The sequence below is a fragment of the Triticum aestivum genome, chromosome 5A, assembly GCF_018294505.1.
Source record: "Triticum aestivum cultivar Chinese Spring chromosome 5A, IWGSC CS RefSeq v2.1, whole genome shotgun sequence".
In the NCBI taxonomy this organism is placed as follows: Eukaryota; Viridiplantae; Streptophyta; class Magnoliopsida; order Poales; family Poaceae; genus Triticum; species Triticum aestivum.
This window is the reverse complement of record NC_057806.1, coordinates 634,933,593-635,005,681: the sequence shown is the minus strand read 5'-3', so window position 1 is coordinate 635,005,681 and position 72,089 is coordinate 634,933,593. Positions and strand designations below refer to the sequence as shown.

General features: G+C 49.9%; 1 pseudogene; it reads right to left on the bottom strand.

The window, feature by feature from the left end:
- Positions 1 to 18,706: 18,706 nt before the first annotated feature.
- LOC123108090 (BTB/POZ and MATH domain-containing protein 1-like) lies at positions 18,707 to 45,929 on the bottom strand (annotated as a pseudogene).
- Between the last annotated feature and the right edge of the window lie 26,160 nt (positions 45,930 to 72,089).

Here is a 72,089-nt window from a genome sequence, read left to right as displayed (position 1 = left end):
TTGCTATATAAACTACTAATTGAAAATGGAGTGTGGCAGGAAATCATTCATTCGTAACAAGTACGTGGGTTCCAAAGCCATTTCTCAACTTCTATGGAGACCTGGCGATTCACATTTTTGGAACGGTGTGATGAAGGCCAAGGATTTCCTTTCTCCAATTTGGCACTTTCACGGTTAGTGGCGGCTCCCAGGAGGATACCTAGCTTGGTGCCACTCCAATGTGCAATACCCAAGCTTTTGTCACATTGTTAGACATTAATTTGTCACAAATGCACAAGTCTTGGGCCAATCGAGGTAGTCCTGGATTAGGGGGTCTCCGGACAGCCGGACTATATCCTTTGGCCGGACTGTTGGACTATGAAGATACGAGATTGAAGACTTCGTCCCATGTCCGGATGGGACTCTACTTGGTGTGGAAGGCAAGCTAGGCAATACGGATATGTATATATCCTCCTTTGTAACCGACCTTGTGTAACCCTAGCCCCCTCCGGTGTCTATATAAACTGGAGGGTTTAGTCCGTAGGACAACATACAATCATACCATAGGCTAGCTTCTAGGGTTTAGCCTCTTTGATCTCGTGGTAGATCAACTCTTGTAATACTCATAGCATCAAGAACAATCAAGCAGGACGTAGGGTATTACCTCCATCAACACGGCCCGAACCTGGGTAAACATCATGTCCCCTGCCTCCTGTTACCATCCACCTTAGACGCACAGTTCGGGACCCCCTACCCGAGATCGCCGGTTTTGACATCGACATTGGTGCTTTCATTGAGAGTTCCACTGTGTTGTCATCATAAGGAAGATGGCTCGCCTCGTTGTCAAGGACAACATCACCTCTGGGGGAGCCCTGGCTGTAGGCCAAACTCTCCACTAGGCGGCTTCGTCATGACCGCCCGCTCGGCCGCTGCGCCGATGATGACCTCTTGGGTCATCGAAAATAGCCTCCACATCGGCTCAAAATTCGCTGAGCAGATGGATCCAATGGAGCTCTCCTCTTTGAACGAGCTCTTGGATCACATTGCCGCTCTGGGAGTCACTACGGACTACGATTGGATCGGGCTTAAACCCGACCAAAGGGAGATTAACTCTCCGCCGGTCACCCATCAGATAGCGGTGGTGGAGGAGCAATGCGGTGATTCTCCCTCTATCTTGAGGACGAACTATGTCCGGATTCCCGAGCTCTCCGAACAGGATACTCGCTCACGGGAGGACACCGCCCTAACCCTGAATCTAGAATCAGGCCGCATACGAACCCACATGGCAACATCCCGGAGCCCGAACTTCCAAGATTGGAAACTCCCCTGCCCCGGGATCACAGATTGGGTCAAGGTCTAGACTTAAATCCACCCACCCACCCAGATACAAACGATCTTTCCCACATTAGGCAACATCCCAAAGAGATAGTACATCACTATTGGGCCAGATTCCTCCTTGTAGTGAACAAGGTCAAGGACTATCGCGAGGAAGATGCAATTTCGTTCTTTTGCAATAATTGCACGGACAAGGGAGTCCTCAACGCCATAAGTCACCGTGACGTAGCACACTTCGTTGACTTAGCGGCCATAGTACGGAAATACTGTGCGATGGAAAGTGCCTGGAAAACCCAAACACAATTTGGGGATAATCTGGCTCTGACAAAACCCCCAGTCCGAACTAAAAGGGTGCACTCTCATAAGTCGCCCGACTCAATTACAAAGAAGAAAAAGCCCACTACAGGGCGTGGAACCGTATTGGAGGGATGGCTCAACGGGCCCTGCAAAATCCATAGTACAGCGGATACCATATCAACACACAGCCTTAGAGCATGTTGGGTACTCTGGCAGGTGGCCAAAAGCGGTGAGGATCTTCTCACCCAAAATACCTCAGAGCACCTTCCCACGGATAACAACACAGTATTAACGGTCTTCGAGACCTTCGCTTCAAATAATAGGCATAAGAGAGCACTACGCAGCCTTGCCGAAGTCTGCCACGTGGCGGCAATAAATTCATGGAGCGACACGGCTATCACCTTCAATGCCAGTAACGAACCTAAGTTCCGAACAGCCTGAGCACCAGCGGCTTTGGTCCTCAGTCCAGTTGTGGACGGCTTTCAGTTCACTAAGGTGCTCATGGATGGCGGTAGCGGATTAAACCTCATTTATGAGGAAACTCTCCAAAAATGGAAATAGATAGCAACCGTATTGAGCAAAGCAGTACGGCCTTCCGAGGAATCATCCCTAGTCGGGAGGTACATTGCGCTGGGAAAATCACACTTGATGTGGTATTCGGCACTCCAGAGAATTACAGGTCCGAAGAAATTACATTCCAAGTGGCCCCATTCAGTAGCGGATACTACGCCCTTCTAGGGCGGGAGGCATTGACGATTTTTCAAGCCATACCCCATTACGGGTACATGAAGCTCAAAATGCCCGGAACCAAGGGAATTATCACTCTAGCTAGTGATCAGGACATAGCACTCCGCGCCGAGAACAAAACAGCCACACTAGCCCTCGAGGCATTATCTGAAGCCCTTGTGGCGGAGGAGTTAACCGCACTGCGCTCCACGGTGGACAGGGACGACATGATACTAGACAAAAGATCCAAGTCCACCTCCTTTAAACCAGCAGACGAAATAGTTAAATTCCAAGTCCATCCAACGGACCCTACAAAAATAGCATCCATTGGGGCATAGTTAGACCCCACTGTAGACGCCGCACTACGGGAGTTTCTGCACGAGAATTGGGATATATTCACCTGGCATCCTTCAGACATGCCAGGAATCCCACGCAGATTGGTCGAGCATAGCCTTAATATTCTAAAAGGATTCAAGCCAGTCAAGAAGACTCTTCGGCGTTTCTGTAAACCTAAGCGACAAGCCATGGGAGAGGAGCTGGCCAAGCTACTGGAAGCCGGATTCATTAAAGAAATAAAACATCCGGATTGGCTAGCAAACCTGATGATGGTACCAAAGAAGGACAAATCCTGGCGCCTATGTGTCGACTTCAAAGACCTTAATAAGGCTTGCCCAAAGGATCCCTTCCCACTCCCTCGCATCGATCAAATCATCGACGCTACCGCAGGACACGAATCATTGTGCTTCCTCGACGCATACTCCGATTACCACCAGATTAAGATGGCGGGGTCTGATCAAGCCGCAACGGCATTTATAATGCCATACGACCCCTTCTGCTTTAACACAATGCCCTTCGGGCTCAAAAACGCCGGCGCAACATATCAACGCATGATCCAGACATGTCTGGAAAAGCAGATCGGTAAGACTGTGGAGGCATATGTAGACGATGTGGTCATTAAAACCAGACACGTCGACTCTTTAATAGACGACTTGAGGCTCACGTTCACCAATCTCCGAACATACGACATTAAGCTCAATCCGAAAAAATGCGTTTTCGGCGTTCCCGCTGGAAAGCTCCTAGGCTTCATCGTCTCCAGTAGAGGAATTGAAGCAAATCCGGCTAAAATCCGAGCTCTGTCACAGTTGGCTATCCCATCTGACCTCAAGCAAATCCAGAAATTGACTGGATGCATGGCGGCTTTAAGCCGCTTTATCTCCCGATTAGGAGAAAAGGCACTTCCCCTTTATCGCCTTCTTCGGCGCACCGAACACTTCGAGTGGACGGACGCAGCCATGGCCGGACTGGAAGAAATAAAAGCCATCCTGGCCACCAACCCAATCCTGGCCGCGCCAACTGTTGGCGAACCAATGCTATTATATATAGAGGCAACTCAGCAAGTTGTAAGCGCAGTGCTCGTCGTCGAACGAGAGATAGACGGACATAAATTCCCACTTCAAAAGCCAGTATATTATGTATCCACCGTCCTCACTCCATGCAAATCACGGTACCCACATTACCAAAAGATAGAATACGCGGTATTTATGGCATCCCGGAAATTACGACACTACTTTCAAGAGTGTTCGATTACGGTAGCCTCCGAAGTACCACTCAATGACATAATAAACAACCGCGATGCCACGGGCCGGATTGCCAAATGGGCCATCGAGCTCCTCCCGTTCGACATAACATATAAGCCACGACGAGCCATTAAGTCGCAAGTACCGGCCGATTTCGTAGCCGAATGGACGGAAGCCAAACTCCCTAAAGAGTATACGGCGCATACTCCAATTGGATCATGCACTTCGATGGCTCTAAAATGCTGGCTGGTCTGGGGGCTGGTGTCGTCTTGACGTCCCCCATCGGAGACACGGTGCAATACATGCTCCAAATACTATATACAGAGTCCAATAACACAGCCGAATACGAGGCCTATTACATGGCCTCCGGATGGTAGTCTCCATGGGCATCCAACACCTAGAGATGCGTGGGGACTCGAACCTCGCAATATCCCAAATAAATGGAGACTTCGATGCCAAGGATCTAAAAATGGCGGCATATCACAACACCGTCCTCAAAATGTCAGCCCGGTTCGAGGGGCTTGAATTCCACCATGTGGCCCGGGAAAACAACCAGGCGGCGGACATCCTAGCCCGTATCGGCGCTAAATGCGACCCTGTCCCATCGAACATCTTCCTGGAAAGACTGTTTAAACCATTCGTGGTATGGGAAGGGGACGCCGGCAAAAATAGTCCAGACCCGGCCACAATCCTAGATGCCGAACACTCCGACACAATCGGAGGCTCTGCCACCGAAATAACACCTTCAGACCATGTGATAATGGCCGTCATCTCCCCGTGGACAGAACCATTCCTGGCCTACCTAACCAGACAGGAATTACCCGAGGACCAAAACAAGGCCTGCTGCATAGTGCGGCGATCTAAAGCCTACAAGGTCCATGAGGGAGAGCTTTATAAGAAAAGCACAATAGAGTCCTTCAAAGGTGCATCTTCGAAGAGGAAGGGCGGAAGCTTTTGGCAGAAATCCATGCCGGACTCGGCGACCACCATGCCACAGCCCGGGCCCTTGTAAGCAAGGCCTTCCGTACATGTTTTTATTAGACGACGGCCCGGGCAGATGCACATCATCTGGTACAACATTGTGTCGGTTGCTAGCCTTTTGCAAACCAAAGCCACATGCCATCTACCGCCCTCCAAACAACCCCATTACATGGCCCTTTGCGGTCTGGGGGCTCGATATGGTTGGACCCCTCAAAGGGGGAACCCATAAGAGAAAATACTTACTAGTTATGGTGGATAAATTCACCAAATGGATAGAAGCCAAACCTGTCAAAACGGCTGAATCCGGACCGGTGATAGACTTCATATCCGGGGTTGTACACCGTTATGGAGTCCCCCACAGCATCATCATTGACAACGGCACGAACTTTACAGCCGACGAGGTGAAACTTTGGTGCATCAACATGGGCATCAATCTTGATTATGCTTCTATCTATCATCCGCAAACTAACGGTCAAGTCAAATGAGCGAATGGTCTTATCATGAGCGGCATTAAACCCACATTAGTCCGATCTTTAAAGGAATCAGACACTCATTGGGTAGAGGAGCTCGACTCCGTACTATGGGGGCTCTAAGCCGCTTTATCCCCCGCTTGGGAGAAAAGACATTACCCCTTTATTGCCTCCTCCAACGCACCGAACACTTCGAGTGGACGGACGCCGCCACGGACGGACTCAACGAAATAAAAGCCATGTTGGCAACAAACCCAGTCATGGCCGCGCCAAACATTGGCGAACCAATGCTATTATACATTGCGGCAACTCATCAAGTGGTAAGCGCAGTGCTTGTCGTCGAGCGAAAAGTGGACGGACACAAATTTCCCATTCAAAAGACGGTTTACTACGTGTCCACTGTCCTTACTCCATGCAAATCGCGGTACCCGCATTATCAAAAGATAGTGTACGCGGTATTTATGGCATCCCGGAAGCTGCAACACTACTTTCAAGAGTGTTCGATAATGGTAGCCTCGGAAGTACCACTTAACGATTTTATAAACAACCGCGACGCGACGGGTCGGATTGCCAAATGGGCCATTGAGCTCCTCCCGTTCAACATAACTTACAAGCCACGGCGAGCTATTAAATCGCAAGTTTTAGCTGACTTCGTCGCTGAATGGACGGAAGCCAAACTCCCTAAAGAGTACGACACATATTCAAACTGGATCATGCACTTCGACGGCTCCAAAATGTTGGCTGGTCTGGGGGCTGGCATTGTTTTGACGTCCCCCATAGGAGACACCGTTCAATACGTACTGCATATAATGTATACGAACTCCAACAATGCAGCCGAATACGAGGCCCTTCTACATGGTCTCCGGATGGCAGTATCCATGGGTATTCAACGCCTAGAGGTGCGCGGGGATTCAAACCTTGCAATATCCCAAATAAATGGAGACTTTGACGCCAAGGATCCAAAAATGGCCGCTTATCGCAATGCCCTCCTAAAAATGCCAGCCTGGTTCGAGGGGCTCGAATTTCACCATCTGGCTCGGGAAAACAATCAGGCGGCGGATATCCTCGCCGCATTGGCGCAAAACGCGACGCGGTCCCTCCCAACATTTTTCTAGAAAGGCTTTTCAAGCCACCCGTAGCATGGGAAGGGGACACCGGTAAATAGTCTGGACCCGGCCAAATACCCGATACCGAACTCTCTGACCCAATCGGAGGCTCCGCCACCGAAATAACACAATCAGCCCACGAAATAATGGCCATTATTGCCCCGTGGACAGAACCATTCCTGGCCTACTTAACTAGACAGGAACTCCCGGAGGATCAAAATGAGGCACGCTGCATAGTGCGGCGATCAAAGGCCTACAGTGTCCATGAGGGAGAATTGTACAAAAAAAGCGCTACCGGAGTCCTTCAACGGTGCATCTCCGAAGAGGAAGGATGGAACCTTTTGGCAGAAATTCATGCCAGACTCGGCGGTCATCACGCCGCAGCCCGGGCTCTTGTGAGCAAGGCCTTCCATACATGATTCTATTGGCCAATGGCCCGGGCAGACGCACAGGACTTAGTCCAGCGTTGCGCTCTTTGCAAATCAAAGCCATATGCCACCCACCGCCCTCCGAACAATCCCCATCACATGGCCCTTTGCGGTCTGGGGGCTTGACATGGTTGGACCCCTTAAAGGTGGAACCCACAAGAAAAAATACTTATTGGTCATGGTGGATAAATTCACCAAATGGATAGAGGCCAAACCGGTTAAAATAGCCGAATCCGGACCGGTGATAGATTTCATATCCGGGGTTGTACATCGCTACGACGTCCCCCACAACATCATCACTGATAACGACACGAACTTCACGACCGATGAGGTAAAACTCTGGGGCAGCAAAATGGGCATCAAGCTCGATTATGCTTAGGTCTACCATCCACAAACCAACGGTCATGTCGAACGAGCAAATGGTCTTATAATGAGCGGCATTAAACCTAGACTAGTGCGCTCCTTAACAGAGTCTGACATGCACTGGGTACAGGAGGTCGACTCCATGCTCTGGGGGCTGCGGACCACGCCGAATCGTAGTATCGGATACACACCATTTTTATGGTGTACGGCGCAGAGGCAGTCCTTCCCTGTGACATAATTCATGACTCACCTCGAGTGCGCATGTACGAAGAAAGAGAAGCCGAGCTCGATCGGCAGGACAGTCTGGACACCTTGGAGGAAGAGCGCGACGTAGCCAAAGCCCGTTCCGCATTTTACCAGAAACAGGCTCACAGATACCAAAGCAGAGAAGTACGGGCCAAAACTTATAATGTTGGTGAACTAGTTCTCCGGCTGCCGGATAAGAAAAAGAACAAGCTAGAGCCCAAATGGGAAGGTCCCTTCATCATCGACCAAGTTCTGACCGGCGGAGCGTACCGACTGCGGGATGCATCGACTAGTCGACTCGAGCCGAACCCATGGAACGCAGCTAGGCTCCGAAGATTCTACGCCTAGCACCGGACTTTATGTTAGTCCCCTCCCTTTGTCCAATTTCTGCATATGCGTCGTCTGTCTTGTTTCCCTTTCTTTCTTTCATTCCTCTAGGCCTTCAAGGGTCACCTTGTGCCTCACTTGTACACTACAGAGGTGCTAGCCGCACTATCTACACCTGGGGGCTTCTTTCACAGAAGCTTAAATTATTCACCTGGGCATCACGCCCAACACATGCGTTATACTTCCGCATGTAACTTTTTTTACCATTATATGCATCGATATGACTTAAGTTTTGGCCAAGCTGGGTTGCCTGGCTCTTGTATTTATGCCCTATGTTCCCGTTAATTCGGCTAGGGCATAAGGGGAGCACCTCTGTGATTGTTATCGCTGGGTCAGCCGGACGTGTACCTCAGACTGGCTGAAGCCGAAAGCTAGCGTTCTTAAGAGAATATCCGGTCGGTGAACAAAAGATGACTTTTATTTATTAACCATATCTGCCCCCAGACGTTTTTACTGCGCTTCTTGTCGCAGTCCGGACATGCACTTTAGGGCATGCCTACCCAGGGAAAGGAACCCTTAACGGAACTATTCTCTTTGGAAGATGTTTCTTACTACCCATGTAATATAACATAACTAGTTGGGCACTTGTCTGATAAAGCACTAATGACCCCTACGCCTAGTCTCCACGCATGCCCCGGTTCTTATATAACCGAGAGGGTATTCGGATACACTCCGTACTGTCGGGTCCCGAGGTTGAAGCGAAAAGGTCCGCCACGACAAATGATCTACAATCCGGCTAGAAGGCATCATATATGTCGCTTTACAATTACATAGTCAATTTGACTGGTTGAATTCCTCTTCAATGCCATCCAATAGGCTGTCTAGTCTACAGTCCTGTTGGGAATACTTTGCGGCCAATTCTACTTGGCCGTACACTAAATTCACAGGGATCTCCTTGCCATCAGGCCCCACAGGTCCGACTTCGGCCATGTGGTTCGGGTCAGCCTTCGTGTACCGTGTCTTCACCATCGCCCAAGATTCCCTGGCGCCCTGACGGTAGACCGATATCTTCCATAATCGGAAGCGCCGCCGTGCTCCCTTCAGCTTTTCTGCAAGCTCTCCAAGGCGTTCGGGTATGGAGACGGACGGCCACAAGGCCTGGGCAATGCCTTGCATCACCTACCGAACTCGTTCATGCAACTGTGCGAGCTCGGGAAGAAGATCACCTGTCGAACTAGGCATCTCCTCGGCAGGACGACCTGTTAACATACCTACATACATAACTCTGTCAGCCAACTTCCTCGCCGAACTCTTTTTCAAAGTTCGTTCAAGCACTTACTAAATATGCCGTGTCGAAGCCGTCGATTCTCCTTAACAGAGTCCGACAGTTGGGCACGAACATCTTTCAGTTCCACACCCAGCTTGGTGTTGGCATCTTGGAGATCATTCTTCTCCTGCCTCACCCTTGTAAGCATGCTCTCACCAGCCTTCAGCTGGCGTATGAGCTGTTGCTTATTCGGATTCACTCCAACGTCATCTGCAATTTTATCGTCAGATCGGCATGTAAAGCTGCATTCTAATATGATACTTATCATTTGACGGATATGTTACCAAGGGGGGTCTTTTTGGGCTCCCCTGCTGTGGCCAATGCGGCCTGAAGTTGGGCTTTGCACTCCTCCAGCTCCTGGGACAGTTCAGTATTCTTTTCTGTAAGAACCTACATAACAAATGATCCTTAAATCAGTTATCCTAACTATTTCAAGTCTCAGGGGCTACTGATATATATAATCATCAAATTTTCTCACCCATATGTCTTTTACATACTGCTCCGTGGCTCTGGCTAGACCATTTTGAGCGGCACGGAGGTGTGCGTCTCCCGAGTTGAAGGCATCCAATGCCTCTGGGGAGAAACAAGCGTCACGAAGAACAGTCCGGCGACGCCTGTGGTTCATGGAACTTTCCACCTTGGAATGGGTGGCAGATAGTCTATCCGTATCCTCTGTCGGAGGAGCACCCGTCGCACGCCTTGTACTCGTTCCCACCTCTGAGTCCGGCCTTGGAGCCTGGCTTGTGGAGGCGCGATTGGTAGCCTCTCCGGGTATAGTCTGGCGAGCGCTCTTTTTCCTGAAAAGAAGGCATGGGCGTTAGTATGCCTCTATAAATAATGTCTTGTAATAAAGACGGCGCGCCATACCGTTGCGCCGGTGCCTCAATCCGGACTGAGGATCTTTTCAGCCTGCCTGGCCTTGCGGCCCCTTGTTGGCTAGTTGCCACGGGCTCGGCCTTCTGCCCTGAGGACCTCCCCTGCAAAACACGGCTGTTATATGGCAATAAAAAGAGCACAAGGACGGATCCCTTTTTAAGTGCTGGGATTTCGGTCTCAGTTACCTATGAGGCTGGAACTAGCCCAGGGTAATCGGCCGTAATGGCCACCAAGGTATTGCCATTACTCCCTTGGTAAAATACCCCGTCAATCAGCTCCACGGATATGTCCGGATCCTCCTGGGAGGCCGGGTCAAGGGACCGTCTAGGGTCCTCGGGCTGTGGGGGAGGGCTGTTTATCTCCTTTACTGCCTGGCGCAGCTCCTGCGATGAAATTGCTAGAATGAATACTTAAACTACGGGAATACGAAACGGATGGGCGAGAAAAATCTCCGCTTACCCATCTTGGAGGATTGTACATGGAGAATCCGCCCTGCGGGTTGACACAGAGGAATTCCTCCTCTTCTCCCTTGTACAAAGTGGGCAAGATCTTTATTAGATCGACAGCCATCCCGACCCTTTGCTGCCGTGGCGGGTGGCATCGTCCTCCCCGTTGAAATCCCACATGGGGTGGCCTCTATACTGGAGCGGCTGCACCCCCCGCATAATGCATATAGCCATGATCTCGATCATGGTCAATCCAGATCGAGCTAAAGAGCTTATCCGGCTCATCAGATAAAGAATATCCCGGTCGTCTTCCTCCAGGGGGCTCCGTGGACGCCTGCTCTCGCGGTTCTTCAAAGGGGCGTTGTCGAACTCAGGAAGGCCGATCCGAATAGGGTCCGGAAGGGGGACATCTTCTATATAAAACCATTCTGAAGGCCAGTCTTCGGACGTCTTCTTCGGGGTCCCGGATAGGTATCCGGTCCCAGCGATACGCCACACTTCGGCTCCGCCCACTTGATATATTGATCCCTTCATAGAACAGGGCACCAAGCAGAACAACTTCTTCCACAGAGCGAAATGAGCCTCTCAGCCCAAAAATAACTCGCAAAGGGCTACGAATCCCGCGATATGCAGCAGGGGAGGCAGGCGTGAGGTTGTGCAGCTGGAGGCCATAGAACTCCAGAAGCCCTCGGAGAAACGGATGGATTGGGAATCTGAGCCCTCTTACCAGATAAGGGACAAGGCATACCCGCTCTCCCTTGGAGGGATTGGGACGGCTCTCCGCTTGCTCTCCGCCATTATAAGTGGCAAGCCCGGCTCGAACCAGGACCAGGTACGCTGGGGGAAGAAATCCCTTGGACTGAAGCATCACCAATTTGCTGTGCGGGATGGAACATCTCTCCCAATCTCTAGGCTTGGAACTAGGGGTGCAAGAGGAGGAGCTGCGTTGACCGGCCATGGTGGAATGGATCTCTGTCGGGTACGCTCTGATGAAGACTCGGCAAGGGAGGGTGATGTGATTTGGATCTGAATCCTCGTCTTTTCAAATAAACGGCTCATTTACATAGCTAGGGGGTAAATGTGAAAACACCCTGGCTCTTCACATTCCCTCGACACGTGGAAAGTAGCCATTATTGGGCGTAGAAGCCAAGTACAAACCATCACAAGGAACCGAACATTATTTCGACAGGTACACAGAATTTGAAAAGGAACCCACCTTGCAATGCCGAAGATAATACTGCACGCCGGACTCGTCGTCATTGAAGCCTGGTTCGGGGGCTACCGTGGGAGTCCTGGATTAGGGGGTCCCCGGACAGCTAGACTATCTCCATTGACCGGACTGTTAGACTATGAAGATACAAGATTGAAGACTTCGTCTCGTGTCCGGATGGGACTCTACTTGGCGTGGAAGGCAAGCTAGGCAATACGTATATGGATATCTCCTCCTTTGTAACCGACCTTGTGTAACCCTAACCCTCTCTGGTGTCTATATAAACCGGAGGGTTTTAGTCCGTAGGACAACAATCCCAACATACAGTCATACCATAGGCTAGCTTCTAGGGTTTAGCCTCTCTGATCTCGTGGTAGATGTACTCTTGTAACACCCCTATCTTCAATATTAATCAAGCAGGACGTAGGGTTTTACCTCCATCAAGAGGGCCTGAACCTAGGTAAAACTTCGTGTCCCTTGCCTACTATTACCATCCAGCCTAGACGCACAGTTCGGGACCCCCTACCCGAGATCCGCCGGTTTTGACACCGACACCCCGCACATGTGTTATTCTTCCGCATGTACCTTTTTTGCCATTATATGCATCGATATGACTTACATTTTGGCCAAGCTGGGTTGCCTGGCTCTTGTATTTATGCCCTACGTTCCCGTTAATTGGGCTAGGGCATAAGGGGAGCACCTCTGCGATTGTTACTGCCGGGTCAGCCGGATGTGTACCTCAGACTGGGTGAAGCTGAAAGCTAGCGTTCTTAAGGCAATATTCGGTCGGTGAATAAAATATGACTTTCATTTAAATTACTACACGCCCCCAGATGTTTTTAACCTGCGTCTCGCAGTTCGGACATGCACATTAGGGCATGCGTACCCAGGGAAAGGAACCCTTAACGGAACTATTCTCCCTGGAAGATGTTTCTTACTATCCATGTAATATAACATAGCTAGTTGGGTACTTGTCTATTCCAGCACTTATGACCCCTACGCCTGGTTTCCATGCATACCCCGGTTTTTATATAACCAAGTGGGTATTCGGATACACTCCGGACTATCGGGTCCAGAGGTTGAAGCAAAAAGGTCCACCATGACAAATGATTTACAATCCGGCTAGGGACATTACATATATCACTTGAAGTACACAGTCACTAAGACTAATTAAATTCTTCTTCTGTACCATCCAACAGGCGGTCTAGCCTACAATCCTGTTGGGAATACGTTGCGGCTAATTCTACTTGATCATACACTAAACTGACGGGGATCTCTTTCCCATCGGGCCCCACAGGTCCGACCTCAGCCATGTGGTTTGGGTCAGCCTTTGTATATCGTGTTTTCACCATAGCCCAGGCTTCCCTTGCACCTTGTCGGCAGTCTGATATCTTCCATAATCGAAAGCATCACCGCGCTCCCTTGAGCTTCTCTATAAGCTCCCCCATGCCTCCTGGCGGGCACGTAGAGGGCCACAAGGCTTGGGTAATACTCTGCATCACCTGCCGAACTTGTTCGTGCAGTTGTGAGAACTCTGGTAGAAGATCACCCAAAGACCCGGGCATCTCCTCCGCGGGACGACCCGTTAGCATACCTGCAGACATAACGCTATTAGCAGGCTTCTTCGCTGAACTCCTTTAAAAAGTTCATTCAAGCACTTACTAAAAATGCCGCGCTGAAGCCGTTTATTCTCCTTCACGGAGTCCGCAAGCTGGGCTCGGACATCCTTCAGTTCCACGCCCAGCAGGATATTGGCATCTTGGAGATCATTTTTCTCCTGTCTGACTCGCATCAGCACGCGCTCGCCAGCATTTCGCTGTCGATCATCACGCGCCATATCCGCCTCCACGGCCTCCGGATTCACTCCGGGGCCACCTGCAACATCTATTGTTAGGTGTGCATACATGCCGCATACTACCTAGTACCGATATTCTTTGCAATAGACAAAAGAGTCACCAGGGGGACCCTTTTTGGACTCCTTCAATGCGGCAACAGCGGCTTCCAGCTGGGCCTTGCACTCGTCCAACTCTTGAGATAGTTGGGAATTCTTCTCCGTAAGAACCTACACAAATAATGATCGTTAAATCAGTTGCATCAACTGTTTCAAGTCTCAGGGGCTATTGATACATATAATCGTCAGATTTGCTTACTTGTACATCCCTTACATACTGATCCGTGGCTCTGGCTAGACCATTTTGAGCAGCACAGAGGCACGTGTCTCCAGAATTGAAGGCATCAAATGCCTCTGGTGAGAAGCAAGCATCACGGAGTACGGCCCGGTGACGCCTATGATTCATGGCGCTCTCCACTTCTGAATTTGCAGCGGATAGTCTATCCGCATCCTCCGTAGGAGGAGCATCCGGCGTCCGGCCCATGTTGGCTTCCGCCTCTATGTCCGGCCCTGGAGCCCGACTGGTGGAGGCGTGATCGACAGCCTCTCCGGATATACTCCGGTGAGCTTTTTTTCTATTAAAGAAGCATGGACGTCATTACATTTTGAGAAAGACGACAACCACGGAGCGAGGTTTTGTGTCATACCTCTGCGCCGGCGTCTCCGTCCTGACCGCCTTCCTTTTTGGCCTACCCGGCTTCCGTGCCTCTTGCTGGCGACTTGCTGCAGGTTCGGCACGGTGTCCCGAATGCCTTCCCTATAAAACACCATATGTGTACGGTAGGTGAAGTGTCTAAAAGGGGATCCTATTTTTGGAGTTGGGATTTTGGTTTTTCTTACGTGCGACGCAGGGAGTAGTCTGGGATAGTCGGCCGTTATGGCCACCATGGCGTCATCGCAGCTCAATTGATAGAATTGTCTGTCTATCAGCTCCACGAATATGTCCGGATCCTCTTCGAGTCCAGGACCGAGGGCCCGGTCAGGGTCCTCTGGTTGTGGAGATGGGATGTTGGCCTCCCTTACAGCTTTTCGCAGTTCCTGCCGTAAAATGGCAAGGTGAGTACCTACGACAAAGAATGCGGGAAGAATGGGAGTAAAGGGGTATAACTCACCCAGCTTGGAGGGTTGTACATGGAGAATCCATCCGTGGCTTGATACGGATGAACTCCTCTTCCTCTCCCTTGAACAACTCGGACAAATTTTTTGCTAAAGCAGCAGCGGAGTCCGGTCCCTTACGCCCGCAATGGGTGGCATGATCTTCCCCGTTAAAACACCATAGGGGGTGCCCTCGATATTGAAGTGGCTGCACTCCCCGTGTTATGCATATTGACATAACCTCGATAATTGTCAATCCTGATTGAGCCAGCGCTTTAATCCGGTTCATCAGGTAAAGGACTTCTCCGTTGTCTTCCTCCTGGGGGCTCCGTGGGCGCCAGCTTCGGTGTTTCTTCAGAGGAGCATTCTTGAACTCAGGAAGACCCCGCCGAACAGGGTTTGGAAGGGGGACGTCCTCCATATAAAACCACTCCGCAGGCCAGTCTTCGGACGTCTTCTTCAGAGTACCGGACAGGTATCTGGTTTCAGCGATGCGCCATATTTCGGCTCCGCCCACTTGATAAAGTGACCCCTTCTGTGTGCGGGGCACAAGGCAAAATAACCTTTTCCACAGCTTGAAATGAGCCTCGCAGCCCAGAAATAGCTCGCAAAGGGCAACGTAGCCGGCGATGTGTAATATGGAAGCAGGGGTGTAATTATGCAGTTGGAGACCATAAAACTCCAGGAGCCCGCGGAGGAACGGATGAATTGGAAATCCGAGTCCCCTTAGTAAGTAAGGAACAAGGCACACCCGCTCCCCCTTAGAGGGGCTGGGGAAGCTCTCCGCTTGCTCCCCGCCATTATAGGTGGCGAGCCCGGCTCGGACGGGGACCATATACGCTGGAGGGAGAAATCCCTGAGTCTGCAGCTCTACTAATCGACTGTGTGGGACTAAACACCTCTCCCAATCACCGGGGTTAGGACTACGGGGGCGGGAGGAGGAGCTACGATGGTCGGCCATGTTGGAGTGGATTTTTTTGAAGCACGCTCCGATGGATTATCGCCGTGGGAGGATGGTATGGATTGGATCTAAGAATCCCCATCCCTTTAATAGACAATTTATTACCTGTCTAGGGGGGCGAATGTAAAAATGCCTTGGCTCCTCGTATTCGTTCGACGCGTGGAAGATAGCTCTTATTGAGCACAGAAGCCAAGAAGTCCAACATTTATGGGGTCGGGCACTACTTAACAGACATTCAAGATTTGGAGAAGAACCCGCCTTGCAATGCCAAAGGCAACACTGCGCGCCGGACAAATCGTCATTGAAGCCTGGTTCAGGGGCTACTGAGGGAGTCCTAGATTATGGGGTCTCCGGACAGCCGGACTATATCCGTTGGCCGAACTGTTGGACTATGAAGATGCGAGATTGAAGATTTCGTCCCGTGTCCGGATGGGACTCTACTTGGATTGGAAGGCAAGCTAGGTAATACGGATATGTATATCTCCTCCTTTGTAACCGACCTTGTGTAACCCTAGCCCCCTAGGGTGTCTATATAAACCGGAGGGTTTAGTCCGTAGGACAACATACAATCATACCATAGGCTAGCTTCTAGGGTTTAGCCTCTTTGATCTCGTGGTAGATCAACTCTTGTAATACTCATATCATCAAGAACAATCAAGCAGGACGTAGGGTATTACCTCCATCAAGAGGGCCCGAACCTGGGTAAGCATCGTGTCCCCTGCCTCCTGTTACCATCCACCTTAGACACACAGTTCGGGACCCCCTACCCGAGATCCGCCGGTTTTGACACTGACACTAACCAAACCCTGATATTTCTGGGACCTATTAGGGCCTGGCCTCGTAGCTTGGAATGAGTTTCTCACACGTTTGGTTCCTATTCAGCTATGAAACGAATCAGACGAATCTCGATGGAACTTGCGTCAGAACAGGAGGTTTTTAGTCAAGTCCTTATATGAGATGATTACCCACTGCGATGTTCCTATTGATACTAAAAAATAGTGAAAGGTCAAACTACCTCTGCAGTAAAGATGTTTGGTTTTCAAATAGAGGTGTGATCTTGACTAGAGATAACCTAACATGCTACAACTGGCAAGGTAGCAAGACTTGTGTCTTTTGCTAACATGACAAGTCCTCATAGTCATCAAGTCCTTCCAGGCCGCAAGTTGCTCGTATCTTGATGGATGGTCTAGAATTATGTTCATCTAATGGTATACAGAACAACATTATATACATATGCCTCTTATTTGTAATATGATTTGCATCATAACAATATGTATAAAGTAAATTAATGCCTCTTATTGGTAATATGATTCAGAGTATAACAAATATGTATAAACTAGAAGAAGTCTTCAACAGTGTTCATCCAAGAGAGCAACGTAATATGAATTGTATCATAACAAATATGAAAAAACTAAAGTTATGTATGTTATTTGTAATATAATTTGCATTGTACAAATATGTACTGTATAAACTAAGAAAATTCTCCAATCACGTTCATCCAACAGAGCAAGATAAATGGACGGTCCCGCCAAGAAATTAAAATAAGACCAGAAGTTGCAGCTCCTATTTTTCGAACAAGCTACTCCGGGCATATGTCCATGTTTTGACTGAGAAGGAAATCTCTAGCTTGGCGAGTTTGGCATACAAAAATGATGACCGAATTGGCAAGCTTGGCAGATAGCAATGGAGAACGCCAGTCTTATGGTGCGACAACATCTGGGCTACCTAGAACTCGACAGACTTCATGTTTCCTACGCACACAAAAAATACATTGAGGCCAATTCCAATGCTGTTCGCGAGCGGGTAGCACAGAAGGCGCTGGACATCCGGTTTGCATCCTCCGAGGATCAGCTGGCTGATGGACTGACCAAACAAATCAGGGCTACACGCTACAGAGCTACTTCGACACCATCGTTGAGATGAGCGAACGAAAACCTCTGTGTGTTTACAAACTGGACTATCCAAAGTACCTACAAGATCATAAACCAACACAAGGGCCAGACCACAATGTCACACATGCGCTGACCGGCAACAACAATTCATATTATACAGGCAACCTGGAAAAACAAAAACAAATGCATTCGACCCAGAATTCAAACCTTTATGCTACAGAAATCCGGTTCAAAACTCACTAGGGCCTAAAATAGAGGAACATGACACAAACAACACTTTTCTAGATCACACTCTTCGCCTCATTTTAACGAGGCTCGTTTCCTCCCAGGACACAAATTTTGTGTTATTTCTTCTTTGGCAGGTATGGACAGCAAGAAACAACCAGAGATCCACAGGTAAAGAAACACATGTGGACTGAATGCCGAAGGGCTTGGAGGTACACCACGGGGCAATTATTTCAGACTTCCTCAAAACTTGTCAACATGCTGAATGCCGAAAGAAACAATAGCATGGACTGGAGGCTCAGATCAGCGATACTAGAAATAAAGAAAATGGCAAATAGAAATGCTCCTCACTTCATTTACCTATAAAGCGACAAAAATGCAATTGCTGATAGTCTAGTGAAGGCAGTTCTTCCTACAGCTGCTACTCCTTTTAAGAGCCCTGTTTGTAGTCCTAATCATGGCCCTGTTTTCCCACTCTTACATATCTTGTCTGATCTAGCACAAGATAATTCTATCCTGCTTCAGGGCATCAAAATATGTAATTTATAATGCTATATCTATGGAATCTAGCACTTTGGGGCTGTTTGCCTAAAAAAACTGTCCTATTTATAATGTAATATTCTAAGAATAATAGCATTTTGCTATGTTTAATCTTATTCCATTCCAATAGATGAGGCGATCATAGCTAATGTAGAGCATCTCGGCGTCAAATGCTCGACAAAAGATTCACACACGGCGAAATTTTGCCAGAAGATTAAGATCAAGTGTTATGCGGTTGCAGAGAAGCGCTCTAGATAAAGTTAGCAAACCTGATAAATTAGAAGGTTCAGTTTTGGAGGGGTTGATCTAGGAGAACTTTCACGCCATTAGTATGACATGAGACTTAACCTAACCATTCTTAGATTCATCTAACATGGACCTGCTCATTCCTACAAAAAATGGAGCTGCTCATGCCTTACGAAACTTCCATCTCTTCTCTAATGCGTCCACTATGAGAGATGGACAAGTCACTTTCAGATCCTTGAAACCTTGGGTTGCCACTACATCATCCATAGCATTGGTATCTGAAATTTCGATAAATTCAAGGCAACCATCCTTAAGTTCATCGCAGTTATGTTGGTCAGCTAAAGCCAATGTGGTTGCCACAGTGTCCACATTCAGATCCTTGCAAAGTATGCTTTGGCAAACCAGCTTGAGCCTCTCCATGGCATATCTGTCCGCAGCCACCAGTAAAAGCTGGGCCATCTCAGTATCCTCATCCTCACCACCTGGCAAAGAATCGGTATAGATGAAGTGCAGCAGGGCCCTGAAAACAGCAGGTTGCATGTCCTTGATGGTTATTCACTGCCTCGGCTTCGCCTCCCGCATCGGCCCATAGAGCTCTGCCTTCAGAACAGGTGACCGCATAGCAAGAACGAGCCTATGTGCTTCAATGGTCTCTCCTCCAACACTGAAACTGACATCGAATCCCTCCTTTTCTTCCAACAGCTTGCCAACATGTTCAGTCATGTCAGATGGTGGCATGTCGATCTTGCGGAGCCCCAATTTGGTATCTGTAACATATGGCTTCTCGAAGACAGTGATGATGCATTCGATCTTCAGGTGATCATCTGTCACATCCCTAGTTCTAGTATGCACTAGTCTAGCCCTTCTTGTGTGCATCATGTTTAAGTTTGAAAGAAATATGAAATGGGGATTGAGGGAGTCCTGGAGTAGGGGGTGTCCGGATGACCGGACTATACCTTCAGCCGGACTCCTGGACTATGAAGATACAAGATTGAAGACTTCGTCCCATGTCCGGAAGGGACTTTCCTTGGCGTGGAAGGCAAGCTTGGCGATACGGATATGCAGATCTCCTACCATTGTAACCGACTTTGTGTAACCCTAACCCTCTCCGGTGTCTATATAAACCAGAGGGTTTTAGTCCGTAGGACAACATACAGAACAACAATCATACCATAGGCTAGCTTCTAGGGTTTAGCCTCTCCGATCTTGTGGTAGATCTACTCTTGTACTACCCATATCATCAATATTAATCAAGCAGGACGTAGGGTTTTACCTCCATCGGGAGGGCCCGAACCTGGGTAAAACTTCATGTCCCTTGCCTCCTGTTACCATCCGGACAAGACGCACAAATCAGGACCCCCTACCCGAGATCCGCCAGTTTTGACACCGACATTGGTGCTTTCATTGAGAGTTCCTCTGTGTCGTCGCCGTCAGGCTTGATGGCTCCTACGATCATCAATAGTGATGCGATCCAGGGTGAACTTGTCTCCCTGGACAGATCTTTGTCTTCGGCGGCTTTGCACTGTGGGCCAATTCACTTGGCCATCTGGAGCAGATCGAAAGCTATGCCCCTGGCCGTCAAGTCAGATTTGGAAGTTTAAACTACACGGCTGACATCCGCGGGGACTTGATCTTCGATGGATTTGAGCCACTGCTGAGCGCGCCGCACTGCCACGACGAGCATGATCTAGCTCTGCCGCCTAACAGTGCCCTGAAGACCGCACCTGCATCGGCTTCGACCCTTAATTCGGAGCCAACTGCGCCAATCGAGGATGGGTGGTTGGACGCCGCCTCGGGGGCTGCGATCCTAACGATGATCGAGCCGAACACCAGCCCCGCACTCCGCGAGACTCGTGATTGGAAGGAGCCGGACTCCTCTCCGGACTCCGAACCATTCGCGCCTCTGCCGATCGAATCCGATTGGGCGCCGATCATGGAGTTTACTGCCGCGGACATCTTTCAGCACTCTCCCTTTGGCGATATTATGAAATCACTAAAGTCTCTCTCTTTATCAGGAGAGCCCTGGCCGGACTACGGTTAGCGAGATTGGGGTACGGACGATGAAGAAATTGAAAGCCCACCCACCACTCACTTTGTAGCCACTGTCGACGATTTAACCGACATGCTCGACTTCGACTCCGAAGACATCGACGGTATGGACGCCGATGAAGGAGACGATGAAGAACCAGCGCCTATTGGGCCCTGGAACACCACCTCGTCATATGACGTATACACGGTGGACGCACCAAAAGATGACGACGAGGAGCGGAAGGACGCACCGAAGGCTTGTTCCCTCGAAAAGCAGTCAAAGCGGAGACGCAAGCGCCGCCCCAAATCCCGCCTTGACAGAAATAGCAATCACACAGACCCAGCGCTGGAGCAGGGCGAACCGCTACTGGACAACGACAATCCGGATAATCAAACCGAACAAACAAATCCTATCAAGGATAATGGTCCGGACGATGTAACACCGAACAGGCACCCGGAGCAGCAGACTGCCCGTAAAAGGCTTGTTGACACCGCGAGGAGTCTGAAAAAGCAGAAGCAAAGGCTCAAGGCTGCGCAAGACACACTCCACATCAGATGGAGTAAAATACTCGACACAGCAGCGATGTACAGCGACAACCGCCCCTCCAAGAGCTACCCAAAGCGGAAACTGCTACCTGAATTCGATGAGGAGGCCTCAGACCCCCCACAACCAAATATCAAAGCAGCCACCTGGTCGGATAGACGACCCCTCTATCAACACAGAGCGGCATATAACGCCACTCACAATACAACACGCGACCCATGCGAGGGCTCGCACCCAAAGGACGGTGCAACAAGATCCATCTATGGACCACGCAAGCGCGCCCCGGCATACAATTCAACACAACAAACATCCGAACAACGTGGTACACCCAGCTACATGGGTGCCGCACACCCCCTATGTTTCACCTATGAGGTGCTGGACCATGAATTTCCAGAGGGATTCAAGCCCGTAAGCATAGAGGCATATGACAGAACAACAGACCCTGGGGTCTGGATTGAGGACTATATCCTTCACATCCATATGGCTCGAGGAGATGATCTCCATGCCATCAAGTACTTACCCCTCAAACTCAAAGGGCCAGCTCGGCACTGGCTCAAAGGCCTCCCCGAAAGCTCCATTTGAAGTTGGGAAGAGCTCGAAGACGCCTTTCGGGCAAATTTTCAGGGGACTTATGTCCGACCTCCGGACGTGGACGATTTGAGTCATATAACTCAACAGCCCGGAGAGTCAGGCAGAAAGCTTTGGAACAGGTTTCTTACTAAAAAGAACCAGATTGTCGACTGTCCGGACACCGAAGCCTTGGCAGCTTTCAGGCATAGCGTCCGTGACGAATGGCTCGCCAGACAGCTCGGCCAAGATAAGCCGAGAACGATGGCCGCATTAACAAACCTCATGACCCGCTTTTGTGCAGGTGAGGACAGCTGGCTAGCCAGATGCAGCACCAGCGAGCCCAGTACATCTGAAGTTAGAGATGGAAACGGGAAATCACGGTGCAACAACAATAACAAACGCCGGAATAAAGAAGACAACACGAAGGGCACGACAGTAAATGCCGGATTCAAAAGCTCTCAGCCAGGTCAAAAGCCGCCCCCCTAAAGGCACCAGGGATGAACTGTCCAGCCTCAACAAAATTCTGGACCAAGTATGTCAGATCCATAGTACCCCTGGTAAACCTGCTAATCATACCCACAGAGAATGTTGGGTCTTCATGCAGTCCGGCAAGCTCAACACCGTACACAAGGGGGAGGATACACCAAGTGAAGACGAGGACGAGCCTCCCAAGCAAGACGCAGGGGAACAAAAGCAATTTCCACCAGAAGTCAAAACAGTAAACGTGTTACACGTGATCAAGGGAAAAAACAACACGACACTCCCAGGAAAATATACCCAAGTGCCTGTCACCGCGAATTCCTGCCACTGGTCGTCTCAACCGATCACTTTCGACCATCGCGATTACTCAGCAAGTATCCGACACGCAGGATGGGCTGCCCTGGTATTAGACCCAGTAATTGGCGGATATCACTTCACACGAGTCTTGATGGACGACGACAGCAGCCTAAACCTAATATATCAGGATACAATCCGCGGGATGGGGTTAGACCCAACACAAATTCGCCATAGCACTACTACCTTTAAAGGAGTAACGCCAGGCCCAGGGGCTCGTTGTACGGGCTCCCTCCTACTACAGGTTATATTCGACTCCCCCGATAACTTCCGTCACGAGCATTTAACCTTCCACATCGCTCCGTTTCGAAGTGGCTATCAAGCACTGCTCGGACGCGAAGCTTTCGCTCGCTTTAATGCAATACCACACTACGCCTCCCTCACACTCAAGATGCCCGGTCCACGTGGCATCATTTCAATGCACGGAAATATCAAGCGATCTCTGCGCGCCGAAGAGAGTGAGGCTGCCTTGTCAGCCGCACACTAAAGGCGCCCGGACCAGCGAAAGCATCCAATAGGTCGTCAAGACCTCAGACACAACTAATCGAGTCTGACGCCGCTACTTATACCGAATAAATGGTCACACCCCTATTTGTCAATACAAGGGGCTCAACGCGCGCAGACAAGTGGCAATTTCTCCTCATCTTGAATTATACATGGTTTCCTTAAAAAACTATCTTTTTGCATGACAACTTTTTCACCTAAATTCCTCTCTTTTACAGACGATCATCGTGCTACACCCGTCCAGGATACGGCAGAACGGAGACACAGGCGCAAACATGCAGCAGGGACCCGCTCCAAGGATTCTTTTTAGATTAAGACCCTGCGTAAACCTTTTTTACTGTCTCTTGTTGATACATATCCACTGTTGAGAAGGATGCTGACGTCTTGGCATGTGGCCACGCCAGAACAATGCACGTACCTGGACACAAGGGGCTTCTTACAAAGGCCATTATTTAGGCCCGGTTTATACCACCAAGACCGAATACCTTAGGGAGTGTTCGGCGTCGCGAGTTTGGCCTTATATGCGTCAGCTTCGAATCATTGTCTTTGGTCAAATGTTGGGTTTGCCCGGTTCTTGTGTTTTGGTGCCTTACGTTCCGCTTTACCAGCTAAGGTAGCACCAGGAGAACTACTGCGATTGTGCCCTGGTTCATCCGGACGAGCACCTCAGTAGAGAAAGCCAAAAACTGACTGTCATGATATAGCGTGAGACTGGTCAACCTCTCGATGACCTGTTGGAATGTTAGAGTTCCTCTGCCTTAACGAAGGGCCGTTTTCCGGCCAAGCATGTCCGCACCCCGGGATCAGGAAAGTGCGGAGCCACCAGGGGCTATTTAGTAGCCCCACTGTCAAACTCCTATGGCTAAGTGAAAGTGCTAAAGCATCATAGTCCGGTTGCCTCGCTCGCTCCGCTATCACCTCCTTAATAGGACCAAGATGTTGGGATAAGTGTGAATGCGTGTTTTTGCGAGCACCTCCGCATTATATGCGCGAGGGTTGAAGCCAATGGCTGCAATCTTTCAGGTTATACACATGTATACATAAACGGCCGCCCAGGAGGCATCATATTACTTCCAGGCAAAAGTATAAAAATAGCCTTATAAAAATTTATAAAAGCATTTCGCTTACAATGAGATTACATATCACTCAAACATAATATTTTTTGAGCACTGGGTCTCTATCAAACGAGCACCCTCAAGAACTTCTTCAAAGTACTGCTCAGCAACCCTTCGACCTATGGCCGAATCCCGCGCTGCAACGGTGGTAGCATCCATCTCCGCCCAGTATGCTTTAACATGGGCAAAGGCCATCCATGCGCCCTCTATGCACGCCGACCTCTTCATCGCATTAATGCTTGGCACCACGTCAAGGAACTGCTGCACCAAGCTGAAATAGCTATTCGGTTTTGACCTATCCGGCCATAGCTGATCCATAACAGACCTCATGGAGAGTCCGGACAACCTATTTAGTTCGGCCCATTCGGCTAATTGGTCAGTCAATGAAAGTGGACGCTCGGGAGAATGGAATTGTCTCCAAAACAGCTGGTCTACTTCACGGGCCGTCTGACCCTGGAAATACTTGGCCGCATCGGCAGCGCTCGCCGCCAAATCCATATATACATCCTCCGAACTCCACAGCCGATCCAAAGGGGCATACCGTGTGAGGGAGTCCTGGATTAGGGGTGTCCGGATGGCCGGACTATACCTTCAGCCGGACTCCTGGACTATGAAGATACAAGATTGAAGACTTCATCCCGTGTCCGGAAGGGACTTTCCTTGGCTATACACACAGTTCGGGACCCCCTACCCGAGATCCGTCGGTTTTGACACCGACATTGGTGCTTTCATTGAGAGTTCCTTTGTGTCGTCGCCATCAGGCTCGATGGCTCCTACGATCATCAATAGCGATGCAGTCCAGGGTGAGACCTTCCTCCCCGGACAGATCTTCGTCTTCGGCGGCTTCACACTGCGGGCCAATTCACTTGGCCATCTGGAGCAGATCGAAAGCTACGCCCCTGGCCGTCAGGTCAGATTTGGAAGTTTAAACTACACGGCTGACATCCGTGGGGACTTGATCTTCGACGGATTCGAGCCAATGCCGAGCGCGCCGCACTGTCATGACGAGGATGATCTAGCTCTGCTGCCGAACAGTGCCTTGGAGGCCGCACCCGCGTCGGTTTCGACCTTTAATTCGGAGCCAACTGCGTCGATCGAGGATGGGCAGTTGGACGCCACCTCGAGGGCTGCGATCCCAACGGTGATCGAGCCGAACACCAGCCCCGCACTCCGCGATACTCGTGACTCCAAGAAGCCAGACTCCTCTCCGGACTCCGAACCCTCCACGCCCCTGCCGATCGTATCCGATCGGGCGCCCATCATTGAGTTTACTGTCGCGGACATCTTTCAGCACTCGCCTTTCGGTGATATTCTGAAGACACTAAAGTCTCTCTCTTTATCAGGAGAGCCCTGGCTGGACTACGGTCAGCAAGGTTGGGGTACGGACGATGAAGAAATTCAAAGCCCATCCACCACCCACTTTGTAGCCACTGTCGACGATTTAACCGACATGCTCGACTTTGACTCCGAAGACATCGACGGTATGGACGCCGATGTAGGAGGCGATGAAGAACCAACGCCTATTAGGCCCTGGAAAGCCACCTCGTCATATGACATATACATGGTGGACACCCCAAAAGAAGGAGATGGCGATGGAACAGCGGAGGATGACCCCTCCAAGAAACAGCCTAAGCGCCAGCGTCAGCGGCGCCAATCAAAATCCTGCCAAAACAAATACGGTGATTCCAGCACGGGAGATAATAATACTCGGGAGAGTGCCGAAGAAAACCCCCTCCAGCAAGATTTAGCACAGGAGGATGGAGAAACAAGCCCTCATGAGAGAGCGGCAGACAGAGAGGTCGAGGACGATAATTATATGCCTCCCTCCAAAGATGAGGCAAGCCTCGACGACGACGAATTTGTCGTGCCAGAGGATCCCGTCGAGCAAGAGCGTTTTCAACGCAGGCTTATGGCCACGGCAAGAAGCCTCAAGAAAAAACAGCAATAGCTGAGAGCTGATCAAGGTTTGCTAGTCGACAGATGGACTGAAGTCCTTGTGGCCGAAGAGCATAAACTCGAACACCCCTCCAAGAGCTACCCAAAGCGCAGGTTGCTACCCCGACTAGAGGAGGAAGCACTTAAACCTGCATCACCTGCAGTCGATACGGCCGATCGGCCACCTCGTGGCTGCGACGGAGAAGCCTCTCGACCCTCCACTCAAGCCGCACCCCGTACCAAGGCACGGGAAAATGCGCCGGACCTGCGAGATATGTTGGAGGACAAGGCAAGGCAAACAAGATCGATCTATGGATTGCGTGGGCGCCCCACGACTCGAGACGGTAACCATCACATCAGCCATAAATTCGGCAGGGCCGAACACAGTAGACAAAGCTCTTCGGAGCTACGTCGTGATATAGCCCAGTACAGACGCGCCGCACACCCACTATGCTTCACAGACGAAATAATGGATCATCAAATCCCCGAGGGTTTCAAACCCGTAAACATCGAATCATATGATGGCACAACAGATCCTGCGATATGGATCGAGGATTATCTCCTTCATATCCACATGGCCCGCGGTGATGATTTCCACGCCATCAAATACCTCCCACTCAAGCTTAAAGGACCAGCTCGGCATTGGCTTAACAGCTTGCCAACAGGATCAATCAGTTGTTGGGAGCACCTGGAAGCCGCATTCCTCGACAATTTCTAGGGCACTTATGTGCGACCCCTAGACACCGATGACCTAAGGCACGTAATTCAGCAGCCAGAGGAATCGGCCAGGCAATTCTGGACACGGTTCCTAACAAAGAAAAAGCAAATAGTCGACTGTTCGGACACTGAGGCCCTAGCAGCCTTCAAGCACAATATCCGTGACGAGTGGCTGGCCCGGCACCTTGGACAGGAAAAGTCGAAGTCTATGACAGCACTCACGACACTCATGACCCGCTTTTGCGCGGGAGAAGATAGCTGGCTTGCTCGTAGCAACAATATGACCAAGAACCCTGGTAATTCGCATACCAGGGACAGTAGTGGCAGGTCGCGTCGCAACAAGCAGAAGCGCCGCATTAACGGGGACAATGCTGAGGATATGGCAGTTAATGCCGGATTCAAAGGCTCTAAATCCGGTCAGCGGTAAAAGCCATTCAAAAGGAATCCTAGGGGCCCGTCTAGTTTGGACTGAATACTCGACCGCTTGTGCCAGATACATGGCACCCCCGAAAAGCTGGCCAATCACACCAACAGGGATTGTTGGGTGTTCAAGCAGGCAGGCAAGTTAAATGCCGAAAATGAAGACAAGGGGCTGCATAGCGATGACGACGAAGAGCCCCGACCGCCGAACAAAAGTGGACAGAAGGGTTTCCCCCACAATTGCGGACGGTGAACATGATATACGGAACCCACATCCCCAAGAGGGAGCGGAAGCACACGTTAAGGGACGTATACGCGATAGAGCCTGTCGCCCCAAAGTTCAACCCATGGTCCTCCTGCCCGATCACTTTTGATCGAAGGGACCATCCCACTAGCACCCGTCATGGCGGATTCGCCGCATTGGTTCTAGACCCAATTATTGACGGATTTCATCTCACTAGAGTCCTTATGGATGGCGGCAGTAGCCTGAACCTGCTTTACTAGGATACAGTGCGGAAAATGGGCATAGATCCTTCGAGGATTAGGCCCACCAAAACAACCTTTAAAGGCGTAATAACAGGTGTAGAGGCCAACTGTACAGGCTCAGTCACACTTGAAGTGGTCTTCGGATCTCCGGATAATCTCCGAAGCGAGGAGTTAATCTTCGACATAGTCCCATTCCACAGTGGCTATCACGCACTGCTCGGACGAACCGCATTCGCCAAGTTCAATGCGGTACCGCACTAGGCATACCTTAAGCTCAAGATGCCAGACCCTCGAGGAGTAATTACGGTCAATGGAAACACCAAACGCTCCCTCCGAACGGAGGAGCACACGGCGGCCCTTGCAGCGGAAGTACAAAGCAGCCTCTCCAGGCAGTTCTCCAGTCCAGCCATTAGACGTCTGGACACCGTCAAGCGCGCCCGAAGTAACCTACAACAAGACCGCATGGCACGCTCCAAGCAGGCGTAGCAATGCGGCCCCAACCCCAGCCCTCGCAAACATGCGTCACCAGTACTTCACGTACATAACTACACTCTAGAAATACCATGGGTACAGGGGGAGGGGCACCATCACGGCACGCCCAAAACACGGCTTAAACCGCACCAGGGGCTGCCGATTTTTTAATTTTCTCTTACTTTCAGGACTCCATTCTTCGAAAGGCCTGTTCAGCAGTTCAATTGCCGGACAAACGATGCAAGAACCAGGGAAGCAGACAAGCCACGCCGCATTACGGAACTCCCAGGTGGTCTCTATCACGAGAAGTATACCTGTTTTCGCATACTATTTCGCAACTTGCCCCTAGAACGGACATGTTAAATAGTCCAACCTTTTCGTTATCACATTATTTGTATCGTTCTGCTTTGATCGCAGCTCTCTTTAATAAACAATGCATAGCTTTTGTCTATTTTTTCATTACTTTTTTTATATATGTTCCTTAACGACATGTTGCACCCGTACACTTTGGTACGGCCGAAATACGCCAGGGGCTTCAGTACCCCTCAACATGGAGTGAGAAGTCCGAACGCTTTAACAAGTGCGGCACCTCGAACTTATAGCATTATATGCATCGGCTCCGAATCATGTCTTGGGTCAATGGTTGGGTTTGCCCGGCTCTTATGTTTTGGTGCCTTACGTTCCGCTATATCGGCTAAGGTAGCACTAGGAGAACCACTGTGATTGTGCCCCAGTTGAGCTGGGTCGAGCACCTCAGTGGAGAAAGCTAAAACTGATTGTCATGATGAAGCGAGATCTAGTCGCTGTTCGAGAGGTTTTTCGAGTCCCTAAAGACTTATGCCGCATAGAGCAAGGAGCCGGCTTTGTCCGGCCAAGGCGTGGATAGCGCCCCAAACTCGGTCTTCCGAATACTAGGGGCTTCACCGAAATTTAAAATTATAGAATTCGATGGCTAAGTGAGAGTTATCACGCATTATAGTCCGATTGCCTTGTTCGTTGGGCTGAGCGCCTCCCTCGAAGGACCCAAACATGGGAAAAAGAGCGCTCAGGTTTATCCCCGAACACCCCAGCACTAGCGGCACGGGGGCAGAAGCCGACGACTCGGCATCTCTCAGAATTGATAAACAACCGCACAGAAGGTAATATTTTAAATTCCAACAACATTGCTTAGCGCATATGAACAAGTTTTCAGTGCACAGGACAAAACAAGCATGTTTCACTCAAAAATTATATCCCTAGAACATTCATCCTCCACAAGGCGGGCACCCTTCAGAACATCCTTATAGTAATTCTCGGGCTTGTGATGCTCTTTCCCCAGCGGTAGCCCGTCCTTCACAAGCTTCTCAGCATCCAGCTTGCCCCAGTGCACCTTAGCACGGGCAAGGGCCCTACGGGCACCTTCAATGCAGACGGAGCACTTGATGACTTTGAGCCTTGGATAGGCCTCCACCAGCCACCGCACCAGCCCGAAATAGCTCCCAGACAGAGCCTCCCCAGGCCACAGCCGAGCTATGAGGCCCTTCATGGCCTGTTCGGCCGCCTTGTGGAGCTCGACCAGTTGCTTCAGCTGGTCGCTCAGGGGCACAGGGTGTCCGGCCTCAGCATACTAAGACTAGAAGACCTTCTCTATCGAGCTGCCCTCCTCGGCTCGATAGAATGTGGCAGCATCGGACACACTCCGGGGAAGATCCGCGAACGCTCCTGGAGAGCTCCGGATTCGGGTAAGTAACAAGTAACTCACGTTTATGTGTTCGCTTTGCATAAAGAATGCCTTACCCGCCGCTATCTTCTTCACCTCATCCAACTCCTGGAGGGTCTTCTGGGATTCGGCCTTGGCAGACTTGGCATTTTCAATAGCCACCGCGAGCTCGGACGCTCGCGTCTTTGAGTCAAGCTCCAAACTCTCATGTTTTTCCATGAGAGCCTGGAGCTCTTGCCGCACCTTGCCAACCTCGGCCTCATACTTCTCCCGCTCGCTGCGCTCCATGGCCGCCCTCTTCTCGGCCTCGACCAGCGCTTGCTTAAGGGTCACCACCTCAGACGTGGCCCCTACAATAGCCACGATAATCCTATCATTTTTTGCAATTGCACCTTTTTATATATATTTAAACAAGGTATTTCTTACCTTCATTGTCCTCGAGCTACTTCTTGGCACGCCTGAGCTCTTGCTCGGACCGATCGAGGTTCTGCTTTAGCGTGTCCACTTCCGCAGTCAGTGCAGCGGACGCAAGCAGAGAAGCCTGCATACGCATATTGACTCCTTTTTGTTAGACTCCTGCGAATTTTATTTGATCCTCTATTCGGCTTTTCTTCCCGAACGCCAAACAGAGCATCAGGGGCTACTGTCTATGTGGTAATATTATTTACACATTCTTTACTTACCTCAAAGCATGTTAAAAGGCTAGTACAAGCTTTAGTCAGTCCGCTCTTGGCAGACTGAACCTTCTGGACCACCGCACTCATAATGGTGCGGTGCTCCTCGTCGATGGAGGCACCTTGGAGCACCTCCAACAGATTGTCCGGCACCTCCGGTTGGACGGGGGTCACCGGCACGGTGGGCTTGCTCCTCTTGGAAGGAGGTCCCCCGCTGGACTCTGGAACCTTTGAAGGTTCCGGAGTGGTGTCCGGCCTAGAGCCGGACTTGGAGCCCTGGAGGGTTTCATCCCCTTTACTCCTAGAGTCCGGGAGGTCGCCTCGCGGCGCCTCCAGGACCACCTCCTCCCGGATTGGAACCTGTTGGGACAACACTTCGGTGTCGTCCGTAGGGCGGGGGGAGGAAGCCGTCGGAAGCGAGTTCACATCCGAAGAGTCAAGTGAGCCGCTCGACGACGCATCGAGCCGGTCTTTGGGTGGGCTGCATAAACATATTCGACATAAGGGAAAGCTGTGCAATAAACGAATACTATGAATTACTCTGGTATCTGGATACTTACAATTTAGCCAGGGGCTTGGCCCTGGGCGGCCACTCCTCTCCGCCGTCGTCGGCGTCGGTGGAGTAGTCCGGAGGAAGGGTTTTCCCCTTATTGGACCCTTCGGCCTCCCCAGCTGGGGCGGCCTTCCTTTTCTTCCCTTCCCCCGCTGGAGGGGGAGGGGTCTCTTCTTCCTCCTCCTCGTCTTCATGGGAGGAGTTCGTCTTGGAGCCGTCGGATAATGGATCTGATGCCTCCTGGCGCCGGGCACTCTTTCGAGTCCCCGTGGCCTTCTTCTCCGGCAACACATAGGGTGCAGGAACTAGCAGCTTCGCCAAACGAGCGTCCGCTGGGCCTTCGGGCAAAGGAGCCGGATAGTTGATTTGTCCGGACGTCTCCTGCCAATCCTGTCAAAGGCAAGGGAGCTTAGATCCCACATGGAGTCAAACTATGAAAAACTGATACCCTGTAGAAGGTAAAAATAGCTTACCGCACGAGCGTGACGCTGCGTGCTGAATCCGCGATCCTCGGTTGCGGATGCGGGGGCCTCGGCGCCTTTGAAAAGCACCTTCCAGGCATCTTCGTACGTCGTGTCGAAGAGCCTACTCAGAGTTCGCTGCCGCGCCGGGTCGAACTCCCACAGGTTGAAAGCCCGTTGTTGACACGGGAGGATCCGGCGGATGAGCATAACCTGGACTATGTTGACAAGCTTGAGTTGATTGTCCACCAGGGTTTGGACGCGTGTTAGGAGTCCGGTCAGCTCTCCTTTTTTACCCCATGACAGGCCCGTCTCTTTCCAGGACGTGAGCCGCGTTGGGGGTCCGGATCGGAACTCGGAGGCTGCGACCGACTTAGGGTCGCACGGCTCAGTGATGTAAAACTACCATGATTGCCACCCCTTCAGGGTCTCCACAAAGGAGCCCTCGAGCCATAAGATGTTGGACATCTTGCCCACCATGGTGCCTCCGCACTTCGCCTGGCTACCGCGCACCACCTTCAGCTTGATGTTAATAGTCTTGAGCCATAGGCCAAAATGGGGGCGGATGCGGAGGAAGGCCTCGCACACGACGATAAACGCCGAGATGTTGAGGACAAAGTTCGGGGCCAGATAGTGGAAATCCAGGCCATACTAGAACATGAGCCCCCGGACAAATGGGTGGAGAGGGAAACCCAGTCCGCGGAGGAAATGGGGGAGGAACACCACCCTCTCATGGGGACTAGGGGTAGGTATGAGTTGCCCCCCTTCGGGAAGCCGGTGCGCAATGTCGTTGGACAAGTATCCGGCCTTCCTTAGTCTTTTGATGTGTCCCTCCGTAACGGAGGAGACCATCCACTTGCCTCCCGCTCCGGACATGGCTGGAGAAGGTTGAGGTGGGAGTGCGGAGTTGGGCGCTGGAGCTCGAGTGCGCGAGAATGGATAAGCAAGGGAGGAAGAAGGCGTAGGTGAAACGGTGGATCCTTATCCCCTTATATGGGTGGACGCAACTACGTGTCCCTGCCAGCCTGGTAAAACTCGCTTATCTCCAAAGCGCCATAATCAATGGCGCGGTTGGGTTACCCGCGCCCGTATTGATGAGAATCCCGGAATAAGGGGACACGATCTCTGCTTTAACAAGACGTGCCAAGGAAACCGCCTCGCATGACGCGCTGAGGTGGGATAATAAAACGACTCGGATAAAGGCTTGGCCGTGGTGTGTCGCACTACGGAATACGTCAGCAGATTAGATTTGTGTAAATATTATTCTCTCTACGGCAATATGTGGAAACTTATTTTGCAGAGCCGGACACTATCTTTGTGTTCAAAATCTTCTATGAAGTAATTGGAGGAGGAACCCACCTTGCAATGCCGAAGACAATATGCGTGCCAGACTCGTCATCATTGAAGCCTGGTTCAGGGGCTACTGAGGGAGTCCTGGATTAGGGGGTGTCCGTATGGCCGGACTATACCTTCAGCCGGACTCCTGGACTATGAAGATAGAAGATTGAAGACTTCATCCCATGTCCGGAAGGGACTTTCCTTGGCGTGGAAGGCAAGCTTGGCGATACAGATATGTAGATCTCCTACCATTGTAACCGACTCTATGTAACCCTAACCCTATCCGGTGTCTATATAAACCGGAGGGTTTTAGTCCGTAGGACATCATATTCATACACAACAATCATACCATAGGCTAGCTTCTAGGGTTTAGCCTCTCTGATCTCGTGGTAGATCTACTCTTGTACTACCCATATCATCAATATTAATCAAGGAGGACGTAGGGTTTTACCTCCATCGAGAGGGCCCGAACCTGGGTAAAACTTCGTGTCCCTTGCCTCCTGTTACCACCCGGCCTAGACGCACAGTTCAGGACCCCCTACCTGAGATCCGCCGGTTTTGACACCGACACCGTGGATCTCCGAACTTCCTCCGCAACATAAAGGATTTCCTAGCTACAATGTCCCCGGCTTCCCGAAGCTCCTCCTTCTTTGCCCTCATAGCAGAGCGGAGGTCCTTTCTCGTCGCAACAGCCTTCTCAAGGTCCGATGCTTTCGTTCGGTTTTCCTTTTCAAGAACCTGGCAACGATCGGCGGCGGCTTTTAATTCTATGGCCATCTTGGCCATCTTGTCTCGGCTCTCGCCATGCGCGGCCTTCTCGGCTTGCAACTCTTCGGCCGCCTTCAAAGCAGCCGCATTACCCAACCTCTCTTTTTCCTTGGCTCGGGCAAGTTCTGCCCGCAAGGCTTCAACAGTGGCAGCTCCATCTGCAGTCACAACATATTAAAGATACCGGCATCATGCTGCTCTTCCTATGTGGCGTTTACCAGATAATGACACTTACCCTGTGCCTCGTCAAGCCTTTTGTTAACAAGCTCGATGTCGGCGTCTGCCGCATCCAACTGCCGTTCTAAATGGGCAAACTCGCTAGTCCGGCTAGCCACCGGAGCTTCCATCACCTGCACATAGAGGCAGTATGGTTATTACCTGGGAATATGATCCTCTGTTCGTCGTCGTTTCCGACGACAACCAGAGTTTCAGGGGCTACTATCTACACAGGGCACACCTAGCATGTGCAAGACTATCTACACAGGGCACACCTAGCATGTCTAGGACTATCATCCATTCTTTTATGTACCTCAAAGCATGTCAGTAGACTCATAAAAGCTTCATGCAATCCGCTTTCGGCGGATGATGTTCTCTCCATCACCGTATTCATTAGCACACGGTGTTCATCTGAGATGGCCGCTCGCCCCACCAACTCCCTCAGAACATCTGATCGCACACTCGACGGTGCTGGACTCTTTTGTCTGCTCTCTTCGGGAGCCGGACACTGGGAGCTTTGGGGGTCAATGGGATTATCTTCTGGCCTCACCGGACTTGGAGAGGCCCTCCGCGACGACACTTCAGGGTCGCCCGCTTCTAGAGTGGAGGAGTCCGGAGGAGGCGTTTCGCTCTCCCCCGAAGACGAGCTCATTTCAGAGGGGCTAAAGCCCGAACTACAAAAATATATGCGGTGGTTATTTTCTCAAAAGAAAAAGATGGCATATATGTACTATTAAAGTATTTCGGGTCACTTACGACTCGCGGGAGAATTGATCCCCGCGCGGACTTTGTACGGCAACAACACCCCCAAGGTAGGACCCTCTGTGGGAGACTTCTTCTCCCGTTTGGAAGCTTCGGCTTCCGAATCCCCGGGCGCAGTCCTTTTCCTCTTCTGGTCGTCTTCCTTCATGGAGACGCTCGCTCCCTCAGTTAGAATGGGCAGCGTTGGGGGCCCACGTCTGCCCGCATTATCCTCCACAATATCTTCCTTCAAGGGCTCCGGGCAAGGTGCGGTCTGGAGCATCTTTTCCAATACCGGATTTTCCAAACCCTCAGGGAGGGGGGCCGAACACCGAATCAACTTCGCCTTTGTTAGCCAGTCCTGGTTAAAAAGCGAACTCTCAGAAATAACATCGTAACAAAGGAGAGATAGTATGTTCGGCCGGAAGATGCCTTACCTGTTCGGCGGTGCGGTTACTACTTAGGCCCACGTCCTCAGTGATTTCTGGACACTCCACCTAAGGTCCAAAGAATGACTTGTACATCTCCTCGTGCGTCGGGCCGAGAAAATTTTGAATGACATGCGGTCCCTCGGGATTGAACTCCCACAGGCGAAGAGGCCGGCGTTTGCAAGGCTGGACTTGACGAACCAACATAACTTGTATTACCACAACCAAACTGAAATCTCCGTTGAAGAGATCTCGAATGCGGATTTGCAGTATAGGCACGTCCTTGGCTGGACCCCAGCTCAGACCTCTGCTGATCCATGACATCAGTTGTGGTGGAGGGCCCGAGCAGAAAACAGGGGCGGCCGCCCACTTGGCACTTCTAGGAGCCGTGATGTAGAACCACTCCTGTTGCCACAATCCAGACACCTCTGGGATGGAACCTTTGGGCCACGGAGCTCCCGTCATCTTGCGTATTGAGGCACCTCCACACGCTGCATGTTGCCCCTCGATCATCTTCGGCTTTACTTCAAAGGTCTTGAGCCATAGGCCGAAGTGAGGGGTAACCCGGAGGAAGGCTTCACACACGACAATAAATGTCGTGATATGAAGAAAGGAGTCTGGAGCTAGATCATGGAAGTCTAGCCCGTAATAAAACATCAAACCCCTGACGAAAGGATCTAGAGTAAGACCTAGACCTCGGAGGAAGTGGGAGACGAACACAACGTTCTCGTTGGGTTCGGGGGTGGGGACGGCCTGCCCTCGGGGAGGCAGCCGATGCACAATCTCGGTGGTCAGATATCTGGCCTCCCTCAACTTTTTGATGTCTTCTTCCATGACGGAGGAAGGCACCCATTGGCCTTGAAGGCTAGATCCGGACATGACTGAAGGTTCGGAGCACCTGACCTGAGATTCAGGCGTTTGACCTTGAGGTGGGGGAAGGATTCGATTGAGCATGGGAGGGAAAAATAAAAGCCTTGTCCCCTTTATAAAGAGGGTGAGTATCAAGCGTCCTCTCCGTGTCCGTTTGGACTTGCCTATAATCTAGGAGTCCTAGAAGCGGTTGGGTTACCCACGCCCGTATTGATGAGAATCCCGGAATAAGGGGACACGATCTCTGCTTTAACAAGACGTGCCAAGGAAACCGCCTCGCATGACGCGCTGAGGTGGGATAATAAAACGACTCGGATAAAGGCTTGGTCGTGGTGTGTCACACTACGGAATACGTCAGCAGATTAGATTTGTGTAAATATTATTCTCTCTACGGCAATATGTGGAAACTTATTTTGCAGAGCCGGACACTATCTTTGTGTTCAAAATCTTCTATGAAGTAGTTGGAGGAGGAACCCGCCTTGCAATGCCGAAGACAATCTGCGCGCCGGACTCGTCGTCATTGAAGCCTGGTTCAGGGGCTACTGAGGGAGTCCTGGAGTAGGGGGTGTCCGGATGACCGGACTATACCTTCAGCCGGACTCCTGGACTATGAAGATACAAGATTGAAGACTTCGTCCCATGTCCGGAAGGGACTTTCCTTGGCGTGGAAGGCAAGCTTGGCGATACGGATATGCAGATCTCCTACCATTGTAACCGACTTTGTGTAACCCTAACCCTCTCTGGTGTCTATATAAACCGGAGGGTTTTAGTCCGTAGGACAACATACAGAACAACAATCATACCATAGGCTAGCTTCTAAGGTTTAGCCTCTCCGATCTCGTGGTAGATCTACTCTTGTACTACCCATATCATCAATATTAATCAAGCAGGACATAGGGTTTTACCTCCATCGAGAGGGCCCGAACCTTGGTAAAACTTCGTGTCCCTTGCCTCCTGTTACCATCCGGCCTAGACGCACAGTTCGGGACCCCCTACCCGGGATCCGCCGGTTTTGACATCGACAGGGATGATAAACCCTAGCACCAGAATAACCCAAATAGGTTCAACCTCAAAATATTTTCAATGAATCCAAAATGCCTTTGGAAAGTTCATCATTTTTGAATTGGTCCAGAACCTCTGCCAAATATGGTGGACATTTTTCTAGGCCAATCTGGATTTCTGAATTAATCCATGAAGTATTTGCATTTGGGCATTTAATTACTATAAATATTTTAATTTCCCAAATAATTCTGAAAATGGTTGAGGGCTGTTGAAAAACATTTCAACAATGCCCACAATTTATTTCAGGATTTTATAAAGTGGTTTAGTATTTTACTAAATCCAAAAAAACAAACAAAGACAGAAAATAGAAAACAGAAATAAAAGGAGAGAGAGAAAGTACCTGGTCTCACCTGTGCAGTCCACTAGTGTGCGGCCCACTGGCCTAGCGCCAGTCGTCGCCCTCCTGGCGCCAGTGGACAGGGCGCGTGCCCGAGACGCGCTCGCTCCCTGCGCGCCACGCCACCTACCTGCCTGGCCTCCCGAGGCCAGCATGACGCCGCGAAACACCTCGCTACTGTCGTTTGGATCTCGCCGACCCGCTCGTCCCTTTCCCCCTGCCCCTCCCTCGCCGTTCCCCACCTCACCGAACACGCCCGCAGCCGCCGACTAGCACCACTGCGGCCATCGCCTCTCCCCCGTTCCCTTGAGCAGTCCAGAAGATCCGCCTCGTCGCCCTAGTCCTCTCTGCCAGGCCACACGGCGCCGGACGCCTTGAAGCATTGTCCCTGACCCCTTCATCCTCCTCGGGTCGCTGGAGATTCGCCTCGCCGCCCCGCTCGCTCCGACACCTCCCCGGCCCCGCCGTCTGCACCGGAAGACTCACCGTGCGCCACTGAACCGCTCCCCTCCGCCTTTTTCTTCGCGCACGCCCCGTAGCTGCTGCCCCGCGAGCACCCGACGCCGCCGTCCGCCATGGCTGGTGAGCTCCGTGCCCTTGAGCCCCTCCGCTCCTACTAGTTGCTCTGGCGTGCTCCTGCTTCCCATTAGGTGCTGCCTAGCACCTTCGTTCGCTCGCCTCGAGCTACAGCACCCCGCCCGCGCATAGTCGTGCTTCGGCCACCGCTGTCGACTTTGACGTCGCCGCCGTAGCCCGCCCCAGCACCGCCCACGGCCACCACCCGACGCGCCTCGTCGCTCCGCAGCCGTAGATCCTAACGGCGCCTCGAACGGTGCCCTGTAGGTGAAATCTGAGGTGCCCCACCGCGTCTAGCCTCGCCGGCGTCGAGTCGCCGGCGGGTTTGACTCGTTTGACCACTGGTTTGACCTCCCCTGACATGTGGGCCCAAGCCCTTGATTAGTTAACTCTAGATTAATTAGAGCTAACTAATTTAGTTAACTAAACAAGTCACTGACATGTGGGCCCCGCCTTGCTAACAGCCCAGTTAGGGTTAGTTTAGCACGAACTAACTCAGTTAGTGGACCGAGTCACTGACCAGTGGGTCCCACTGGTCAGGTTTGACCTGGACCTGGCGTGTTGACCTGCTGATGTCACACTAATGTCATCTCGATGCAATAAGCTATTTTCTGGATTTAATTTAAGTCAGGAAATTCCAGAAATTTGTATAAACTTTAAAAATTCATAGAAAATCAACTGTAGCTCAGAATGAAATAAATTATATATGAAAAATGATCAGAAAAATCCAAAGAATCTGTTTATGGCATTTGCATGCATGTTAGAGCAACTTATATCCTCTGTTTAGGACAATTCAATTAAATGGCATTTAAGAAAGCACATATGGGGTTTGAATTTGAACCTAGGGTTCAAACCAACTTCATTTAATATGGTTGCTAGTTGCATTAGTTCAATCAACAGCATATTGCCATGTCATGAGCATGCATCATATTTTAGCATTGCATTGATTGTGTTTCCTTCTTTATTGTCGGAAGTTGTCCCCTCTTGATAGACGTGGTTTCGACGATGAGTTCGATGACACCGATGAAGAGCTATACTATCTTCAGAAGTGCTAGGCAAGCAAAAACCCCTTGTTCATTCTGATACAATCCCACTCTCTCGCTCCTGCTCTCTTTTACTGCATTAGGGCAACAACGATTCAACTGTTACATGTTGCGGTAGTTGAACCCCTTTCCATTGCATGACCTGTCATTGCCACCGTAAATAGATGAAACCCACTAGCATGAGTAGGAGTTGTTTGAGCCCTGATGTGCCTACTCATTCATGCTTGTTTGCCATGCCTGCTATTGCTTAGAGTTGTGTCAGGTCTGATTCATCGGGGATGAATTATAAAGTTGTAAACATGTCCTACTGTGTGTGAGCAAAGTGTGTTGAACACGATTTGGTAAAGGTATCGATGAGAGGCCATGTAGGAGTACATGGTGGGTTGTTTCATTGGAACCGTCCTTAAGCACAGAGATCTGTATCTATGATTTAAGAACCAGCTACTACCAAGCATTGGGCCCGAAACCAATGGACCCTCTCGGCTTCTTAACCACCCTAGTTCTCTGTCCAGGAGTTGCAACTAGTCTCTGGTGTTTATAGGATATGTGTTGGCGGCCGTGCGTAGCGCTAACCCTAGGGGTGGGCTATGATGTGGTAGATACATCGTGGCCAGGCATGCCGAGCGCCCGTTTGGTGTCTCGGAACCCTGTACACATCGTCCGGGGCCGTATGTGGAAACCTCGGTCGGACTCCTTGCAGGTGGAACCTGGATAGGCGATAAACCTGGACTAGAGACTTGAGTGTTTAGGTAGGCCGTGGCCGACACCCTCGTTGGGCTTCAGCTTGAAGGTTGCCGAGTACATGTCGTGTAAACGACGGTAAGTGGTGAGAGTGTGTGTGAAGAAGTACACCCCTGCAGGGTTAACATCATCTATTCGAATAGCCGCGTCCACGGTAAAGGACTGCTTGGTTGCCTGTACAGTTCATAGATAACTTGAAGTGGATACTCTAAAACTCGCAAGATAAGTGTGAGTGCTATGGATGGCCTTCTCGTAGGGAGACGAGAGCGGATCCATAGTGGTGTATTGAATGGTGAATATGTGGACTCGTGTGCGCCACCTCAAAAGGGTTGCTTGCAGTCGTAGTTCAGGTTAGCCACTGAGTCAAAGCTAGCTTGCTGCAGTTAAACTCCACCCCCCCCCCCTTGTTGATACCGATGCATATGTAGTTAGTTTTGATGTAAGTCTTGTTGAGTACAATTGTACTCACATTTGCTTAATTTATGTTTTGCAGAGAGACGTCAGTCTCGCTAGTAGTTCCGTGTGGACTTTGACGTTTAGCTTGCTACCTCAGCTACGATCTTGTGCCCTCGGCAGGATCTGGTCGTTAGTCAGGATTCTCAGCTCTTTTCATTTGTAGATGTCTGTACTCAGACATGTTAAGCTTCCGCATGTGCTTTGTCTGGTATGCTCTGAATGTTGGGTCATGAGACCCATGTCTATAATATCTGGCTCTCCGGAGCCTTTAAATAAAGTACTTGATTGTAGAGTTTTGTTGTGATGCCATGTTGTATTAACACATATTGAGCATATTGTGTGTATGATTGAAATGCTTGGTATGTGTGGTATCCGATAATCTAGTTGTTTATCCTTGGCAGCCTCTCTTATGGGGAAATGTAGTCTAGTGCTCCTTGAGCCATAGTAGTCCGCTACAGCCCGGTTCACCGGAGTCCTGCTAGCCCAGCACTACTGCTCAGGACACTTGACTGGCCGGCATGTGTTTCACTTTGTTCCTGTGTCTGTCAAATGTCACGCGGTGACATCCGGAGTCCTGCCTAGCCTGCTACAGCCCCGGTTCCCCGGAGTCCTGTTAGCCCAGTGCTACATTCCGGATTCACACGCTGTTAACCGACATACTCGATGTGATTCATGTATGCCTGTCCCCATAGGTCTGTGCCGCTTTGGGTCCACGACTAGCCATGTCGTCCCGGGTTCTCTGTCATATGGATGCTAGCAACACTATCATATACGTGAGCCAAAATGCGCAAACGGTCCCGGGCCATGGTAAGGCGACACCCGTGGGAATACCGTGCGTGAGGCCGCAAAGTGATATGAGGTGTTACCGGCTAGATCGATGTGACTTGGAATTGGGGTCCTGACAGCTTTGGTATCAGAGCCTGACTGCCTGTAGGATTACCAAGCCAAACCGGTCGAAGTTGTGTCTAGAAATGCTTTAGTTATGTAAGGGAATTGATTGTGGAAGGGAACGTAAGGCTCTTTTTTACTCCTTATACCTTATGTCCTTCTGATCTGAGTCAACCTCTTCTTTACTATGGGGATTAAGAACTAGGCCTTCTCATCTATCAATCAAGATGACGTGTTACTAATCCATAGACTTCTAGAATTGATAGGTTCAAGCCTTAGTTCCGTTCCTACTAGTTCCGTATGTTGACCGTTGATCTCGGAACCTTGGTATTGTGTTGTTGAGTGGCTATGCCACCATTTTGCAGGATGTCTCAAATCTTTTGAGCATTTACAGCCGTTATGATGTCCGAGTCATCCCAGGTTTCTAAACACTATGATGCATTTGCAAATCCTTTCCATGTCCCTGATGTCCATTTGGGCCAGATTAATCACACTAATCGGTGAGTTGAGGTACTCTGTTGCCTCGACAGATATGTTGGAGCTACTATTATGATCCTAGGTGTTTTGGGGAGTCACCTAGTGATCTAGCCATGTTTTGTGTTCCCGGTGTGATGATTCTGGCCATCATTCCTGAAAGCATCCCGTGATGCTACTTAGTAGTAGGTATTCTACTCCTGGATTTTTGAACCCGAGATTCACCCTACTTACTTCGTGTTGATAGTGTTTGCTAGTTCCTTAGGATATTAGTAACCTTTGCGATAGTCCTCGAGGTCCGTGGTAAATTCTTCTTCCAATACCATGAACCATTTTGGTAGAAGTTCTTTGAACCAAAAGATCACAACCAGGGTGCTCTTGAGGAGTACTCCATTCAAAATTTGTGACTCTACCAGTTCTACTTTTTTGCATGGGTTAACCGGAAGAAATATGTTGAACTCGTTCGACATGCTAAACTGTGCATCTACAACTCAGAAAATCGTATGTTCCTTTGAGTTGTCCCTCTTTAATTGTTTTCTGGCCTCGGCTATCAATTGATAGTCAAGAGTATGTGTGCATTCGTGTTTATCGGTGCCTTTTACTCTTGTGGTCCATCAAGCCATTCGATTCCGAAATGACTAGGAGAAACAAACTCCAGTACCTCGTCCATCTCTAGGATTGGGTCAAAGTAGTTGTATCCCGCAGATCAAAATGCCAATCCAGCTTTTGTTCTGTTCTACCTCGGAGTATCACCCTCTTTGATAACAAGAGTATTGTGAGAATTGCACACACCCTCAAATGAATTCTTGACGCAGTGATACTTCCCCCCATCATCATTCGCTCCTCTGTTCCATGTTGTTGCAACTGTAATACTGACAAGTGAACTGTGATGTGTGAAATCAATACTCCTAGCAACTAGTTGCTTGGTAGTAAATGGAAAATATTCTCATTCTTAGCGTGTTGGTTATTGAATCATCATTCTAAGATAGATTGTGCTACCTAGTCCTTATTTCTGGTGCACTCCTCGATTAATAAGTTAGGATTATTCAATCCCTTGCTTATTTGATCGTATCATCTTGCTCTGAAAAGCAAGATTGTTCTTGAGCTTAGTAACATATCGGTGGTTCATGATGTTCCGAATATCTTCTCGGAAGTATTACCAGGTTGTCACCTGACCGCTATGTTGAGTTCGTGACCAAGTTGGTTTTCTTACAAACCACCCCTTCTCCAAGAATCTGTGTTGGATATCCCTGAGCTAGTTGGTTAAGCTAAACAACAACCTGGAGAGTTGGAAGATAAATGCTTTATCCAACTTAGTTCATTCCAAAGGGATATCTCTTTGTATACGTGTGTTGAAGAAATATGGTATCTTCAGTGATTGATCTCTGTGACCAAATGCTGGATCTATTGTTTTGTCCAAACTTTGATTTGAGTGTGGGTGATTCTGAAATCAACTCAGAACCAACGATATTCATAATGTTGTCTTACTCGTGGTTGCTTCCTCGAGCATACACCATTATATTCTTTGGGTATGACCAATGCTATCACCCTGTTCATGTGATTGTGGAATTCCATTTATATGGAAACCTGGATGAATTTTTGTTGAGCCCATCGACAACATTCCTATCTTCCCCATGAATTGCTGGACATTAAGCTAGTGTTGGAAATTTTTATAAGCAATATCTTCATGTCCCGTTCATGAAGCATATGTTTGGATGAAAGAAGTGACTTCCTCTAATTCATGTCCATTTGATGCAAGTTGCCGCCGTGAGTTCGAGAAAGATTGTTTTGTTCCCTCTGGTACCATCCCAAGTCAGTCAGGCAAGTACGAAGTATGCTATGGCTTGACAGGCTCGCTACCTTCATTTCATATGTATCTCCTAGTACACCAAGCCTCTAATTGACTTGTTCAAGAAACACGGAGTCTGTTCTAAGGTTAATCCTTTGGACTTCCACGCGTGGAGACTTCAATATCCTTGATGGTGGTTCCCCACCTGAGCTCGATAGTGTTTCATTATAAGACTTCTACATGGTCATGCTTGTCTTGGACAGTATGTTCACATGTATGTAGGAGAACCAGCTCATGTTTTGGAGCTTGCTATCGTAGCTCATTTCCCGAGAATCTCGCAACGTCATCTCGTCGGTTTGTGTTGCAAACTTTCTTTTCCAAACATGTTGTCTGAAATATCCTGTTACCAACCAGATCTGAATCTCAGGCAGAGATGATGGTTGGAACTTTTCCAGGATCTATGATGTAGGTCCCGACAAGGTTGCTGTTCTGGCCGACACACCTAGCCGGAAGATCTGTCATTGTAGTATCTTTGACCATCTTTCCATGAGGATTTCATGCGACTTATCATGGAAGTTGTTCCTTAGGGATCATTGTGCTCTTAGTTTCTTCGATGATTCTATAACCATTGAAACGTTGGAAACACTCTTGACTGTTGAGTTTTTCCCCAGTTACCAGAATCATTCCCAGCATTTGCATTTTGTTCCCAGCTTGCACCTCAGTAGTTGTTGTCCAGGATCATCTTCAAAAGTGGACTTACCATAGGTCCCCTCCACCTCCGATGATAAGCAAATCATCCTTTGCGTTGTCTTCAACAAGGTAGTCCACATCATCCATTCTAGTCCGGGTATGCCATCCCTTTGTACTCCGCCAAATGATTGGCCGACACCCTCGTTGGGCTTCCGCTTGAAGGTTGCCGAGTACATGTCATGTAAACGGCGATAAGTGGTGAGAGCGTGTGTGAAGAAGTACACCCCTACAGGGTTAACATCATCTATTCGAATAGCCGCGTCCGCGGTAAAGGACTACTTGGTTGCCTGTACAGTTCATAGATAACTTGATGTGGATACTCTAAAACTCGCAAGATAAGTGTGAGTGCTATGGATGGCCTTCTCGTAGGGAGACGGGAGCGGATCCATAGTGGTGTATTGAATGGTGAATATGTGGACTCGTGTGCGCCACCTCAAAAGAGTTTCTTGCAGTCGTAGTTCAGGTTAGCCACTAAGTCAAAGTTGGCTTGCTGTAGTTAAACTCCACCACCCCCCTTGTTGATACCAATGCATATGTAGTTAGTTCTGATGTAAGTCTTGTTGTGTACAACTGTACTCACGTTTTCTTAATTTATGTTTTGCAGAGAGACGTCAGTCTCGCTAGTAGTTCCGTGTGGACTTCGATGTTTAGCTTGCTACCTCAGCTATGATCTTATGCCCTCGGCAGGATCTGGTCGTTAGTGAGGCTTCTCAGCCTTTTTCATTTGTAGATGTCTGTACTCAGACATGTTAATCTTCCGCATGTGCTTTGTCTGCTATGCTCTGAATGTTGGGTCATGAGACCCATGTTTGTAATATCTGGCTCTTCGGAGCCTTTAAATAAAGTACTTGAGTTGTACAGTTTTGTTGTGATGCCATGCTGTATTAACACATATCGAGCATATTGTGTGTATGATTGAAATGCTTGGTATGTGTGGGATCCGACGATCTAGTTGTTTATCCTTGGCAGCCTCTCTTATGGGGAAATGTAGTCTAGTGCTCCTTGAGCCATAGTAGTCCGCTATAGCCTGGTTCACCGGAGTCCTGCTAGCCCAGCACTACTGCTCAGGACACTTGACTGGCCGGCATGTGTTTCACTTTGTTCCTATGTCTATCCCTTCAGGGAAATGTCACGCGGTGACATCCAGAGTCCTGCCTAGCCTGCTACAGCCCGGGTTCCCCGGAGTCCTGTTAGCCCAGTGCTACAGCCCGGATTCACAAGCTGTTGACCGACATGCTCGATGTGATTCATGTATGCCTGTCCCCATAGGTATGTGCCGCTTTGGGTCCACGACTAGCCATGTCGGCCCGGGTTCTCTGTCATATGGATGCTAGCGACACTATCATATACGTGAGCCAAAAGGTGCAAACGGTCCCGGGCCATGGTAAGGCGACACCCGTGGGAATACCGTGCGTGAGGCCGCAAAGTGATATGAGGTGTTACCGGCTAGATCGATGTGACTTGGAATCGGGGTCCTGACATCATCCCTAAGGTACGCGGATCCCTCGATGTCGCTTTGCCTCTTGAACTGAGAAGTCTGTGGAGCAAACTTAGTGGTATCATCAGAGTTGAAAACCCTAGGCTCTGTTTTATGCACTGAAGACGATAAACCAGTGCAGTGGTTGACTAGCCTCAGGTCGCAGGACGCCCAGACTTTAGTGCTCTTGCTCGAAAGCACGAGATAAACAGAGATGTAACCTTCGCTTTCTTTTTGGAACCCATCCGGGTATAAGCGGATGGCCCAGTCGTGGTCGCCGACAGTGAAAATGACGGACAGTATGAAGCTCTCCGGTTCGTTTCCCATGCCCCTCAGCTTGCTGTAACCCAAGATATCAAACACATGTGTGCCTTGAGCCGCCCCCGTGGTGCACGCGGACACCGTCTTGCATGCCTCCATCTGGTCTCTAGTGAACGGCGGCAGGATTGCCGGACAGAGGAGAATCGTCGGGACGGAGCCGCGCGTGCAAATCTGATTGGTGTGAAAGAGAAGTGCATTAATCTCCGACGAGAAGCGGAAGGGAAAAGAATCAGGATGCAGGGTAGTAGATCGAACCTCCAGATCTCATGTGGTGACCGTAGATGGCGGCGGTGTGTAACATGCTCGATCTACTGGGGGCTCGGGATCAGATTTGGATGGGAAGGGAGAGAGAGGAAGGTAGGGTTTGGAGGAAGGGGAAAGGTACTAAGCAGAGGAAGGGCAACTTATCTCTGTTGATCCAGTTCAGTATTCATCGATAATCCACCCTCGGGTGACCCAGCTATTTAACCCCCACTCACAAGCACGCAGGCCTGGTTGGCCCAATGGCCTGAATACGCAACGCACGCACCCAAGCCAAACATGAAACGCCAACTGGCGCCACACCCTAACTGCCACCTAGGTCCAGTCCCTCTCCCTGGCCTTCTGCTGGTGGGGTCGCCCCTGCAGGCGTGACATTCCCCCTTGAGTATCGGCTTGCCCCAAGCCGTGCTCGCTGGAAAATGACGACGAAGGTCTGCTGGTTCCTCCCAGGTTGCCAGTGAAAGCGGCAGCTCGCTCCACTGCACCAGGAGTTGTGGGCGCATCTCCCCCTGCGTCTTGATGAACTTGGTTGCCAAAATCGCCTCGGGGAAGTGTTCTTCTTGCAACACAGAGTCAACTGGTCGAAGGCTTGGACTTACCAGGATGCCTGGCTCGATCGCTTTCTTCAATTGAGAGACATGCACAACTTGGTGAATTTTACTTTCAGCCGGCAACTGGTGTTTGTATGCCACCTTCCCGATCCGAGCTATGACAGGATACGGCCCGTAGTACCTGAATGCCAGCTTTTGATATGGCCGTTGAGCCACCGAGGTCTGGATGAATGGTTGGAGCTTCAAGAACACCAGATCCCCCACCTCAAAGGATCGATCTATGTGATGCTTGTCTGCTTGTTTCTTAATGTGATCATGTGCGTGTTTCAGTTGCTACCGCAAATGATCCATCATGACTGCTCTCTCTTGCAACCATGCCGCCAGGTCTGGCACTGAGCTTTCTTCAACCTGTGTGACTGCAAATTCGCGCGGCAGGTGCCCATAGATCACTTCGAAAGGAGTGTGCCCCAGCGATGAGTGAAAAGCCGTATTGTACCAATATTCATCCAAGAACAGCCATTTGCTCCAGTTCTTTGGGCACGAGTGCACTGCACAATGTAGGTATCCTTCTAAACACTGATTCACCCGCTCCGTTTGCCCATCCATCTATGGGTGGTAAGAAGAGCTCAACCTCAGCTCGGTTTGAGATAACTTGAACAGTTCCTGCCAAATTGCGCTGGTGAAGATCCGGTCTCTGTCCGAGATGGTGGCCAAGGGCAACCCGTGCAAACGAAAAATGTTCTTCATGAATGCTTCTGCCACTGTCAGATCTGTGTAAGGGTGTTTCAGGGGTACGAAATGAGCATATTTCAAGAATTTATCCATCACCACTAAGATCACATTCTGTCCTCCCAAGTTTGGCAGTCCTTCAATGAAACCAAGAGACACCACTGCCCATGGTCTTTTAGGGATGGGGAGAGGTTGCAGTAACCCAGCAAGAGAGATCCTCTTTGTCTTAGCTCTCTGACAAGTGTCGCATGATTTCACGTACTACTTGATCATGGCCTTCATACCCTTCCAGGAGAAGAGATTTTTGACGCGGTGATAAGTAGCATAGAATCCCGAATGGCCCCCGATCACGCTGTCGTGCAGAGCTTTAATCAAGGCCAACTGGGTTGTTTCATCAGAGCCAATCCAGATGCGCCCTTTGTGGTTAATCACCCCATCCTGTAATGAGTAATCACTATCATTGGTCAGATCCAGTGTAACCGTTCCAGTTTGCGCTGGGCTTCCGTGTCCTGTTGATAACTGCTTGCAACCGCTTCAAGCCAAGCTCGTCTACAGACCGAGATTGCCGCGAGCTCCTCTTCCTCCCAATGATCTCTTCTTGACAACGCATCAGCTGCCTTGTTGGTGATGCCCGTCTTGTATTGCATCTGAAATTGAAGACCCACGAGCTTGGTGAAGGGTCTCTGTTGAATCGGCGTATTAAGCCGCTGATCTGTCAAATGGAGTAGGCTATTTTGATCCGTGCGCACTAAAAACTCCGCATGTTGTAGATACGGGCGCCAACGGTCTACTACAAGCATCAGCGCTAGGCACTCTTTTTCATATGCAGACAGTCCAAGGTTGCATGGGGCGAGAGCCTTGCTCAAGTAGGCCCGAGGGTGAGCATCATGCATGAGCACCATGCCCACTCCCGTAGCACTCTGTCTCGACCACAAACTTCTTTGTGAAATCTTGCAACGCCAGCACGGGGCTTGAAGCAGAGATTTCTTTAGTTCGTTGAATGTTGTCTCAGCCGTGGGTGTCCAAATAAACAAGGTACCTTTCTTGAGCATGTCCATCAAGGGGCGAGAAATGATGCCAAAGTTTTTGACAAACTTACGGTTATAGCCCGCTAGCCTCAAGAATTCCCGCAGCTTATGAACTGATTTCGGACGTGGCCAATCACGAACTGACTTGATTTTGCTGTCATCCATGGCCACACCCTCACTGCTGATCTTGTGTCCCAAGTATATTATCTGTTGTTGTGCGAACGAGCACTTCGAGCGTTTGACCTTCAGGCTGTGTTCAGTCAGTGTCTCCAGTACTTGCCTCAGCAATCTCACATGCTCCTCCATGGTCGAGGAATGAATAAGTATATCACCCATGAACACCAACACTCCATGGCGGAGTAAGGGTCCTAGCACTATATTCATCCCACCTTGGAATGTAGGTGGCCCTCCAGTCACCCCGTATGGCAACACTCAGAACTGAAAGTGCCCCTGGTGAGTTTTAAATGCAGTCTTTGGCTCATCCTCCTCACGCAGCCTTATCTAATGATAGCCTGCCCGTAGGTCTAGTTTGGAAAACCAGCAAGACCCTGCCAGCTCGTCCAAGAGTTCATCAATGATTGGCATGGGGTAGGCACTTTTAACTGTGATTGCGTTCAAATACTGGTAATCTACGCACATCCGCCATGTCATATCCTTCTTCTTAACAAGTAGCACCGAAGATGAATAAGGACTCGAGCTAGGGATAATTAAACCAGCCTTCAACAGCTCTTTCACGTGAGTCTTGATTTCTGTCTTCTGTTCTGGTGTGTACCTGTAGGGTCGGACATTGACTGGCTTAGCTCCTGGAATGATGGGAATGACATGATCCCACTCCCAATGTGGTGGTAGTGCATTTGGTTCCTCGAAGACCTCCTAAAATTCTTGCAATACTGCATGTATCTTGACTGGAATATGCTCGATGATCACCTCCTCTCCCATTGCATATAGACAAACTATGTGACCCACAACATTGGTCTCCTCCAACGCACACAATTGGGCACAAGTGATTGGTTGAACTTGCTGAAGTTGATTTTGCACTCCCGTCAACTGAATTGTTTGTCCCTGGTGCATAAATTGGAGTTGCTTTGCTGCCCAATTGATCCACATTGGTCCACATGACTCCAACCAGTCAATCCCCACTACCATATCGTAACACCCCAGTGCCAATATCCTGAGATCCGTCAAGAACTCATACCCTTGTGTTTGCCACTTGTAGTTGGGCACCACCCCTAAACAAGATAAAGTCCCACCATCAGCTATCTTGACTGAAACTCTATTCATCTGCTGCACTTGTAAGTTGAGCCTCTCTACCATTGTCTCACTTATAAAACTATGAGAGCTCCTAGAGTCGACAAGTATCAAGAGTTCTTGCCCATCAATTTGCCCGAGCAACCGCATAGTGCGTGGTGTTGTTTGCCCCATGGTTGCCACTTTGGATATGCACATCAACACATCATCATCCGAGTCCGGTTCTTGCACGGCAGGAGCCTATTGTTCTTCTTGTAGCAATTCCAGCAACTCCTATATGACATGAAGTTGCATGGTAGGCCCGCACTGATGCCCTTGACCCCATCGCTCGCCACATTTGAAGCAAAGTCCCCGGGCTCGATGGTAGTTATGCAGTGCTGCCACACGATCATCGCCCCTGCCTGGGCGATCCGGAGGGTTGGCCGCGTCCAAAGCGTGGCGATCCTCGGCAGCCGCCGGTGGTCCTGGCAGCATCTGGCACACGGGTGGAGCACTAATCGCCAGCAGAGGGCGTTGTGCCGGCGCCCTGTGCTGCTGACCCTCCTGGCGCCTATATTCGCGGCGCAGCATCGCCTCCAAAAGCTCCTCCTACAACGTAGCCAGAGAGAAGGCAGATTCCAAATCTTTCGGCTGATGAAGCATAACAACAGCTCGTATGTCACTCTTAAGACCATCTAAGAACTGGGTAATGAAATAGATGGGATCAAAAGTAGGGTTATGAGCTAAGATATGGTGCATCAACTCCTCAAACTTGGTCATGTAATCCCCTACGGTGCCTGACTGACGCAATGTGTTAAACTATCAAAGATGGGCCTGGTACTGCTCTCGACCAAAATTAGAACACAGAGCTGTGCATAGTGATTCCCAAGTGAATGAAGCACTCTGCAATTCATGCAGTTGCAACCATCTGGCTGCATTGCCAGTGAAATTGAGGGTGGGACACGAACCCAAATCTCTGGAGCGACCCCATAGACATCAAAGTACTTTTCACATCTAGTCTTCCAGAATTGTGGGATTTCCCCATCGAAAGAGGGAAAATCCATCTTCGGCAAAGCCCAGTGTGCGTGCTGAGATGGGTGGGTGTACAACGTGTCCTGAGTAACTCTTTTCTCCCCATCTAAACTCACTACACCCCGAAAATCGACAGAATTAAGCGATTGAGACTGGAACGCACCCTTGCCCGGACGCGGCCCGAGGGTAGTGACCACCCCCGATGCCTGGCCCCCGAAATCGACGATCTCGCCATGGCCACCTGGCCCGTGGTTCCCCGGGCTGTCAGAAGTCGTCGGAGCGCCGTGCACCACCTGATCCGCAGACGGAGATGGCAGATCGGTCAAGGTGGGGTGGAGCGCGATTCGCCCCACTTGCGAGCGGAGCTCGTCCAGTTGATGTTGCAGATTGGTGACCGCGGGTCGCCACAACTCGAGGGAGGTCTGGATGGCGTCGAGCCTGGCATCGTTGGCGACGCGGCTATCGTTGACCACCTTCGCCAGCGCTGCGATTTGTTCCTCCATCGCCGCCGCCTGTGTCGCTTGCTTGGTGGTGTAGCGGGGCCTGCGGTACGGGTCCTCCAGATCGCCTGACCTCTGATACCAATTGTAATAGGATCGATCTACTGGGGGCTCGGTATCGGATCTGGAAGGGAAGGGAGAGAGAGGCAGGTAGGGTTTGGAGGAAGTGGAAAGGTACTAAGCAGAGGAAGGGCAGCTTCTCTCTGTCGATCCAGTTCAGTATTCATCGATAATCTGCCCTCTAGTCACCTAGCTACTTAACACCCAATCACAGCCACGCAGGCCTGGTTGGCCCAGTGGCCTGAATACGCAACGCATGCACCCAAGCCCAACACGAAACGCTAACTGGCACCACACCCTAACTGCCACCTGGGTCCAGTCCCTCTCCTTGTCCTTCTACCGGTGGGGTCGCCCCTGCAGGCGTGACACGGTGGCGGCGGTGGTGAGGACGGCTGGAGAGGAAGCCTCTCAACTTTCCTTTTCCTGTGTTTTTTCTGAGGAAGAAGCCCCTCAAAGCCGGAGTGATCATAGAGGGTCCCGTGGTTGTCTTCTTGAGATAGCGAGAGTCTACTTTCCTCAAATCCAACCAAAGTGGATATATTTTGGAACCGCTTCCCTCTTCCTTCATTTCCTCTTCAATTTTAATTTTATTTTGATAAAAGGAGCTCACCATCAGTCCCGATTTCATTGTAGAAATCAGACTTTTTAAAAAACATTTTGTCTAAATTTCAGTTGACTGATCTTGATTTGGCGTCAGGTCAATTGTTAGGCCGTCGGATTCTTTGGTCGAATCTTAGTGCGTGTGTGGATCGAATCAGTATATTCTTGTTTGTGTCCAGTATATTAGCAATTTTTTGATTGATTTAATCTAGAAATAAATTATGTATATGGCATTGACAGTATTAAACCCGTACTGATATTTGTTCATGTAAGCACACACTAGACCTATGGCATAAATATCTAGTACTTCCAAGACAAAAAATAGAGGGATAAATGAGTTATACTTATACCCTCAGTTGGCTAGATCGAAGCCGCGGCGGCGGCATGCTCGGTAGCCTTCTTCTCGTCTTCGATGGGCATGGTGATGACTAAGGCAATGGTGACGTAGTCGAAGTAGCGGACAAAGATGAACAACAGTGAGGAGTTGCGTCGGAGGCGCTGTCGGTGTCAAAACCGGTGGATCTCGGGTAGGGGGTCCTGAACTGTGCGTCTAGGATCCAAAACCAAATCTCCCTTCTTCTGGTGCAGGATCGCAAAGGGCGGGGTTCCGCAGGACTGCTCTCTCATACAGCCGTACACGCGGTGGACGGGATGGGATCATCGGCAACAATAGCAGAAGTGAGCGGAACGATGATGGGCAGTGCATGAGGTAGAGCAGATGCGATCTGATCTAGGTGAGGCTAGGGTTGCCAACTCCTTCAATATATAGGCACGGTCTGGTAGGGAGACATGGGCTAAACCCACGTTCGAGTCGGCAATAGCGCACGATCCGACGTCTTAGATTCAAGCGTGTTCCGTTAATGATTCGTAGTTAATTGTCAACTCATTATCCATTCTTGACCAGCAAAAATTAAGCATGCGCATGACAAAAGTCAGCTCGGCCGAATCACGAAACACGACGTGCGCGGGGGCAAGGCTGGCGGCCGAGGAGGTGTGAACCATGTGTTGGGGAACATAGTAATTTCAAAAAAAATCCTATGCACACACAGGATCATGGTGATGCATAGCAACGAGAGGGGAGAGTGTGTCCACGTACCCTCATAGACCGAATGGGGAAGCGTTAAGCACAACACGGTTGATGTAGTCGTACGTCTTCACGATCTGACCGATCCAAGTACCGAACGCATGGCACCTCCGAGTTCTGCAGACGTTCAACTCGATGACGTCGCGCGAGCTCCGATCCAGCAAAGCTTCACAGGAGGGTTTTGTCAGCACGACGGCGTGGTGAGGGTAATGATGATGCTACCGATGCAGGGCTTCGCCTAAGCACCGCTACGATATGATCGAGGTGGATTATGGTGGAGGGAGCACCGCACACGGCTAAGAGATCAATGATCAATTGTTGTGTCTATGGGGTGCCCCCTGCCCACGTATATAAAGGAGCAAGGGGGAGGAGGCGACCGGCCAGGGAGAAGCGCACCAAGGGGGAGTCCTACTCCCACTAGGAGTAGGACTCCTCCTATTCCTAGTAGGAGTAGGAGAGGGGGAGGAAAGGGAGAGGAGGAGAAGGAAAGAGGGGGCCGGCCCCCCTTGCCCTAAACCAATTCGGTTTGGGCGTTGGGGGGCGCGCCCCACACTCCCCTTGCTGCCCTCTATTTCCACTAAGGCCCATTAAGCCCCCCCCCCCCGGGGGGGCACTACTAGGGAAAAGGCTAGCAGCAGCGCGGGTTTTTAGGCTATCAGCAGCGCGGACAGCCACGCTACCAATAAGGCGCTACAACTAACTGTTACTAGTAGCGCGGGATAAACCCGCGCTACTACTAAATGATTAGTAGTAGCGCGGGTGCACCCGCGCTACTACTAAGCTAACACCCACACTACTACTAACCTAACTACTAGTAGCGCTCACTTTTAACCCACGCTACTACTAACAATTTAGGAATTAAAAAAATAAAAGTTAGATGTGGTATTCATGAATGGTAATACGTCCATTGCAAAGCAAACCAACGTCACAGAACCATCTCAAGATTCCATTTAACATCAGACACACAACTATCATCGAAGTACCTCCCCTAGTGGTCCACCACCAACCTAAACAAATCACTTCTCTAGATGTATCTACCAAGGCTTGGAGTTCAGACGCCAATGTACCCGAATCCTCCTTCCCCCGGACGATGGCGTCGAGGACCTCCACCTCGAAGACCTCCAGTGTCAAAATCACCTGGACGTTCATCTGTTCGACGTGGCCACTGTGCTTCACAGCAAAGTCCGCCTCCAAGTGGTTGAAGAGCACAACGCCCACCGGGCCACGCTAGTTAGCGTCGATCACCCCTGTGCCCACGTCGGGAAAGTGAAAACTTGTTAGTACGCAAATTGCATCAGTTAAACTAAATAGTATATTACAATTCACAAGACCCATTAAGTTAAGATTCCTTATCACTACTAGGGAAAACCTTATACACAGAATCTTAGCAGCAGCGCGGCATAAAAACAGGCGCTGCTGCTAAGTAGTAGCAGCGCGGCTACGGAAAGCTCGCTACTGGTGCAAACTTAGCAGTAGCGCGTGACGCTTAAACCGCGCTGCTACAAAAATCCACCAACAGTACACAACGACATAAGTTTACCAGTAGCGCGGCGCTAGGGAGCGCGCTGCTGCTAATGCCATAGTAGCAGCGTGCTTTTTTGTCACCTCGCTGCTGCTAATTTTGAAATTGTGCACAGGGTTGGCCCATTTAATAGTAGCGCGTGACAGGAAAGCGCGATGTTGCTACGCTCTTAGCAGCAGCGCGCTTTCTCTCCCGCGCTACTGCTAAGACGCAGCACCCACCACCTTTTCCACCTCCCCCTCCCCATCTCCTCTCCTCCCTTTCCCCTACCTCCCACATCCTCCCTCTCTCACTCTTCTTCTTCCTCAATACTTCTCCCCCCATTACTCTCCCTCTTCTACCTACCTTTCTCTCTCTCTTCATTACTCCTAGCTATAACTACACCACCTCCATTAATTCATCTCATTTCTCTTTTTCCTCCCCCTCCACTAGTTGAAGTTGTCTCCTCCCAAATTAGCTAGCTAGGTAGATGTAGCATTTAGTTAAGTGACCTATTTGCCCCCTAACTAGATCTTTCTTTGTCAAGAAGAGCTTTGTGCACTTTTGACCTCCCTACATCATCATCTCCACCGTGTGCTCGATCTCGAGATAGAGGTGTGATTAATATTTCATGCTTTTGCAAAATGGAAATATGTTTATGCATGTGTGTGTGATATTTTTATGGAAATTGTGTGTGTGGCATGAGTTGACGCCAAATTGTGCATTTGAGTTGCCTATGTTTTGCTGAAATGTCGATTTATTTCCGTTTCGGCGAATTCCGGGCAAACTCTAGATCTATATATGTCCTACTTTTAAGGAAGGTCATGCCAAATTTTTGTATGACTTTGATGAATGCACGCATTTTTATAATCAATTTGTTTATTATTACCGTGTAGAGTTCACGATGGTCAGTGGAATGATGGTGGACAGGTGGTTGCGGTCGGCGGTGCAGGACATGAAGGAAAATAACCTGACAGAGGTTTTATGTCCGTGTCAAAAATGCAAAGGAATAGTTTGGCTTGACCCCCATGTCGATGGTCGTGTCGAAGCGCACCTGCTCATGACTGGTTTCATGGATGGCTATACTCGGTGGATAACTGAAGATGAGGATGACGATGTTGAGGATGCCGACAGGGCAGGCAATGATGACACGAGGCAAGACGAAGAGATGATCGATAATGGCGGCGGGGAAGAGGCCGGACATGGCGGCGGAGAAGGGGCCGGACATGGCGGCGGAGAGAACGACATGGACTCCACGCAGCAGAGTTCGTCGGTACTAAGTTCAATCATGCGGGACCCTCATGTTCAAGCATTGCTTCGCAAGGAGATGAGTACTGAGAGAGCTGCTTCTAGAGAGGAGGCTAAGCTAGAGCAACTAGTGGTAGACTCGAACACTCCATTGTATGATGGTTGCAATCCTGAGGTGACCCGCTTGAGTTTCACGCTCCAAGTGCTGAAGACAAAGGCTAAAAACAAATGGACCGACACTAGCCTTGATGAGCATCTCAAGTACCTAAAGGATGTTCTTCCCGAGGGTAATCTATGTCCTAGTAGTGTTGATGACACCAAGAAGATCGTGTGCCCTCTTGATCTGCCACACGTTACATACCATGCATGCATCAACGATTGCATAATTTATCGGAAGGAGCACGCGGAAAAACAAGTTGTCCGGTGTGCAATGCTTCTCGATACAAGAAGGCCGGGAAGAAATGTCCCCAGAAAGTGGTATGGTACTTACCGATCACTCCCCGTCTCCAGAGGTATTTTGTAGATCCCAAGGAAGCAAAGCTAATGCGCTGGCACGCGGAGAGGAAGAAGCCCGACGATGGAGGTGATCCGAAGCTGAGACACGTCAAGGATGGAAGCCAGTGGAGAGCGTTGAACAGCTTCTATCGGTATTTTGAATGTGATGCAAGGAACATCATGCTCGGCGTGTGTACCGATGGCATGAATCCGTTTGGCAAGCAGAGCACCAACCATAGCACATGGCCCGTGTTTGTATGGATGTACAACCTCCCCCCTGGTTGTGCATGAAATCGAAGTACATTCACATGAGCATGCTTATTCAAGGGCTGAATCAACCAGGAAATAATATTAATTTGTATCTGGGGCTACTTCAGGAGGAGTTAGACACGTTATGGAAAACACCAGCCAAGACATGGGATGCCAGCAAAGGCGAGTATTTCAACATGAGAGCCGCGCTGATCATGACAGTGCACGACTATCTTGGTTACGGATACGTGGCATGCCAGGTGTGCCATGGATATTGCGGATGCACGCGGTGCATGGATGATACGACGTCTCAGTAGATAACGTCAAGGAAAGATGGCGGGTCTGGGAAAATCGTGTACATGGGGCATCGAAGATGGCTCGAACAGGACGACCCGTGGAGAAACCGTGGAGATCTATTCAATGGTCACGCTGAGCATCGAGGACCTCCACGTAAGCGGAGCGGTGCCGAAATTGATGAGCTGTTGAAAAACTGGAAGGAGTGCCCCGCGCCGGGAAAGACGATGAGAAAGGCGTCGGAGCCGCTGCTGAAGGTATGGAAGACAAGGTCTTTGTTCTAGGACTTGGAGTACTGGCACAAACTCGATACACCTCATTGCCTTGATCAAATGCATATCTGTAAGAATGTCCTTGAGAGCTTTCTCGCAACACTGATGAACATGCCGGATAAGACCAAGGATGGGCCGAAGGCAAGAAAAGACTTGCAAGATTTGGAAATCAGGGAAGATCTGCACATGCCGCCACGTAAAATGTCAGACGAGACAGAGACGGAGACAAGAGGCACGGGATAAGAAGGGCAAGGAAATAAAGAATGAGGATTATTGCCCCCCTTCTTGCTTCACCTTAAGTCAGGCTGAGATCAATCAATTCTTTAAGTGACTTACCGGAGTCAAAGTTAGTTCCGGTTACTGTGGCAAGATAAGTAGATATCTAGACACGGACAAGAAAAGGTTCAGCGGGATGAAGTCTCATGACTGTCATGTGATGATGACGCAGATATTACCTGTTGCCCTTAGAGGGATAATGGACAAGCACGTCCGTGACACGATTATTGGTCTCTGCAACTTTTTCGACGTCATCTCTCAAAAGTCGATCAGTGTGAAGCAGCTCCGAAGGCTACAGGAAGAGATTGTTGTGATACTGAATGAGCTTGAGATGTACTTCCCGCCCGCGTTCTTTGACATGATGGTGCATCTGTGTGTCCATATTGTGGATGACATAATAGACCTGGGGCCGTCATTCCTGCACAACATGATGCCATTTGAGAGGATGAATGGGATCATCAAAGGATTCGTTCGTAACATGTCCCATCCGGATGGAAGCATCGTCCAGGGCTATTTGACACAAGAGTGCATCTCTTTCTGTGAGAATTTTCTATATGGCGCAGACCAGCCGTCCGGATGGAAGCATCGTCAATGACGATGACTTAAGGAGTAAAGAACATTTGACGCAGTTGCTCCTAACGAAGTTGCACAGGAGATTCAAGTTCCCCGATCGGGATGATAACATAGAACAACCGTGGGATGATCCGAAGATGAAAAAGATTAACAATCACGCCATGGGCATGTTCAGCAATGATTTGACCTCCTGGAAATCGAGGGTGAAACGAGCTATTGAGGCTGAGGAACCCCTGTCCAAGATTCTGGAGGAAAATCCGACACTTACGGAAGAGGATTTCGAAAAGTTCAAGGACACTTGCGCTACCGAGGACGCCAAGGCTAAGGCTACGAAATTCAAGAGCCTTCAGCAAAGGAACACGGGGAAGCATCGCCTCGGAAGACGTGGCTACCTCGGTAAAAGGCCCATATGGGATAAGGAGGACGCGGAACGTGAAGCCGCGGGTCTCCCAGACCCCTTCGCGAAGTTCACCAACCCCTTGGAGCATGACTTCATCAGGGCCCGCTACAAGTGGGACAAGGAGAAAAAGGTTTTTTACACGGACAAGATCACGAGGAAATTGATTAGACTACTGGAGAAGCAACACCAGCTTGCAGCCGAAAACCCTACTTCTCCGATGAGGCCCAATTGGGACACCCCTCTCAATCGGGCCTTGAACGAACTTAAGGGACTCCCTTTGGGCCAGCGGCTGCAATATGGTCGTGTGCACGGCGCTGGAGATGGTGCCACATGGAAGGTGTTTTACAATGAGGGCCCGGAGGCCAAGAAGCAGAAAAAGAAGTTTAGTCAGGCGGACATCGACGCAAAGGTGAAGCTTGCGGTCGAGAAAAAAGCAGCTGAGGACGCGAAAAAAGCAGCCGAGGACAAATATGAGTTGCTACAGCAGGCAGTCAATGCAGCTGTAACTGCCTGCAGAAATGATTTTGCTACTAACTTGGTTCCAGTTATCATCAACTGGACGAAGGAAAATCCAGACAAGACGGTACATGATTTCCCGTTGCTCAGTTTCGTCGGGAGCAACTCCATGAACAACAACACCATCGCACCATCACTTGTTCATGCAACTAGGCCTCCTCTCGCAGCCGTTCCCGCTCATAGCAGCCCGTCCTTAGTGTCTGGCGTGCTTGGTGGGCCTTCGTCTTTGGTTGAGCTCGACGCCGTCACAGTAATTACATGTCACACCAACATATATATACATATATATATATAATATTCCATTTTTTTGCCTTTCGGATGTTTTACACCACAGACATATGTGTTTGCAGGTGAAAGAAACCCCGTGCACCATACTCTACTTGATCAAAGGCCAGAAGGTGGACGTGGGAAAGGGGATGATAATGGACCCCTTGCAACCCACGTTCCACAACCAGCCGATCCCTGCTGGGCACTTTAGGGTTAGCTTGTCTAGTGTGAAGTCAGGGCACGAGGATTTGCCTCCTCCAGTACAGCATGTGGGAGCGGACGACGACACCCCGTCGCGGATTGGAAGCTGCAAGGGTTGGGTGCTGCTATGGCCGAAGAATCTTATTCGTCCGGAGCCGGCCGAGAGCACACCAATAACCACACATCAACAAGCATGTGCGGAGACCACCACCCCGCCTACACAATTACCAGCTCCTGTAGTGCCGGGTGAGAGCGGCGGGCGACATGATGAAGGGGGTGCAATAGTGCTGGCTGATGTAATGTGTCCTGTAGAACAGAGAATGGATGATGAGACAGAGGTCGACCCTATGGATTTCCTCAATACAAACGCATATGACTGTGACATAGAATTGATGAGTCAACCATATGACGAATCGGGCTATCATCTTGCTAATGAGGATATGGATGATATGCCCAGGCAGGAAGGTCGTAGCAGGGATTGCAAAAAGTCCCTCTTCATGAAATCCTCACAGGACACGCCTGAAGATGCCGCCTCAACACAGGCTCAACTATCCCAGCGCGAGGGTCGTATAGTACTTAGCCTGGGAACACTAGGGCAGGGGTTAAGGAAGGGTCTAGAAGGTGTGCCCAAGAAAAGGAGAGAAAGAGATCGGGGAAGATAGCTGCCTCCAAACAAGCCAGAGCACATAGGAGCCAAACGATGCATTCTGAAGAGCGTGTACCCGTGAAAGGTGCGGCCATGTTCCATCTCACGGGCGAGCCGATGCTAGCGTCGAAACCGCTGGAGGCACTATCAGGGGATCTCAGGAGACTGCACGACCATGTGCTGTTGACTGAGAAAAGCCTACTAGCCTCAAAGGATCCAGGATATCTGACATACGCGGCTCGTGTGCCTGAGGGGAAGTGCTACGTCGAGACACGGCCCACGGAGGTGTTCTTCCTGCAGTTTGACCATATCTTTGAGATGTTTCTGACAAGGCGGCTAGATTTTACAATCGTCCGCCTTTTTGCGCTACATATGAGCTCTGTCATGAACAGTGAAGAAGTCTCGCAAATCTGTGTGGCGGATCCGTACTACATGCACGAGTCTTTCTTGAGTCTCGGCGACTTTGAGCATGAAACTGCTAGGGACTACCTCCAAAACTTCATGGTATAGAATAAGGACCGGGAAATTGTCCTCGTGCCTTATCATCCAAAGTAAGTCAGTTTCGAACAACCCTTTCATACATTTCAATCATTCCTTCTCTCTCTATGGGGAATAATTTGAGGTGTCTTTTCCCCGCAGCAACGGGCGCGCCATCCTTATCGTTCTTTATCCGCAAGTCTCCCACGCCGTGTATTTTGACCCTTCCAGAGACTACGAGAAAAAAGACTACACCCACATAATGAATATTCTAGATGATGCTCTCCAAGGCTTCAGCTTTAGAGGTGGCCACATGCAGATCAGGAAACAAAGGAACAAGAAGATGGGTTTCGCGCATAAAACTAACTTCTCCTGCATCCAAGTCCCAAAACCAAGCAAGAAGGATGGATTGTACATCCTCCATCTCATGATTCAGTTCAACACGGATTACCAAAAGCTTCGCATGAGAAGCAGAAATGATGATCATATCCACAAGTGGCTAGAATCTCATGGAGAAGCGGATTATAAACTTAGAGATGACTTCTTTCGCATCCAAAGCGACATTGCGACGATCATCATGAAAGAAGTCGTCGATGAGAAGGGGATGTTCCACTACGGCCCTATATCGCGAGCTGACGTCTAGACCTCACGCCGTTCAAGAAGCTAGGGTCCATCCTTGATGATATGGAAGGATGGAACTTCTAGTGATTTATGATGCCGATGATGATGATATGTGTCGGTTGAACTTGTATACTATTTGTAGCGATGCAACTTTGTGATGTCCACGATCCCTGCCGAACTTGTGTAATGCTACTTTGTTAGTTTGCGTACGATGACCTACGTACCTCTAGTTAATTAATTTGCGTACTGTATGTTGCATCTAGTTGCTAACCCTTTCTTTTTCGGTGTTCTCTAGTATATTTTGTTGCATATATATGATTGTACATCCTCTTCATGAACATGCATCTCTAACAGGTACCTAGTTTCTTGATGGCGAGATGGAACTGCTATGTCGTGTACAAAGGGAAGGTTTCGGGGGTGTACAACGAGTGGCATGAGTGTCAGGCGCAAGTGAGGGTTCTCGGACGCCAGCAATAAAGGCTTCAAAAGCAGACAAGAAGGAGAAGCTAGTTACTTGAGGTTCACGCTAGCGCGAGAGAGGACTCGTAACCGCCATCTCATGTACTGCATAGTTCCGCTCTCACTCATAGTGATAGCTCTTCTCACATATACCTTTGCTTAGATGGATGACGTTGTAGTTGCAAGTATTCAAGACTTGCATATATCGCTATTTTCGAGATGATGACAAGATACCACTTTGTGTTGGATGATGATTATGACGAGACTATTTGTATGTATATGCTATGATTACATTTGTGGTCTCGCAGGCATTTGTATGTGTACCATGATGACATTTGTATGTGCTAAAGATTCTTCTATAAAGCCTGTTCAAATACAAAACAAATATGCCAAAAAAACAAAAAACTACTAAAATTAGCAGTAGCGAGTGGAGAAAAGTTAGCAGTAGCGCGCACAGGGGAAGCGCGCTATAGCTATTAGCAGCAGCGAGGTTCCTTTAAGCGCGCTGCTGCAACACTTGTGTAGCAATAGCGCGGGTGGACCAGCGCTACTGCTATACGTTAGCTATAGCGCCTTATTAGTAGCGCCGGCCCCCGCGCTACTAAAAGGTCAAAAACCCGCGCTGCTGCTAGGCTTTTCCCTAGTAGTGTATCATCTAGCAATTTAAAGGGGCTCATGCCGAATATATATGCTTAATTCCTCAGTTCTTATTCAAACTAAATATATAGATTTGGCAAATGCATAGAAAAACATAAAGTCCAAAAGAAACACAGAAATGCATATGTGAACTAAATTACTTTGTGTGTTAGCAGATTTCTTGTTAGGTTATTCACTATATATAGTACCACATCAGGCAGGGTGATGTGTTTACTTCACGCCGCAATGTTTGGCACCAAGTTCAGTCTTGGAAGACAAATACAATACATTGCTGGGCGGGACAAGGCAAAGAAAAATACAAAAAATTTGTAGTTACTAAATCATTAGCATTAATGAGTGCCTTCTGTCGCGGGGGTCATGTGTCAACTGATTTCAAGTATGTTCTTGCAAGCTACAAAGATGTTAAGAATTACTTGCAATCTGGTTTTTGCAAGCCACAAAGTTGTTCAGAATTACTACTTATCTAGTAGTACAAATGTTGAAAACAGATTATGAACTAGTCCAGACTCTACATACACGTATGTGATGAGCATTGAAGCATTCACTCTCCCAGGCTGTTTAGGATCATCAACCTAGTGGATGTCGTCCGGTAATAGAGGAAGTGCATCCCATATAAGGCACCCAACAAAAAGCTAAGTGACGGCTACTGTTTTCTCAGGCAGGGTGTACAAATTTAACAAAAATGAAAGTGCACTAGCACTATAGAGTCCGGTATATCCAGTTGCTAGGGCAAGTACTAAGGTCTAAGACGATATGCTACTAAATGATTGTTTTTGCTGTTGCTCATGGACATAGACATGAGCAAGCACATGGCAGGGCCATGAACCTATGCAAAGCATCAATTGTTTTCAGCTCCATTTGCATAACTGAATCTACCATGCGCATGCGGGAGGCTACAACTTCCTCAAAAAACAAGTAAAGAAGAGCATCATGGTTTCCTCACCCAAATACATTGACCCACTCGCCATCTGCCTTCCCTTCGCTGGCCGGAGCCATCGGCTCAGTCCTGGCAGCCTCCGTCGCCGGGGTCATAGAGAATAGAATGGTCCATGGCTCTGCATGAACATCGAACATATCTCTGATAGAATTACATATGAAGAAAGCATCACTCCTGACAATTTCATCAAGAAAAGGGAAGTTAGCTAACTTATAGGGGAAACAAAACATCAAGATTCTAACTAAACAAAAGGAAACCTAGTCCAACTGCGCATTTTTTTAGAACAGGAGGATGACCCCCGTCCAACGGCGCATAGGCCTAGTGGAATTTTATTCAAGGACCAGACAAGAGCATCTTTCAGTTTACTACAATATGTAATTTAAATAGCACAAAGCAAACAATAGGTGGAATCCCAGCGAACCTAATGATTCATTCAACTCAACTCTGCTTTGAACAAAGTTGGCCTCATTTAAATAAAAAGAATTGGAGAAGTGGACTTTCAGATCTACAGTACATACATTGGGCCTGTTCGTGGGGTGACTCTGGCTGTAAATCCATGTTCAGTACATGAAACACTCACTAGTCACTAGTTTGAGCTCACGTAACAAGCCAAGGGTTGAGTTTCGCTGTGTCACTTGAATGAGTCATGCATGAGCAACAACTTCTCATCCTCACTTGAGTGACCAATGCACAAGATTAACAGTTAGCTACAAACAGCAATGTAGATATAAAAGAAAAAGGCACCGATCGATTTGTATAGGCTCTTTGTCACTAAGTTAAATGCACACAAGTTATCTTAATGGTCAAAAGTTCGTTGGTATAGTCTAAACACTAAAGAAAATATATGGTCCTCATGCATCAAGGCTTACACAGTTACGCTCAAATATTTTGAATTAAATAACATATCTGGCCGGTAGCACCATCTCAAATTAACCAACTTGGAAAGACATGAGCACGTGTAGCAGCAGTTTTGTTTGGTTCGAGAGAGGCCATCCACTTTCCAGTGTGTAGAGGGTTAGCAGCATTTTGGTTCCTTGACAACTTGACATGCAGCAGAACCAATAGTGGTCATGAACTGGAGCTTGGGCAGTAGCATCAGACGCATGCAGGTGCTGATGATTGAAGGTTGGACAAGACACATGCTAGCACCGGCGACTGGTGTCTAACAAAGTTTATGTAGCCAAAGCGCTATTCCCGCAACACAAAAACGCTATAGCGCCCGCAATATCGCTCTGACACATGCAATAGCGGATGAATCATGCCAAAGCCGCTATATCATAACGGAACACAAAAGAGATAGCGCTAGGGGAGTGCTACCACAATAGCGGCCGCAATAGCGGGGGTAGCAGCCGCTATTTGAAACCTTGAATCACACTAAACTGGATCCTAATGAGCCCTTGTAAGCGTGAGCGTTGTAAATGCCAGATTTGCTGCCAATCTGCCTGGTTGCTAGTCATAAACGTGTACCTCTAATCTACAAAGTTCCGATCCTAACTAGCTGAAAAAGATTCAGTTGAGAAGAAGCAGAGGAGGAGGAGTTGACTGTCAGTCAGACTCAGAGCGCGATGGTACCTTGGCCGAGGGTGAACCTGAATGGGGGCGTCGCGATCCCGGCTGGAGTCGAACTTGGTGCCGTCCGCCAGCGTCCCCATGTAGTGCACTGCGGGACAAACGAAGAACCAAGTCAACGCCCAAGTCAACCCAATCGAACCCATCCACGCCGGAGAAGCAGCGAGCGAGGAGGGCGCGTTACCTTCGACCTCGTCTCCGGCACCGGGGAGCTGCGGCCCCTCCCCCTCCCTGACCAGCCTCTTCCGCAGCCCCTCCTTCCCGATCCCCCTCTCCTCCCCCGCCTTCATCGCCGCGACAGCGTACCTCTCGTCGACCTCCTCCTACTCCTCCGCGGTGGCGGGGGCCGCACCGGCGTAGAGGCTCTTCATGGCCTCCTCGTCCTCGTCGTCGCCGGATCCGGCCATAGCGTCGTAGCCACCGGCCCCCGGGAAGCCGGCCATGCCGTTTGGAGAGGAGAGGAGGTGGAAGGAGGCCGCGGTGGAGGGGATCTAGATCGGGGCCGCGGTGGAGGAGGAGCTGGCGCCGTGGCGGGTGGGCACGTGCGCGGCGGAGGGGGCAGGCAGCGGCGCGAGACGGGGAGCGGCGTGGCACATGCGGCGGGGGCCATGGGGGCTGACGGACGGAGGAGAGGAGGTGTAAGGGAGGCCGGCGGTGTGTGGGTTGGGAGAGGAGAGGAGGTTGGGGATTCGGGCTGCGTGTTTTTTTCTGAGACAGACGGGGGGTTGGTGGTGTGGGACGGTTGGTGGAGTGGGAGTGTGGACCGGGCCAGGGTGGACACGCTTAGTAGTAGCGTGGGGGTCTTACCTGCGCTACTACTACTTACTTACTAGTAGCGTCGGTTTATACCCCTCGCTACTACTATGGCCTATCCAGGGGGCATTGTTGGAGACCATTTAGTAGCAGCGCGGGTTTATAACCCTCGCTACTACTATCAACTTAGTAGTAGCGCGGTTTTTATACCCCCGCTACTACTAATTAGCAGTAGCGTCCATTTTTAAACGGCGCTACTGATAAATTTCGGTGTATAAGGTTTTTCCTAGTAGTGGGGGGGGGGTTCCGGTAACCCCCGGTACTTTGGTATATGTCTGAAACCTTCCGGAACCTTTCCGCTGTCCGAACATAGTCGTCCAATATATCGATCTTTACGTCTTGACCATTTCAAGACTCCTCGTCATGTCCGTGATCATATCCGGGACTCCGAACTACCTTCGATACATCAAAACACAAAAACTCATAATACCGATCGTCACCGAACTTTAAGCGTGCGGACCCTACGGGTTCGAGAACTATGTAGACATGACCGACACGTCTCCGGTCAATAACCAATAGCGGAACCTGGATATTCATATTGGCTCCCACATATTCTACAAAGATCTTTATCGGTCAAACCGCACAACAACATACGTTGTTCCCTTTGTTATCGGTATGTTACTTGCCCGAGATTCGACCGTCCGTATCTCAATACTGATGTAGACACAGACCTAGGGTAGGGTAATAGGCCTGACCCATACGCCCCACCTAAAGTCTTGTCCTAAGAACTAAGAAGTTCAAGAATCAAAAGCAGAGGACCCGCAAAGGTGTCGAGCGAAGCCCACTCGACCTATCAATCACTCGGAGACCTCTCTTACCCAGGTCACTCGACCACCAAACCACTCGACATATCAGAAGACCTAAAGCCGCTCTGCGCAGCAACGGTCAAGCATTCATTCACATACTTAATGATCATTTGTAGCACTTTAATATAGGCGTTACCTGTAACGCCTCTTCTTGATGCATATTGAACCCTGTGTAACAGAGGGGAGCTGGGGTCCTGGCGTACTCTATATAAGCCACCCCCCTCCTCTACGACAAGGGTCCGCACCCCCTGTAACTCACACACGTATAATCCAGTCGACCGCCTCCGGGCTCCGAGACGTAGGGTTGTTACTTCCTCCGAGAAGGGCTTGAACTCGTAAACCTTGTGCGTACAACTCCTCCATAGCTAAGATCTTGCCTCTCCATTCCTACCCCCATATTCTACTGTCAGACTTAGAACCATGACAGTTGGCGCCCACCATGGGGCAGGTGTCTTAGTGACTTGTTGGAGAAGTTGCGATTTTTCCGATCCCCTTCATCATGGTTTTAGGCGGAGTTTTGGTGGAGGGCCGCGAGATCCGTCTCGACGCGCTCACGTTCATCGCCGATGACTCCGCTTGGCTTTAGGAGGCCCCGCTCGATGTCGACGCGCTCCCTATCCGCGGGGCAACGCACTTTTGCGTGTGCGTCCACGACGTCCTCTTGTGGCAGCCGTCAACCCAGTATCGGTCGGCCCCTGTGTCGTCCTTCCTCCTTGTTTCCCTCCGGCGCAAGCGCTCCAGTCGGTCGAGACTTCAGCGATGGGTGAGACACGCGGTGGCTCGCCAGTCAGCCACCCCCCAAGTCGCGACGATCGAGCCCGACGAATCTCTCTACGGCCTGTTCGACCTGTTGATTGGCTCCCCAGAGACTGCATCCGAGTGCGACAGCAGTGATCCAGCGGCGGGGGTTCTGATGGTCGATGAACCACGCAGTCCTCCCGGCTTTCCCCGCACCGACGGAGGTGACGGTGGAGGCGGTCTGTCGCATGCCCCTGAAGAGTATCTACCCGAGCCCCTTACTTCGCTGCAGAGAGAAGAACTTCGTCGTCGGAACATGGATGCGCTGCACACTCCTATCATTGGAGAAACCCCCGAGGCTCGTGCCTTAGAGGACGCGCGCTTGGCCAACTTGGCTGAGCGCACTCGACTGGAGAACCTCCAGCGAGTACTCGACGAGCGTACATGACAACGGATTCCAACATCCAGTCGACGTTAGCTCTTTCCGCCACCGACTCAGATATATCGAACTCCAATTCAGAATTTAGTAGCTGCAGCCCGTATAGCAGAGTCGATTCAGCCTTCTCAGTCAGAGGCTGGCAGAGCCTTGTTACAGATCAGAGCATTACTCCAGGCGGCAGGGGATCAGAATTCAGCTGTATCACAGTCGCAAAATAGAATCCACAGCAGATCTGTCGCTGCAGATACAGTCCAGTCGGCCCACAGCCCAAGATCGCCCCCGAGGCGTGAGGGACGTGGGGACCGGTGTGATCAGAACAGGAACCGTGAGCAGTATGATCACCGACTCGATCGAGATGATCGATGTCGAGTGCCCACCCCTTCCCCAAGGAGTGGATCATACATGCCTCGACAGCAGGATGACAGACGCCCTCACAGTGTTGGGCGAAGGATTCCAGTCGACCCCAGGGAACCAGGCTTTGATGCAAGATCGATTCTCGTTCAAGGTTTGGTCGACAGGAACAGAGCCCACCGAGAAGGTCATGACAGAGACGTACCCACCAGCAGCAGAGTACACGTCTCAGGACCGGAGTGCTTCAGCAGAGCCATCAGGGCTGCGGTGATTCCTCCCAACTTCAGGTTGGCGACTGGAGTTAGTAAGTTCACTGGTGAGTCCAAGCCTGATACTTGGCTTCAGGACTACCGAGTGGCTGTTCAGATTGGCAGCGGTAACGATGAAGTGGCAATGAAACACCTGCCTCTTATGTTGGAAGGTTCGGCCAGAGCATGGCTGAATCAGTTAGCACCCAGGAGCATTTACACTTGGGAAGATCTTGCCCGAGTGTTTGTCAGAACATTTGAAGGAACTTGCAAGTGACCAGCAGGGTTGACAGAGCTACAGTCTTGCGTGCAGAAGCCGAATGAAACTTTGAGGGCCTACATCCAGAGATGGATCACATTGCATCACACAGTAGAGAACATATCCAATCACCAAGCAGTATGTGCCTTCAAGGAAGGCGTTAAGTACAGAGAACTGAACCTGAAATTCAGTCGAACCGGAGACATGTCTCTGAGTCGAATGATGGAGATTGCCACCAAGTATGCCAATGGTGAAGAAGAGGATCGGCTCCAGAGTGGCAAGCACAAGTCAGTCGCCCACGAAACCGGAGGAGGGAACTCCAGTCGGAAGCAGAAGCAGAAAGCCGAGCCAGCTGCTCTTGGCGAAGCCTTGGCCGTGACTCAAGGAAAATTCAAGGCGAAGCCCAAAGAGCCTTGGAACCCCAAGAAGGTGAAAGACCAAGACGGAAATGATGTGTTGGATCTGCCATGTCACATTCACACAAAGAAAGATGAAGAGGGTAAACTCATTTATCCGAAACATACCACTCGACAGTGTCGGCCCTTGATCCAGCAGTTCCAAGGGAAACAGCCCAAAGATAAGGAAAAGGAGTCGGACAAAGTTGAGGACAAGGAAGATAGTGATGATGGGTACCCCCAGGTCAATTCTACCCTGATGATTTTTGCTGATGTTGAAAGCAAAAGTCGATTGAAAGTTATCAACCAAGAAATGAATATGGTCGCTCCGGCGACACCCAGTTATTTGAAATGGTCTCAGACTACCATCACATTCGACCAGTCTGATCACCCGACGCACATAGCCACCCCTGGGAGGCAAGCTTTGGTGGTCGACCCAATTGTTGAAGGCACTCGACTGACCAAAGTTTTGATGGATGGAGGCAGTGGCCTGAATATACTATATGCAGAGACGTTGAAAGGGATGGGCATTCCGATGTCCAGACTCAGTACCAGCAACATGAGTTTCCATGGAGTCATTCCTGGAAAGAAGGCTGAGTCACTCGGCCAAATTGCTGTTGATGTGGTTTTTGATGATTCCAAAAATTACCGCAAAGAAAAGTTGACGTTTGAAGTTGTGGATTTCCAGAGCGCTTATCATGCTATTTTGGGAAGGCCAGCTTATGCACGATTCATGGCTCGACCATGTTATGTGTACCTCAAATTGAAGATGCCTGGTCCTAGAGGTGTGATCACTATTACTAGCAATCGGAAGAAGGCGGAAGAGTGCTTTCAGAAAGGCTCAAAGGTCGCCGATGCTCAGATGGCAGTGGTAGAGCTGCAGGAATACCAGAAAACTGCAGACCCTAGTGATTTGTTGCGAGCCAAGAAGCCTGCTACGGAATCAGTGTTTCAGTCGTCTGGTGAGACAAAGCCGATTCACATTCACCCGACCGACACCAGTGCTGCTCTGACTCATATATCTACAACACTCGACTCCAAATAGGAAGAAGCGCTCATCCAGTTCCTCCTTGAGAACTAGGACATCTTCACATGGAAGCCTTCTGACATGCCCGGCGTTCCCAGGGAGCTGGCTGAGCACCGTCTACGAGTCGACTCAAAAGTGAAACCTGTCAAAGAACATCTTTGACGGTCCGCCGTCCAGAAGATAAAGGCCATTGGCGAGGAGGTGGCTCGGCTCTTAGCAGCAGAGTTTATCCAAGAGATTTACCACTCCGAGTGGCTCGCCAATGTTGTCATGGTCCCCAAGAAGGACAAGTCACTTCGCATGTGCATTGACTTCAAACATATCAATCGGGCCTGCCCGAAAGATCATTTACCTCTCCCCCACATTGACCAGATAGTCGACTCGACTGCGGGATGTGAGCGCCTGTCTTTTTCAGACGCCTATTCCGGTTACCATCAGATCCGTCTGTATGGTCCCGACGAGATCAAAACAGCTTTTATCACTCCATTCGGGTGCTTCCTTTATGTTACCATGCCATTCGGCCTCAAAAATGCCGGAGCCACGTTCATGAGGATGATTCAGAAGTGTTTGCTCACTCAAATCAGTTGGAATGTGGAAACATACATGGATGATATTATGGTCAAGTCACGGAAAGGTTCCGACCTGCTGACTGACCTTGCTGAGACATTTGCCAACCTCAGGAGGTATGATATCAAGCTTAACCCATCAAAGTGCACATTCAGAGTTCCTAGCAGAAACTTACTCGGTTTTCTCGTTTCTGAACAAGGAACCGACGCCAACCCAGAAAAAGTTAGTACTGTACTCGAAATGAAGCGCCCTGTGCACGTGCACGATGTCCAGAAGCTTACTGGTTGCTTGGCTGCTTTAAGTCGATTAATTTCTCGTCTTGGTGAAAAGGCATTGCCTCTTTAATGACTGATGAAGAAGTCTGACAAGTTCGAGTGGACTCCTGAAGCTGATGCAACATTTGCAGAGCTAAAAGCCCTGCTCTCCACCCAGTCGGTGCTTGCTGCCCCAATCAGCAAAGAGCCTTTGCTGCTTTACATTGCAGCCACAGGACAAGTCGTCAGTTCATTACTTACGGTCGAGCGGGAAGAAGAAGGAAAAACCTTTAAAGTTCAGCGCCCAGTATATTATGTTTCTGAAGTTTTGACCCCATCAAAGCAAAGCTATCCTCATTATCAGAAGCTTATATATGGGATTTATATGACCACGAAGAAGGTTGCACATTACTTCTCTGACCATTCCATTACAGTCGTCAGCGACGCTCCATTGTTAGAGATTCTGCACAACAGAGATGCAACTGGTCGAGTGGCAAAATGGGCGATTGAACTCCTTCCCCTAGATATCAAGTTTGAGGCAAATAAAGTTATCAAGTCCCAAGCAATAGCAGATTTCATCGCTGAGTGGATTGAACAGCAACTGCCGACTCAAGTTCACTCGGAGCACTGGACCATGTTCTTCAACGGTTCTAAGATGCTAAATGGTTCCGGTGATGGGGTAGTATTGGTTTCCCCCCGAGGAGATAAGCTCGGATATGTTCTCCAAATCCACTTTGATTCCTCCAATAACGAAGCAGAATATGAAGCACTTTTGTATGGGTTACGCATGGCCATTTCACTCGGCGTTCGTCGCCTCATGGTCTATGGCGACTCAGATTTGGTGGTGAATCAAGTGATGAAGGAGTGGGACGTCAAAAGTCCAGCCATGACTGGTTATTGCAATGCAGTGAGAAAGCTAGAGAAGAAATTCGAGGGGTTAGAGCTGCATCATATACCCCGACTGAAAAATCAAGCAGATGATGATTTGGCAAAAATAGGTTCCAAGAGGGAAGCCATTCCCAGCAATGTGTTTCTAGAACACATCCACACACCATCAGTTCAAGAGGATCCTTTCACCGAAGAAGCCCCGCGGCCTAAAAGTGCCACGGATCCGACTGAAGTTGAGGTTCCAGCAGTGGTCGACCTGATCATGGAAGTTTTGGTCATCACTCCCGACTGGACAGTGCCGTACATCGCATACATCCTAATGAAAGAACTCCCAGAGAATGAAGAAGAGGCTCGACAGATCGTCCGTCGATCTAAGGCCTTTACTGTGATAAAGGGACAGTTGTACAGGGAAAGCGCGACTGGAGTCGGTCAAAAATGTATAACACCAGAAGAAGGTCAAATAATTCTTGATGATATCCACTCGGGGACCTGTGGACATCATGCGTCCTCTCGGACCATCGTGGCTAAAGCATACCAAGCGGGATTTTACTGGCCAAAAGCAAATGAAATGGCAAAGGAGATAGTCGACAAATGTGAAGGATGTCAGTTCTATTCCAATATGTCGCACAAACCCGCCTCAGCCTTGAAGACCATTCCACTCGTCTGGCCCTTCGCTGTTTGGGGATTGGATATGGTTGGACCGTTGAGAACTGGCAGGAGCGGCTTCACCCATGTGCTGGTGGC